The sequence below is a fragment of the Anopheles marshallii genome, chromosome 2 (genome assembly GCF_943734725.1).
Source record: "Anopheles marshallii chromosome 2, idAnoMarsDA_429_01, whole genome shotgun sequence".
NCBI lineage: Eukaryota > Metazoa > Arthropoda > Insecta > Diptera > Culicidae > Anopheles > Anopheles marshallii.
Window position 1 is genome coordinate 56,366,522 of NC_071326.1, and position 72,089 is coordinate 56,438,610.

General features: G+C 42.1%; 2 protein-coding genes and 1 pseudogene across 2 annotated transcripts; 1 reads left to right on the forward strand and 2 right to left on the reverse strand.

The window, feature by feature from the left end:
* Positions 1-16,154: 16,154 nt before the first annotated feature.
* Positions 16,155-20,932, reverse strand: LOC128718201 (uncharacterized). Its single transcript, XM_053811870.1, has 3 exons — positions 18,368-20,932; positions 16,266-17,914; positions 16,155-16,173 (listed from the first exon to the last, which is right to left on the reverse strand). The coding sequence occupies exons 1-3, from the start codon at positions 20,930-20,932 to the stop codon at positions 16,155-16,157; spliced, it is 4,233 nt and encodes a 1,410-aa protein (XP_053667845.1).
* Positions 20,933-30,333: 9,401 nt separating this feature from the next.
* Positions 30,334-33,131, reverse strand: LOC128718202 (uncharacterized; annotated as a pseudogene).
* Positions 33,132-39,920: 6,789 nt separating this feature from the next.
* On the forward strand, positions 39,921-45,785 carry LOC128718203 (uncharacterized). The gene is given in 3 exon segments (XM_053811871.1): positions 39,921-42,523; positions 43,255-44,233; positions 44,235-45,785. Coding segments are annotated over 3 exon segments (5,133 nt in total).
* The last annotated feature ends 26,304 nt before the right edge of the window (positions 45,786-72,089 follow it).

The window sequence follows — 72,089 nt, forward strand, 5'->3', positions numbered from 1 at the left end:
CATGGGCTTGTGTGACTATTTCGGTAAAACGTTCTATCATATTATCAATTTGTTGGGAGGTTTTTATATTTTTTGAGTTAATAAGGGTTAAATCTATACTGTTATTTATACTATTGGCAAAATTTGACCAGTTGGCTTTGTCATAATCAAAGTAATACTTATTTAGATTTATTGTTGGTGTAATGTTCAATATTTCAAAAATTACTGGTAGATGATCGGATGCTAAATTTGTAACAGTAGTGGGAGTGGCGATTGTTTGATAATACGATGTCCAAAGTTGAAGCGCAACGGTTTGGATCAGAGGGGATGTGTGTCGGAGTGTGGGGATGGTGTATCGAAAATAGTCCTTTTTGTAACTTGTCAAAGAGAACCTTTCCTGCTTGGTTTGAATTGGCGCAGTTCCATAGTCTATGGCGTGCATTGATGTCGCCACAGACAAAGTAACTATTCTTCAGTTTTGTTAACGAACCTACATCATTTGCAAAGGTTTTCATGTTTTTGTTTGAACCGGGGTGATAAGCCGATATGAGTGATATATTTCCTGAAGTCGTTTCTACCGTTATACCGATAGCTTCTATTACTTTTAGATTTAGAGATTTCATAGGTATGTGTTTAATTTTGTCCTTAATGATTATTGCTACGCCGCCCTTTTGGCCATCGATTCTATCTAACCTATAAGTTCTATAATTTGGTATGCTAAAGTTCGTTGAAGTTTTTAGATATGTTTCAGTAACTAATATTATGTCAATGTCAAATTTTAGAAGGAAATTTACTAAGCCTAATTTCTTATTTAGAATACTGTTCGCATTCCAGTTTGCAATTTTTAATAATGATTGGTTCATTTTGATGGCATGCAGTATTTTGTTATAACCTCGAAAATGGTCATAAGTTGCTCTTGTTTAGACTTACACTTTTGCAGTTTACTCATTACTTCCCCTATTATTGGCAGTAGTTCATTTCGGTCGAAAAGCCCTGCATCATTATTGTCGTGATTTGTGTGTGCGTCTGAGGGCTGATATTGTCGCCAGCCGTGTAGTGGTGTTGTTTTTTGTAGTGGTGGGAATTCTACTGTATTTATATCAAATCTTTTAACATTTTGTTTGTTAAAGTTTGGTCGTTCAACACGTATCGGTTTCTTTGGGCATCCAGAAAATGCAGCAGTGTGGTTGCCTTCGCAATTTGCGCATTTTAATTTATGTTCAGGAACACGACCATCCCCAGATGATGGCCCGGCAGTTAGCGGGCAGGTCAGTGACTCGTGTTCGCCAGCGCACAGTTTACACTTTTTAACACGGTTGCAATTTGCTGCACCGTGACCGAATAGCTGGCACCTTTTGCATTGCATTGGGCCGGGTTTTGTGGAGAAATAGTTCCAAACTACTCTACAGTGGTATATACAACGTATTGTGCGTAATAGTGACATATTTACAGCGCCTTTCGGGAAATGCAAGAGGTACACCGCATGCTCGGCGTATTTCTTTTGTCTAATTGACAGTTTTTTCACCTGCGATGGTAAAATGTTTTCTTCTTTTAACAACTCCGTGACCTCACTGATCGGAAGATCGACAAGTCCGTGTAGCACAACTTTTGTGGTTTTCTCCTCTTCCAATTGGTAGGTATGAAAGTTTACATTTTTTTCTTTGAATACCTTCACAACTTTTTTAAAGTCATTTACTTCGTCTAATTGCACTACTGTACCGTGATACGTTGCCTTTGTGTTATATCTCACTACACCTGCAGCGATGATTGTTTTGTGTATTAACGTCACTGAAGAACTTTTTACCGTTATCGGTGGTACTTTGTTTGTGCTTGAGTCACTTAGGCCACGTTGTATGAGCTTTTGCTTTGTCGCAGGCTCGTTATCATCGATATCACTAAGCAATGCAAAACTGTTTTCTGTGTTTGCACGCTTGCGGCTCTGTATTGGTTGATCGTTACCGATCGTAAGGGATTTATTTCCCCTTGTTATCCTGCCCTTTCCCATCATGGGGAAAGAGGATAGATTTTGTCAGTATTGCAAATTGATAGTATGGGTTTTACTTAGCGCGTGAGAGAAATACGTCTGCTCACCTCGAAGGCTTGATTCTGACTGAACCGTCAGTGTAAATCTGGTTCATTTTGTCAATATGGCCGTACTTGTTCACAAAAATGACCGGTTCGACTCTCGGACGAAGATCATGAGGAAAGATCTTGATCACCTCACGCAACGAGGAGTCTGTACTAACAATGGAACTGTAGCACTCAGGAAGGGCAGCACGGTTTACTGCTTGTGGGGCGCTAGGATTGACTTGTAGAGCAACAAAATCATTATAATTTTTAATGAATTTGCTCTTAGAACCTGTCTCTATAAGCGCTTTAAAATTGTCTATGATCAAGGGTTTGATACTGAAGAACGAACTAGAAGGCGAAGCGACAGCATTTCAAAACGTAATCTCAGCGGCATCACTCCGGCCATCACTTTCAGGGACATATTGTGAGTAGATTTCATGCTCCCTAGTGCGATTCTAAGACTACGATACTGTAATCTTTCCAACTTAAGGAGCTGCGTATTGGATGCCCAATGGAAGCATATGCTTCCATTTTCCAATACCGAGAGTACCGTAGTCTTATACAGACGCAGGACATCTGATGGGTGTGCGCCCCACCAAAACCCTGTGACTGTCCTTAGAAAGTCAATTCTTTTTGTACAATTTTTAAACAGCTGGGTGATATGCATGCTCCAGTTTAGCCTGGAATTGAACCAAACACCAAGGTATCGAAAATTGTTGGTGATTGATAACTTTTCCCCATATAAAAAGACATCAATGTTAGGTTCATATAGTCCTTTCTCCCTGTTTTTTTTCGGTGTCGCTAAAAGGAGAAAAGACTACCATTTCTGTTTTTGTTGAAGAGAACTTGATACCAAGGTTATCGGATACCAAGCTTATCCATTCATTTCGACGGCGTCCCTGCTAGCGACTGATATGACGCTGTCATCTGCCAATTGTCTAATACTGCAGTTGGTTGCTAGACAAGAATCTATTTCACTCACATAAAAATTATATAGCAGGGGGCTCAGACAGGACCCTTGTGCAAGTTCATGGTAGCTGGCTCGTTTCAATTGAACGTGACCATTGTTAAAATTCATAGCTTTTTCGGACAAAAGGTTGAATAAGAAATTATTCGTTTTAGGTCCCAGCCCAGCGGTTTGCAGTTTTTGGCTCAGTTTGTGCGGAGAAACTGAGTCAAACGCCCCCCGTATATCTAGAAAAATAGACCCCATGTTTTGCAAGCACGAGCAAGTTCAATTTCTGTTACCAGAAGCGCTAAACAGTCATTGGTACCCTTAGCTTTACGGAAACCAAACTGAGTACTTGAGGTTGTTGGATTCCAACCATTCTTCTAGTCGGAAAAGAATCATTCTTTCTAGAAGTTTCCTCAGACACGACAACAGAGATATCGGACGATATGAGTCGTGTCTTGATGGTAGTTTGCCAGTCTTCAAAATAGTGACAACTTCCACTTCTCTCCATTCTTGCGGATGATGTTGGGTTCCAACATATTGTTAAAGATTCTCAACAGTCGTTTCTTGTCCATGTCTGGTAGGTTTTGAAGCAGTTTGCTACTTATCTGATCCAGACCTGAGGTCGAATTTTTGCATGCAAGAAGAGCCAGGGATAGCTGCACCATGGTGAATGGTAAGTCCAAAATTGGGTTAGTACCAGGCGCATCATGAGTGAAGTTTTGCGCTGGAACGAAATCGGGGCAAAACTTGTGAGCAAACTCGTTAAGCCATTCGCCGGAAAATCATTCGTTCTCGTTTATGTTGTTGCTGTTTCGCATCCTTCTAGCCATTTTGCAAAGCGAATTTAGCGAAGTGGAAGGATCTAGCTTGTTGACGAATCTGCGTCAATATCCCTTTTTTTTCGCCTTCAAAAGGTTTTTGCACAACCTCTCCATGCCTTTATATTTCTCATATAAAGGCCAGGAACCTGTGTCCCTGAAGGCTTTAAATGCCTCCCGCTTTTTATTAAAAGCCGCTTGGCAGTCATTGTCCCACCAAGGAGCGGGAGGTTTTATAAATTTCCTTGCTTGGTGGGTGCTCCTTGTTTGAGCTTCAAGGGCGCACTTGTTTATCACTAAAACAAGATTTTCATACTCCTTTACAGGAGGCAAATTATCATCTACAAGAGAAAGCGAAGCGGCTACTAATTCGCCGTATCCAGTCCATCCAGAACATTGTCCAGTCAATGTTCCTCGTCAAGTCACGTTTGACGGGAATCCCATTAACTGGACATCCTCCCTTGATATAGGAAATGCCTATCGGCAAGAGATCACTTGTTCACAAATTTCCAAGATCCTCTTTGAACTTTCAACTTTTTCATTTTTGGCTATCGGGGGATATAAACAGATGCAATTGTCACGTGAAGATCTCCAAGTTTAACCTTTATTACGACAGTTTCTATGGAATGTTGTCTTGGGGTTGGTATTCTGGAGAAGATGTGACCCTTTCCTATACCGCGAACAGTGAGAGGGGAGGACGGTGGGGGAGGGGGTGGAGGGAGGCTGGTAGAGGACGCTGGAGGCTGGTTGTTAGATAATTAGTTCATGCAGCACGAAGAAATTCTTCACCTTAACACCTATTTCACACCCTTTATTAGTCTTTCCTAGTATAACATATCATACAACTCACTATTTTACTTTCTTTTGTTTTTGTGTTTTTGTCTATTTTACTTTTTTTACCTTACTATTGATGCGCATCCATTATCACGTACATAAAAATACATCAATTAACTAAGAAACAGTTGATTGAAAGTTCAACATTATTCGTTCTTAAGTCATGATGAAAGAAATACATTATTTTTTAACATTAGCAAGTCTACAATTGCGTTCCATGAGATCCACGACAAAACTTTAAAATCTTAATTATCTAAATCAATTGAATAGAAAAGTCTATTACACTACATGTAGCCATTACGAAAATTATACAATCGCGCCTTTTCGTTATGATACAAACGAAACAGGTTCAATGAGCTCTACTGTCCCGAAAGATATTTCACTGTGAAAACGTCCTTTTTCGGATGGGTTTGTTGACTTTGTTGTTAAAAATAAACCAACAAACTTTGGTAATATACAAGATTCGAAAGCGTTATATAAGGATAGTGAGCATGTTTATTACATAAGCCTCACACAAGACCATTTTTATAGAAAAAAAAGTAATGGGGTTGTAATGTATTAAGTACGGGACGAAAAATGTGCTTGAACGTACAAACGGAAAAAGAGGCCCGTTGGGTTTTATTACCTGGTTTTTATATCTTTCACTTATCACTAACACTTAACACTAATCTTAACACTAACATGTTTCAGGTTAATCACATCTAATTAATTTTGACATATCTAAAACTTAACGAAACTAATTAAGGCGCGTCTACACTACACGCCCTTCCTTACAATAAAATTCCATACCACACACACACTCTTTTTTTATATCTTCCTAGCTGTAAAACCGCATAACCCTATTCTTATTAACACGTTGTCTGCCACGTCAGCCACTATGTGGCTGACGAGGTTTTTCCGATCGGGCCACGTCAGCCACATGGTGGCTGACACACTACACATTGTAAAAGACGAGTTACAAGAGATAAATTTGCACGTCTTTGATCGGTTCTTTCACAGTGCTTTTCTTTAAGGGTTATGATTTCTTAAAAAATGATTAAAATATCAAAATGAGTTTCTAATATGTTTTCATAAATAAATGAAAATGAGAATGAACAATAATTATAAGATCTCGGAGTTCATTTATTCATCCTTTACTTTTGATGCACAATCTTAAAACACTCATCACAAAGTTGAGGTTGATCGGGACAGCTTGGACAATACGTAAACGATCTTTTAAGAGTTTCACGTGCCTTTGATCGGGCCATGCTTTGCCTGTCATTGTTGTAGCATCGTTTGCAATGCAAACGATGCAAACTTTGCATGCGCGTCGCATTTTTTTCCCATTGGAATCTTGACGGATGGCTAAAAAATGATTTTCTTGTTGCGGACTGAATTTGGCTGTGTTTTTGACGGGTATTTGTAGCATGTATTTGTATTTGTATTTGTAGTATTTGTAGAAAAAAATCCTCACCTCGTAGGGAAGTACACAGTAGAACAATCGATTATAGGTAAAAAGGAGGAATTCATAGAAGTGATTTTGTCAGAATCTGATACATCCGATTCCCTTGCAAGCAGTAGTTGGAGTCGGAATGTCACCAACTTTTGCGAGAGGCGAAGAAAGGGAAGGGAGGGGAGGGGGGTTTCAAGAATGAAATTTCATGGAATTATCCAAACAAACAACATTGTGGAGCGACTGAGACAACAAAGAGATTTTGTGAATTTGATTTAAAAGAGAAAAAATGCAAAAGCAAACGCAATCGTTTCAAAGAGTGATTCCGTGGCCTGACGGGGCAGTTTAGTGGGCATGTATGGTGGCAGACAACGTGTTAATTGTTTCAATTCTATACCCCAATTCCACTTCGAAATTTTCATCGCAATCTTTCAATACAACATGAGGGCCGGTGTATTTAGCATCTAACTTCTTACCGACTTCGTATTTCAACAGTACTTTTTTCCCTTTTTGTATTGCTCGGGTTTTGCTTTTTTATCGTATGTTATTTTGTTTATATGTTTATTATTAACTAGTTTTTCCTTAACTATAATATGTGCTATCCTTAATCTAGCTTTTATAAACTCATTATAATTATTCATGTTCGCGGATATTCGTTCTCCGGCTTCTTCTGTCACATTTGATGGTAATTTTGGATGTCGTCCATACAATAGGTAAAGTGGGGTATAACGTGTGGACATGTGCACAGTGTTATTATATGCGAATGCATAAAAACTATTCCAATGAATCCATGATAGAGGGTTCCTGTTACAGTAAATTCTTAAAAAGTTACCTAACATTTTGTACGATTTTTCTAAGGAATCATCAATTGATTGGTGATGGTAAGCTGTAGAGTTCAATTTTTTCATTTGAAGCATTTCGCATACATTCTTGAATAGTTCTGACATGAATTCCTTTCTTCTGTCTGTACAAATTGTATGTGGTATTCCATAACGCAGTATTACATTTTCTGTGAATGCTTTAGCCACTGATTCTGTTCTCTTATCTTTTATCGGCGTTGCTGTTACAAATTTTGTGAAGTCGCATTGGGTTGTTAATATATATTCATAGCCTTCTGAATTAACTAACGGTCCCACCAATTCTAGGTATAGCTTTTGCATTGGTTCTGTAGCGGACTTTGTTTTTTCCATTGGAGTTCTTCGATTGGTGCTGTTTTTGAAATATTGGCAATGTGGGCAGGTTTGTATCATTTGTTTTACGTCCTGTTCTATTCCTTTCCATGTATACTTTTGTTTTATAATGTGTAATGTTTTTTGAATCCCTGCATGTCCTGCTATCGGTAGTATGTGATGATCGTTTATAATTAATTTTTTTTTTCCTACATCCTTTTCATTAATAATTTTTACGGTTCTGTTCAATCTGATTATCTTTGGTAGCCCCTTCATATTTAAAAGTTTCATTTTGTTTAGTAAGTTTTTAATATTTTTTTTCTTTTTCGTTCGTGATAAGATATATTGACTTTTTTATTTCCTTTTCGTGTTCCTTTATCTTCGTCATGACTCCTCGTAAGTCAGTCATGCTCATAATAGAAGGGAATGAAATTTTCTTTTAGTTTTTTGTATATTATTGTGAAATTGTATTCTTTCAGTGCTAATCTAAATTTTGTTAAACGGCTTGATGGATCAGTCATTGAAAATAGTAATACTAGGGGTCTGTGATCGGTGTAAAGGTTAAAGGGTTTTCCAAAAAGATATGGCCTAAAATGCCTAGTTGCCCACACGATGGCTAAAAGTTATTTGTCGATGGTTCCATAATTTTGCTCAGCATTATTTAACGCACGGCTTGCATATGCAATCGGTTTCCCATTTTTATTGCTCAAAACTGCACCAAAAGCATGACCTGGAGCATCTGTATGCAAATTGAAAATATTTTCGGCACTGAAATCTGGAAAATCAAGTACAGGAGGATTCATAAATTTTTCTATAAGTATTTCAAAAGCGCTTTGACATTCGTGAGACCAATTATATTTTTCACCTTTTCGCGTTAATTTGTTTAACGGGATGCAAAGTCTTGCAAAGTTAGGAATGTGTTTCCGGTAATAATTTGCAAACGCTATAAAACGTCTAACCTCATCTGGTGTTGATGGAACAATCCAATTTTTTATACACTAAATTTTGGTTGGATCAGGTTTAATCCCTTCCGCCGAAATAAGGTGTCCTAAATAAACTAATTCCTTTTGCAGGAAATTGCAATTAGTCGGATTGAGTTTTAAATTCACGTTTCTGAAACATTCAAAAACTGTCATAAGATTCTTATTATGTTCATTTATTGTCCTTCCATACACGATGATATCATCTAGGTAAACCAAACACTTTTCCAGGTTAAGTCCGGACATTGCAACTGTCATTAATCGTGAGAAAATAGAAGGACTTACTTTTAACCCCATTGGAAGACGGGTCTTTTGGTACTGTCCTGATGGAGTACTAAATTATGTGATTTGTCTATCTGCAGGTTTTAATTCACACTGATAGTAACCTTGTGATAGGTCTAAGTGAGTGAAATATTTAGCTCAACTTAAAGAATCTATTATTTCTTCAATGTTTGGTAATGGGAATTTATCATCTTGAAGAATTGTGTTTATTTTTCTATAAACAACTACTAACCTCCATTTCTTTTTGTCGTTTGCAGACTTTTTTGGAACTAGTAAAATTGGACTTGTTTTGTTTCAATCTTTTGAATTGAGTTAACGGATTGTTTTTGAATAGTTTAGTTTGACAGATCGTCCGGAACGGATCTGTAACTAGTTTTCGTTAAAACGGTTGATCGGTATTTCGTTTTCGTTAAACCGGTTGATCCGGACCAGGAGGAATCAGTTTCAATTTTGAGCTCAGGCCAGATAGACACATGGATTTAAGAGAAAACCTTTTTGTTAAAACACAACGTAGGGGAAAATAAACTGAAAGAAATCCTGAAACTCAACATTTGGTGCACTGTGACCAGGATTTGGGAAGTTTTTAATTTCTGGCCTCTTGGTTTAGTGAACGCGAAGCGACATGGCAACTCCTCTAGACTCCGAGGAGATGGAGGAAGGATTGTTCGCGGGTTTCTCTGAGGAGAGCCTGACAACGACGGTCATCGATACGTCGCCAGCGTTAAAAGGAATTCAGCATAGCCCGGAGGGGTTACTCAAGCAAAAGTTTCGAAATGACTCGGCGGAAAATTTTAAGGAGAGGGGGGAGCATTTGAAAGTGTTAAGAAAATGTTAGACACGAAGATAGCAGAGCGTGATGTGATTTTTGAATGTTTGAAGCGTCAGGAGAATTTTTTGGAAAATTACTTGGAAAGTGACGCCAAATTCGTACATGTAAGGCTGCAGCGTGTAAAAACGTGTTGGAATGATTTCCAAGAACTGAGTCGAGTGATACGTTTGCTCGAAAACGGAGTGAGTGAAAGCGAAGATCTTTTAGACGAGTTCGACGAGCGGTGTAAGGTGTTAATCGCGGAGTTCGAGGAAATTCTGAAGCGCGCTTCCAATGAACCTCGGTCAGTAACGGACATTGTGAAGGATGACAAAAGTGTTAAGCTACCGCGCCTAGGGATACCTGAATTTTTGGGAAAGTTCGAGGAATGGTTGCCATTCCACAGTGTGTACGTAACCACAGTGCACGAAAACAAAACCATCTCGGATTCACAAAAGATTATGTATTTGAAGCGTGCACTCAAAGAAGAAGCATTGCGCGTAGTTGATTCTTTTCCAACGTGTGGTTCAGCATATGACGCAGCATGGAACGCGCTCACAAGCAGATACGCGAATGAGTATTTGTTGAAGAAACGATATGTAAATGAGCTTTTAAACATGCCAAAGATGAAAGTTCGAGGAAAGAAGGAAATACACAACGTAACAGTTGCTTTTCAGCGAAACGCCAAGTTTTTGGATCAGCTAGGTGAAAACACTAGTGGTTGGGGCATGCTTTTGTCACAATTGTTACTGTCGAAGCTGGACGATGATACACAGATAAAATGGGAACGGTATGTAGAGAGAGATGGGAATTGTACAGTGAGTGCTTTGCTAGATTTTCTTCGTGCGGAAACACGTGTGTTGGATGCAAGAGAAGCCGATCTGCATCGTTTGAGCAATGTTAAGAAGCCTGAACGCCGCGTTTCAAACTTGGCATTAACAGAGGGTGTTAAATGTGTTCATTGCGCTAAACAACATGGCGTAAAAGACTGCAAATCGTTTATCGATCTGAAAGTTGGCGATAGGCTCAAAGTGGCTAACGAAAAAAAGTTGTGTTGAAATTGCTTAGGATCCGGACATTGGGCTGTTAAATGTTTCTCGAAGGATCGGTGTGTAAAGTGTCAAAGGCGTCATAACTCATTGCTGCATCGAGATGAAACAACCGAAATAGAAGTTCCAGAAGAAAAGGCCGAAGCCACCAGTATGCTAGCTGCTTTACCAGAGCGTAAATCGAGTGTACCCGGACAAGTGATCCTGTCAACTGCGATAGTGCGCATAAAGGGTCGAGACGGGAAATGGTTTTGCGCTAGAGCCCTGTTGGATAATGGGTCACAAATTAACATAAAGAGCTCTGCCAGCGGTTGAAGCTTTCATTATTACCCGGAAACATCAAAGTAACTGGTATAGGGAAGGTAGGCGTACAAAATACCCAGTTGGCGAAAACGTTGGTAGCTTCGAACGGACGAACATTCTTGGAGGAGGTTGATTTTGTTGTACTCGATCACATAACAGAAAATCAACCGTGTAGTAGCATCAATATGGATGTAGACCAGCTGCCAAAAAATATGGTTTTGGCAGATCCAAAGTTTTACAGAAAGGGACCGATCGACTTGTTGCTGGGAGCGGAATATTTTGTGAACATCCTGCAGCCAGACTACGCTATTGTTCCTTCTAATGGTGTTCACCCCAGTTTTGTTAAAACTGTTTTTGGATGGGTTGCATCAGGGAAAGCGGGTTTGCTCGAGAAGCAACAAGCAGCATGTCATCTGGTAACGATCGATGATTCATTGGACACCTTGGCCCACTGCATGGAGCGTTTCTGGTCAATCAATCAATCAATCTGGTCTGAAGAAGGTGGTAGTCAATGATGATGATCAGCAGCCAGGTTATTACCTTCCCCATCACCCGGTGATTAAGGTTTCGTCCAGTAATGTCTCGCTGAATGACATTCTGTTAAAGGGTCCTGTTATACAGGACACATTGCTGGATCATTTATTGCATTTCCGAATGCGAACCATTGCTGTTGTTGCAGACATAAAGCAAATGTACTTGCAGGTGAAGGTACATCAGGAGCATACGCGTTTCCAACGTATTCTATGGCGCGATAATTCTTCGGTGCATAGAAACATACGAATGCGAACCATTGCTGTTGTTGCAGACATAAAGCAAATGTACTTGCAGGTGAAGGTACATCAGGAGCATACGCGTTTCCAACGTATTCTATGGCGCGATAATTCTTCGGCCCATAGAAACATACGAATTGCAGCGCGTTACTTTCGGTTTGACTCCGTCGTCGTTTTTGGCAACGCGCGAGTTGAAGCAGTTGGCTATAGACGAAGGAGATAGCTTCCCTAAAGCAAAGAAAGCGCTGGAGCAGGATTTCTACGTGGACGATTTCCTGGGAGGAGCCAACACCGAAGAAGAAGCACGCTGTCTTTTGGTTGAGTTGAAGCAGCTTATGGAAAAAGGTGGGTTCCATCTTCAAAAATGGAATTCAAATTCAGCTTACATCTTAGAGAATGTTCCATCGGAGGATTTGGCATACTCACGTGTGGTGAAGTTGGGTGCTGAAGAGCATGTAAAAGCGCTGGGGATAGCTTGGCAACCCGAAACAGACAAGTTATTTATCGAAGCAAGTATTCCGGTTTTGGAGGAATCATGGACGCGCAGGCGTGTATATTCTATGGTGGCTAGATTGTTTGATCCCCTAGGACTCCTAGCTCCGATAGTGTCTTGGGCTAAGATACAGATGCAAGCACTATGGATAGCAACAAATACTTGGGACGAAGCCATACCGCAGCAAATGGAATACAAATGGAACGATTTCCAAGATCAACTAACGATATTGAAGGACATTAAGTTCAGACAGACATGCTGTGCTCGGCGAAGTAGTTAATATCCAATTCCATTGTTTTTCTGACGCTTCTGAGGGAGCGTACGGTGCATGCGTGTACATCCGATCAATGGATAGCAGTGGAAACGTTAAGGTGGAAATCGTTGCAGCGAAATCGATACCAGCACCGTTGAAGAAAATTAGTCTTGCCAGGCTGGAGCTGTGTGGCGCAGTATTGGCCACCAGGTTAAGAGGACGTGTTGGCAAGGCTTTAAAATTGGAGGAAGCGGAAACATTTATGTGGACTGATTCTACTATAGTTTTGCATTGGTTGCGTTCCCCTTCGTATACCTGGGCAACTTTTATTGCAAATAGAGTATCGATGGTCCAAGAGATCGGTAAGGGTTACAGATGGTTGCATGTGAAAGGTGATGAGCTAAAGGAGTTATATGATATGTTGAAGAATCCAACTAATCAACAGGACATCCAGAGTGTAGCTTTGCAAAATAACGTTGATTGGCACTTCATTCCCCCACACGCTCCCATCTTCGGCGGTTTATGGGAAGCGGCTGTTAAGTCTGCTAAGCGGATTATGCGGAAGGTGTTGAGTAATCAGAAGCTAACGTTTCCTGAGATGATGACAGTTTTTACTCAAATTGAAGCGCAGATGAATAGCAGACCTCTAACCCCGCTCTCTGAAGACCCAGCGGAGTTGAATGTGCTCACACCAGGGCATTTTTTAATTGGAACTCCGATCACAGCAGTGCCAGAGAAAGATGTTTTCGATCGACCCGAGAATCGTTTGCGTAGATTTCAACAGCTTCAAAAGCTGTCACAGTTGTATTGATAGCGATGGTATAAAGAATATGTAACGAAACTGCATAACTATGGACAACGCGTGTCCACTGGTCATCGTATTAAGGAAGGACTGATGGTTATTTTAAAGGAGGATAATACACCAGTTTGCGAATGGTGGAACTTTAGGAAGGGTAGTAGAGATTTTTAAGGGCTCAGACAATGTTGTACGAGTTGAAAAAGTGCGTACTAACAGAGGAATATATACGCGACCCACCGCGAAGATTTGTGTATTGCCAATTGAGAGATAAATTTATACCTAAATTTAGGTGGGCGCCATGTTTGGTTTCAATCTTTTGAATTTGAGTTAACGGATTGTTTTTGAATAGTTTAGTTTGACAGATCGTCCGGAACGGATCTGTAACTAGTTTTCGTTAAAACGGTTGATCCGGACCAGGAGGAATCAGTTTCAATTTTGAGCTCAGGCCAGATAGACACATGGAATTAAGAGTGTTGTATACAGTAATCAGGGTTGCCTGCCCCTGGAACCGAAGCAGTGAGTGCCGCTCTTAAGAGACAGTAATCGGTCTCCTAGTGATGCGTGCGGGAGCATCGTGCGTTGTCTCGTCCTAGCCAGCAGCCTAGCCGGTCGTATCATTGTACCTTGTACATTTTAATTATAGTAATAAAAATAAATCGATAAGCTTTGTACAAGATCCAACAGTGGCGACGAGGATTTTTGTTTTAACTTATTTTAACGTACAGACCACATGTGCATAAGTGAAATAGTAATGCATACCAACGAAGAAATTAATCAGTAGACGCGCAACGGCGCCGAAGGACCGCCATCGCGCAGCAGCCATCGAGGAAGCGTCGGTCGGCCAGAAACTGAATTTGGCTGGATTCATGAACTTTTCAAACAACAGCAAACTATGATGCAGGAGCAACAACAAACGTTTATGAAGCAACAGGAAAAGTTCATAGCAGAAATTTGGCAAACAGCACGCTGCAAGGCTCCCGTGAATGTGGAACAGATAAGTGATGTGCTGGCGGGCCAGATCAAAGACTTTCGTTTCAACCCAGAAGAGTGTGTCACTTTCACCGGATGGTTTTCGCGGTACGAAGACCTTTTTGAGAAGGATGCGCATAAACTGGAAGACGATGGAAAGGTGCGATTGCTGCTGAGGAAGCTTGGTTTACCCGAGCACGAACGATACACGAGCTATGTGCTGCCGAGTAAGCCTAAGGATTTCAATTTTGCCGAGACGGTGAGTAAGTTGAAATCACTTTTTGGTCCCCGTGAATCGGAGGTGAGCAAACGGTTTAAGTGTCTTCAACTGCAAAAGACAAAGCTGGAGGACTATGTGGCATTTAGCTGCCGAATGAATAAAAGTGTGGTGGAATCCGAACTCGCGGTGCTAACGGAAGAACAACTGAAGTGTTTTCTATTCGTGTGCGGGTTAAAGGACGATAGCGACGCCGAAGTAAGATTGCGATTGCTTAAGCAGATTAGGGGAAACGGATCAATCACATTGCCCCAGTTAGTCGAGGAATGTCAGCAGATTGTTGATTTGAAGGGAGACACCGTAATGATCGAGGGCGAGAACAAAGATGTAAACGTCGTGAAGGACGGGAAACGAGACCATATTGTTCAAAAGTGGCAAAATAACCGCGTTGAACAAGGACCACAGCGTAAAGCCAGTATACCTGTGATAAAGTGTTGGCTTTGTGGGGAAGGCCATTTTGCTCGGAAGTGTTCATATGGCGGTTACAGATGCAAGCAATGTCACAAGTATGGCCACAAGGAAGGTCATTGTAATGCAGCCGAACGGTACAGGAAATCAAAAACGTATGGCAAAGTACGAACGGTTGTAGTTAACAGGGTCATGAGCAAAGGCAAAGGTCATGTGAGCGTGATGCTAAATGGCGAATCTGTGAAGATGATGGTGGACACTGGTGCAGAAGCAACAAACGAAAAATTGTACAGTGCGAGTTACTGAGGAACAATTAATGTTGCTAGGTGCTGATATGATGGATGTTTTCGGGTTGTGGGATGTACCGCTAGCGTCGGTGTGTAATAGTGTATGTGTAGCAACTCAGAGCATGGAATCTGTTAGAAGGGAGTTCGGTAGCCTGTTTTCCCATGATTTGGGACACTGCACGAAGGCGAAAGTGAGGATGGAGCTGAAGAAAGAAGCTGTTCCCGTATTTCGGCCGAAACGACCAGTTTCTTATGCGATGCGTCCGGCAATAGACGAGGAATTAGATCGGCTGGAAAAAGAAGGTATCATAAACCGCGTTAACTTTTCAGCATGGGCGGCGCCTATAGTAGTAGTCCGCAAGGCTAATGGGAGTATACGCATATGTGGAGACTACTCTACAGGGTTAAATAATGCACTTCAGCCCCACCAGTATCCAATTCCGTTGCCGGAAGAGATTTTCTCAACGTTGGCGAATTCAGCGATGTTCAGCCAGATAGACCTCACCGATGCTTTTCTTCAGGTCGAAGTAGAACAAGAGTGCAGAGAGCTGCTTACAGTAAACACACATTGTTGTCCACTGACCCGACCAGAACAATACTCCGGCTTTTTTAGCTTTTGATTTGCGTTTATTTTAGAAATATATACGCTCCGTACAAATATGCTGCGCTAAAAATTCGTCCGCTTCGTTGGCCGGTCGGGATCAAAAAGGAAGCTCCTTATCAGTGACACCTCCTGAACGTCATTCTTCGGGTCCTGGCCGAAAGCGTCCGAAGTAGCGCCATCTGCGGGGAGCTAGCGCAACTTAAACTCTAGCGTTCTAGCGTTCTTAAAACGATCGCGCGGTCACAAGGTGACAGTCCACCAGCGTTTTGACGTAGTTAAAAGGAATTGCTTGGCGCGACGTTTAATACTACAACTTTTACTACTGGCCTTTCTAGCGTTGTTCCTCGCGCTGTCTTCACTATGACTCGACGGACGGCTCCGTCCCTTGATGGTATGACTCGTTCTACCCTTCCTCTCGGCCAACAGTTTCGTGGGCAGTTCTCGTCTACGATTAGGACAACGTCTCCGGGTTCGATCGGTTTGCTTGGTTCAAACCATTTTGTCCTGCGTGTTAGCGTTGGAAGATACGTCTTGATCCATGTCTTCCAATATGCGTTAGCCCTTGCCTGCACAGCCTTCCAATTATGTTGCAAGTTTGCGGGCGAGTCATCGTGCTTAACCAACGGTTTCATTCCTGCGGAAGAGCCTAACAAGAAATGATTGGGAGTTAATGGTTCTTCATCCTCACCATCAACAGGAACGTGGGTGAGCGGCCGTGAATTTAACATATTCTCGACTTCGATGAGGGTAGCCGTTAGCACTGCTTCCGTTGGATGCCTCTCCATGAGCGTACGAGCTAGCATTCGCTTGACCGATTGAATCATTCGCTCCCAGGATCCGCCAAAGTGTGGGGCTGCCGGAGGGTTGAACTTCCACGCTGGATCGGGAGGACCGAATTCGCTGAGGATCGCTGTGTTAACACGTTCTGCTGCTTCTTTTAACTCTCTATCGGCACCTACAAAATTTGTGCCCCGGTCAGAGATGATTTCGGTTGGTATTCCGCGACGCGCCATAAAGCTACGAACAGCCATTAGACAATCGCTTGTACACAAAGATCGCACCACCTCGATGTGGACGGCTCGGACCGTCAGACACGTAAACAAAACGCCCCAGCGTTTTTCCGTTCTTCTACCGTTCGTCACCAACAGCGGACCGAAGTAATCGACTCCCGTATAAGAGAAAGGTTGTGAAAAGGCAGCTAGTCTGGCAGCGGGCAGTTCGCACATTTGCGGCGTTACCGGTTGCGTGTATAGTAACATGCAAGTTCTACAATGCGAGCGAACGCGTCTACACACCGATCGAAGCGCTGGTATATCGTATCGTTGCCTCAGCTCGTTTACTACCGTTTCCTGGCAACCGTGTTTGTATTTACGATGGATATCATCTACTATCAACTCTGTCACATAGTGCTGCCTGGGTAGAATGATAGGACGCTTCGTCGACGCATCCACAAAACGGCAACGATCGATCCGTCCACATAGCCTCAGCAGGCCCTCCTCGTCCATGTAAGGGTTTCGTTTAAATAGGGAGCTGTTTCGGGGTATCAGACCCTTCCATGACGTCACAGTAGGATTATCCCTATGTTTTTTCAATAGTGCGTACTCATCGGGAAACACGTTTCTCTGTACGTCTCGCACGATCACCTTTTCGGCCGCTTGTACTTCTTGGTGAGTGAGTGAACCTATCGCAAGAGGATTAGCGTTGGTAACAATGTTTACATACCGGCACACATAGGCGACTGTCCGCACGAGACGCGTCCAACGTGAAAATCTCTCGTAGGCGATGAACTCCTGACGCACTGTTTGAGTTCCAACTAGCTTCGGTAGCTTTTTCTTCCGCATCTCTTCGCGGGTCTCCGATGGCATCCGTTGCGGGATGTCCCATTCTGCTTCAGGTAGGTGCAGGAACTCAGGCCCATGGAACCACCGCTTCGATGCTAGATGATTCTTCAGGTTGGTCCACTTGGTCGCTTCGTCGGCTACATTCATTGTGGTTGGGACCCATCGCCATTCGTCCTTGGAAGTCGTCTCCAGCACTTCAGCAATCCTGTGTGCGACGAAAATCGAATACTTGCGATGGTCCGCGTTTATCCAGTCAATCACATCGGTCGAGTCCGTCCAGAAACGATAACGTTGGATCGTCTGTCGATGAGCATTTGCTATAGCTGTAGCTAGCCTGCATCCCATGACAGCGGCCTGTAATTCTAATTTAGGTACCGATAAGTATTTCAGGGGTGCGACTCTAGCTTTCGCTCCAACCAGGACCACTTCTATTTTTCCTTTATACTCAAAGCGGAAATATGCAACCGCCGCGTATCCATCGGAACCCGCATCAACGAACACGTGAAGTTGAAGAGACGACTCATGTAGTGGCACCTGTCGATAACACCGAGGTATTACGATGTTCTCGAGCTCCGGCAGTCTTTCCATCCACGATTCCCATTTAAACCGAATTTCGTTTGGGACTTCGTCGTCCCAGCCGAGCTGACAGCGCCATACTTCCTGAAGAAGAACTTTCAAATAAAATAACACACTAGCAATCAGGCCTAGAGGGTCGTATATCGACATTAACGTTTTTAGCATTTGTCGCTTGGATAACGGTTTATCTCTGCGTGCTAATTCAAGGTGTCTTACGCGGGATAGCTTGAAACTAAAACTGTCTGCTGTGGTGTCCCACCACATTCCCAGCACCTTTTCGGGTTTTAGGCACGATTCAAAATCCATCTCCTTTCCACCTTCCCGATTGCCTTTTACTGCTATAACAACTTGGTTGCTGTTGGAAAGCCAATTATGCAGGGAAAAACCGGCATTTGAATGAATGTGGCTCACCTGATGCGCAAGTTCGGTTGCTTCTGATTCCGTTTCCACACTCGTTAGCAGGTCGTCCACGTAGTGTTCCTCCGTAACGCATTGTACTGCTCGAGGATATTGCGAGCGATACTGCTCGGCATTCTCGTTCTTTACGTATTGTGCTGTACATGGAGAGCACGCTGCACCGAATGTCATTCTTAACATGACATATTCCTGCGGTTCCACGTTGGTGTTTCCCCATCGCCACAAAAAACGCTGGCTATGTATGTCATCGCCGTCGATTTGCACCTGATGGTACATTTCCCTAATGTCAGCTGCCACGCCGATTTTGTATTCACGAAAGCGAAACAGCACAGCTTGCAGTGGGGTCAGCAGATCTGGTCCGGTCAGCAACTTCTTGTTAAGTGAGACACCCCTCACCTCAGCAGCAGCATCCCAGACCAATCGGATTTTCTTCGGCTTGTTTGGATTAGTGACGGGAAACACAGGCAAATACCACTTCTTCGGATAAAACGTCTTAAGTTCTTCATCCGTTACTTGTCGCACGTAACCCTTCGTTACGTAGTCCTTGATAATTCTATTAATTTCCTCAGCTAGATGCTTATCCTCATTCATTTTTCTTTCAAGGCACTTTAGTCGAGACAGTGCCATGTGGCGATTTTCCGGCATGAATACGTTATCGGCTCGCCAGAGCAAACCTGTCGTGTACCGCCCATCGATATGTCGAGTGCTGGTTTTAAGTAACGCCATTGCCCGTTGATCCTCCTTTGAGAGTAATGGCGGTTTTGCAGGACCATAACCTTCAACCTCAAAATACGCTGCCATCATACGATCTGCCTTTGATGTGACTCCTTGGCAATCACAGATGTGGTAGCTTGACTCAGGCTGCACTATATTCGCTTCGTTATCACGATCTGTGCACATACCGAAAATGAGCCATCCCAGTCGCGTCTTCGTTGCGGTCGGTTGTCCTGACTTTCCTTCTATCGTCTTCAAAGGGCGCGTTAACCTGTAATGGTCAATACCAATTAGCATTCGAGGTGAAACATCTTTGTATGATGGTGCCGGAATCGCCTTCAGGTGTTCAAACTTTTGCTTGAGCTCGTCCGTGTTCACTGATTGGCTAGGCAGTGATAGCTTGCCGACTGTACGCACGTTGGCCATCGGGTAGACAGACGCACTTGCTTGAATACCGGATACCTTCACCGTCACTCTTTCCGATTCACGTTCATCTCGTCGCTGTCCGGCACTGTATTGTAAGCACATTGGATCGGGAACGCCGTGAACTCCCATTTGTCGGGCCAGCCCCTGCTCCATCAGCGTCACCGTCGACCCTTCGTCCAGCAGCGCGTAAGTGTAGATCGGACCCCTCTCTCCATGTAGCTTTACCGGAACGTATCGTAACAGCGTGTGGTCCGTTCCCGTTCCATGATGGTTCACTTCGGCTTTCCGCTCCTCACCGGTAACGCGATGCAATTTACGGTGATGCTTTGCAACACATCCTTGCAATCCACATTCGTCGTGTACGTGGCAAGAGCCGTAATGCTTGCCTAAACACCTTTTGCATAGTTTTAGACTACGTACCTTGTCCCACCTAGCTGAAACACTCAGTTTATTGAACGCCGTACACTCTGCAATCGTGTTACACGAGTCACTGTCGCAAATCATGCATGCACGAGGTTTACTGTTCTGGACCACGTGGCTCTCCACGTGTTGCGCGTGAACCTGTCGCGTGGACGCTTTCTTCTTCGGCTGAGGGGGAGTGACCGCCATTGCTCCATCAGTTGCCTTTTGAACCCAGGCGCTGAACTCTGTAAGCGTGATGCGCTTTAACTCCAAACTATGCATGCCCCAGCTCCAGCGAAGATAAGCCGGCATTCGGTCCACCAGCTCTTGCATGGACGACGCGTCGTAAAGCCGTTCAGCGTTCCCGCTTGACTTAACCGTCGCGCAGATTTCTGCTACCAACTCACCGAATTCAATAAAGCTATCAAGTTTCTCAGTTTTTATCGGTGGCGCCTCACGAATCTGTTCAAGTAAGGTGTTAACGAGCACGTCCGCTCGTCCATAAGCCTTTTCCAGCGCGTCAATTATTTCATCCAGGTGGTCCGTGTGGCGGAGACGGCTTTGCACCATGCGTAAAGCCTTTCCGCGCAGGGCCGATTGCAGCCGAAGGATGTTTTCGTCTTCGCTGAAGCCAAACGTTCGGGTAGACCTTCTGAAAGTAGATAAGAATAACGGCCATCCCTCGGGGTCTCCACTGAACGTAGGAAGTTCGGATTTTACAGCTTGGCGGGCTGCTATTTGGCTCTGGCTCAGTTCACAATCGTCGGTCACTGAAATCCGTTTCGCCGTTGAGCTTGGAAGCGGTTCCCCTAACGAAAACGAGGTTCGCTCACGGCCGTTACGAAGCCGAGCTAGTTCCGCATCCTTTTCCCGCAACAGTCTAACCGCACTTTCCGTAGTTGCTTTGAGAGTCTCCATGTCCTGCCTCAGGCGCGTCAATTCGTCCTCCGTCGCATCGTTAGCCACTTTGCACTTCGCGTCACAACCTGGACACCACCATGCCCTCGTTTCCGCCATTTTGTCCACATTTCACGCACTTGTAGTGAAACCACTTATCGCAAAAGTCGCACTGTATTGCTGGTTCATCGTTAGACTTTGCGCACGTCGCGCAGGTAACATTTGAAACCGTTTCACTAACTTGTTCCATTACGCACTACGTTTCGGATACTTTGTGTAAGTGTATGCTTATGTGTGTAGCTCTTACCAAGTTCAAGTCCTTTGTTCGTCACCACGTGGTTTCACGATGCGATGTCAGCACGAGATAATTAACGAGGAAAGTTTTAATAATCAGTTACGAATTTTTAGAATGTTGTCCACTGACCCGACCAGAACAATACTCCGGCTTTTTTAGCTTTTGATTTGCGTTTATTTTAGAAATATATACGCTCCGTACAAATATGCTGCGCTAAAAATTCGTCCGCTTCGTTGGCCGGTCGGGATCAAAAAGGAAGCTCCTTATCAGTGACACCTCCTGAACGTCATTCTTCGGGTCCTGGCCGAAAGCGTCCGAAGTAGCGCCATCTGCGGGGAGCTAGCGCAACTTAAACTCTAGCGTTCTAGCGTTCTTAAAACGATCGCGCGGTCACAAGGTGACACACATCGAGGATTGTATGCGTACAATCGACTGCCGCCGGGGGTGAAGGTTGCACCAGGTGCCTTTCAGCAGTTAATGGAGACCATGCTGGCTGGAATAAAGGATGTTGCAGTGTATTTGGATGATATAGTCATCGGCGGAGCGGATGAACACACCCACATGATGAACCTGCGTGCAGTGCTAGCAAAGCTGCGGGAGTATGGTTTCAAAATCAGACCAGAGAAGTGTAAATTTTTACAAAAACAGATTAAATATCTTGGTCACATTTTAGATCGTGAAGGTCAACGCCCGGATCCCGCTAAGATAGAAGCGATCGTGAATATGCCCACACCGAAGAATCCATCAGAGGTACGTTCATTCTTAGGGGCGATCAATTATTACGGAAAATTTGTGCCCCAGATGAGAAATCTGCGTTATCCGCTTGATGACTTGCTTAAGAAAGATGGTCATTGGCAATGGAGTCCGGAATGTCAACAAGCCTTCGAAACGTTTAAGCGGATACTGACCTCAGATCTTTTGTTGACATACTACGATCCGAGGAAGCCGATAATTGTAGCGGCCGATGCATCGTCAGTGGGTGTAGGAGCCACAATTAGTCACAAAATGTCGAACGGAACTATGAAAATAATTCAGCATGCATCCCGCGCCCTAACGAAGACGGAAATGGGTTATAGCCAACCAGATCGCGAAGGATTGGCAATAATATATGCGGTTACTAAGTTCCACCGAATGATTTTCGGACGACGATTTACGTTGCAAACGGATCATGCACCTTTGTTGCGAATTTTTGGATCGCGCACGGGAATTCCAGTCTATACGGCTAATAGATTGCAACGTTGGGCTCTGACATTGCTGATGTATGATTTTAACATTGAATATGTGTCAACTGAGAAATTCGGAAATGCCGACGTACTGTCTCGCTTGATAGCGAACCATGAGAAACCGGATCTAGAATACGTGATTGCGAGCGTCGAAATAGAAAGGGATGTGCGGGCCGTGATAGGCAGCATAACGCAAATAATGCCACTGACGTTTGAAGATGTCTTGCGTGAAACTAACAAAGACCTGTTACTACGAGAAGTACGAGATTTTGTTCTACACGGTTGGCCAAAGAAGAAATTGGAGAAGTTAGAACTGCGAAACTTTCAAGTCAGAAGCGAGTCTTTGTCCACAGTAAACGGATGTTTACTTTTTGGCGAGCGGTTAGTGATTCCTGGTCCTCAGAGGCAGAAATGCTTACAGCAGTTACATAAAGGTCATCCCGGCATGGATAAAATGAAGGCGCTTGCAAGAAGCTATGTATATTGGCCCGGGATAGACCGTGATGTCGAAGAAAAGGTCCGGAAATGCCAACAATGTGCAGCAGTTGCGAAGACATCAGCTCATAGTAATCCAACCTCTTGGCCAGAATCAACTGCTCCATGGCAGCGAGTACATGCGGACTACGCGGGGCCTATCAACGGAACATATTATTTACTTGTAGTTGATTCATTTTCTAAATGGCCAGAGCTAGTGGCGACCACGGCTATTACATCAAATGCAACCATTAGGATACTACGAGGCCTGTTCAGTCGTTTCGGAATGCCGAATGTATTAGTGAGTGACAATGGGTTGCAGTTTACCAGTGCGGATTTTGAAATGTTTTGTACAACCAACGGAATTGAGCATTTGCGTACGGCCCCCTTCCATCCGCAATCAAACGGGCAGGTAGAAAGATTTGTAGATACGTTTAAGCGGGCCTTAAGGAAAATGGAGGGGGAAGGTAGGACAGAACAAGAGGTTTTAGATATTTTCCTAATGACATATCGTAGTACACCACACAAGCAGTTGGAACGGAAACAATCTCCTGCGGAATTGATGTTTGGTCGTAGAATGCGTACGTGTATGGAACTTTTGCGACCAACGTTGAAGTTAGGCATAGGTGCGAAAGATAGTCAAGTCTTGAGAGAATACCAATTAAACGATATTGTGTACGCGAAGCAGTATTTCCGTAATAAGTGGAAGTGGGTTCCCGGCACAGTAAAGAGACGGTTAGGTACGGTGATGTATGAGATCATAACAGAAGGTAATCGATTGTTGCGCGTTCACATCAACCAGTTGCGAACGCGTGTTCCCGACGATAGAGCGAGAAAGCAGATTAAAACGAATCGTTCGTTTCGCATGTTGGACGTGCTACTCGACGATTGTGACATAAATATAGATGGAACAACATCAAGCAGAGAAGAGACCATCGAACGCAACACGCAGGTAGCTGGATCATCTGAACAAGTATCGCTGTCAACGTCCTCAGTTCCATCATCTCCATCGTCGTCATCCGATTATTTATCATCGCCGTCATCAGCAGAACAACGATCTGCGACATCTCCAGGGTTTGCCACAGCCGACAGCGGATCGTCAACGCCGGTACAGCCTCTACGTCGCTCTACGAGGATTCGTAGACCGCCTCAGTGGATTGAGCCATACCGCCGGTATTAAAAGGGGGAGATGTTGTATACAGTAATCAGGGTTGCCTGCCCCTGGAACCGAAGCAGTGAGTGCCGCTCTTAAGAGACAGTAATCGGTCTCCTAGTGATGCGTGCGGGAGCATCGTGCGTTGTCTCGTCCTAGCCAGCAGCCTAGTCGGTCGTATCATTGTACCTTGTACATTTTAATTATAGTAATAAAAATAAATCGATAAGCTTTGTACAAGATCCAACAAAGAGAAAACCTTTTTGTAAAAACACAACGTAGGGGAAAATAAACTAAAAGAAATCCTGAAACTCAACAGGACTATTCCATTCTGATTTGCTTGGTTCTATTACTTTTTTCTTTTAAAATGTTCTAGACTTGATTCTCAATCTATGGCTTTTGGAAATGCGGCAATCTGTATTGCTTTGTATACGAAGGATGTGAGTTTTCTTTCAAGTTTAGAGAGGCTTGCATCAGTTTAGTAGTCCTGAGAGTATCATTTTCTATGCAAAAGATATCGTTAAATTTGAGGCAAATAGTTTCAATTGATTGTTTGTCCTCCTCAGACAAATGATTTAAGCTAAGTTCACTTAGAGTTTGTTTAGCGTGCTCAGCATTGTATTTGGATGTGTCGATAGAAAGTATAGAATAATCAGATGCTGGCTTTATAGTTGGTTTAAGATTATTAATTTTTACAGGCTGTTTTGAAGGTTGATTATCTTTATAGGAATTTTTCCATTTGAAGGATGAGTAATAATATTCGATAAAAAAAACTTTTGGGACAATTTCTTGATTCCAAATAACGCATAAATCATTTTCAACTGTATCAATGTATGTAACGATTTCACTTCTAGGCGGTACATCTATGGTTAAATTATAAGTTTAAATTTTTTGCAATATTAATGAATCGTTTTTAAAATCTAACACTGCTCCACATTGTTTCAAAAAATTTGTTCCAATCAGTCCTTTAACATCAGGTGGTAGCTGGTTCAAAATGTGAAATCTTACTGGGTAACTATGCGAGTGGTAATTAACAAATGTATCAATAAATCCTGCTGTCCTCGAATTTCCATTGATTCCTCTAATTGAGAGTTTAATAGAAGTGTTAATAGAAATATTATTCGGAAGATATAATGGGTTCTAAATACAAACGGATGCTCCCCTGTCTACGATACAACTTAAAGGTTTACCAAAAAAAATTAAATCAGATTTAACATTGTTATTAGTATTCAGATTAACGAAAAAAATCATTTAATGATTGATTATCCTCGCAATCTTCTTGTGGTTCGACTTTTGTAGTATTATTTGTAGGTTCGGGTTGCGATAATACAATGTTCACATTACTTCTTTTGTTTCTACGGTTGTTATTATTATAATCAGTGCCTTCTTGGAAATAGTTATTGGGGCGATTATTGTACCTTTGATGATATTTGTGAGAGCCATTGAAATTGTTGTAGTTGTATTTTTGGTCACTATTTTGCCTAAAATTCATTTCTGTCGGTTTGTATTGAAAGTATCTTCCACGTGTTTGAAATAACCTCGGTTCGAGTAAGAATGCTGCATGAAAGGAATATTGTGTTCGCGTGGGTAGTAATTACCATAGTTATATCGTGGAGAATATGATCCCATCATCGCACTACAACTCATGGGCATTTGTTCAGTGTCCGATTCACTACACTCTAACGCAGGGGTCTCCAAACACAACACATTTTACTGAATCGCAAATGCTGGATATGGAGTCACGAGCACAATTTATCTTCTTCTTCTTTTTCGGTACAACAATCTCAGAAGGTCTAGGTCTGCCATTTCTGGCTTTCTGAGACATTTACCCGAAGCTGGATAGTCAGTCCTACGTACGGGAAAATTTACAATTTTAGTGCTTCGGGATTTAGTGGCACAATTTAGTGGATGTCATATCCGGTCGGGCTGTTTACGTACCTGGCGGATTCAAGAGTTGAGATATAATATAAATAATTAATGTACAAAATGTCAAACGAAGGTTGCGCAAAATATCGGTTTAAAATAATGTTCAATGGTGATAAATACTTGTGATTAATTTCCAACTTAATTCTTTAGTTCAACGCTTGAATCCGCTTGTACGTAAATAGACCGGCCGGATTTAACTTTCACTAAGTTGTGCACGTGATTCCATATCAAGTTTCAGCGATTCAGTAAACAATGTTACTTGTTTTATTTGTTACTTGTGTTAGTGTAAACTTGTTTTAGAATATCGATATTCGTGTCTACCTTATTTGTTTGTGCGAGTTGGATTCGCCATGTCCTATCTAATGTAAAACCCTGTAATGTGTAAGTGGCCCCCACGCTATCATTATTTCAACCAATGCGGCCCGCGGGCTGAAAAGTTTGGAGACCCCTGCTCTAACGCATCAGAAATAGCTTGCGTTAACGTTTGGGGATTACGTGCTTTTAAGAAAAGTGTTGTAGTGTTATTTTCAAGCCCTTCGATGAAAGATCGAAACGCCACTGGTTCTACGACATTCACTGCAGCTGACTCTGTACCAAATGTTCCTTTTGAAACATGGGTTGCAGCTAATTTTACGGATAAATTTTCTATTACCAAACCGTAATCTGTCACAGATTTCGACCATTGCCTAGGAAATTTCATTTCATTTTCCACTGCCGAAGGTGAAACTTTAATAGAGAATCGCAATTTAAGTTTATGAAACGCTTGCTCTAAGGTATTTGTATCATCAATTGTACCATGTGCAGCACCTGTCAGCGTCAATTTCACAAACCGAATTAGCTCACTCTCACTTGCGTTTTCCGAATAATCTTTTAACTGCTCGATGCTTTCAATGTAGCTAGGGAGGTCTGTTGCTAAACCTGAAAAAGGTTTTACGATTTTTAATGCAAGGTTCAAATCTAGTGTTTTGGCCATTTCCGTTTTTATATCGTCTATCTTCTTTTTGGAACTTCGGGTTATGCTTTTAGGTGGAACAGCTTTTAATGTAGCCAATTTAAGGGGTTTTGACATGAGAATATGTATTAAGTCTCTGATGAAAGATGAGAAGTTGTGCAAGGATTTTAGGTTAGGGTTTCACACATAGACTCTGACGAATGGATGAGTCGCTCGCGAATTTTAGGTTATATTGCCACACGCGGTTTGTCACATTCTGATTATGAAGAGCACTTTGCACACGCACTTACAAAGAAGATACCGAATCACGAAAAACAATATGTTTTTTTTTCGAGAATATAAAATTTTAAAAGAATAAACTTTGAAATATGAAGGGTTTGTAAAATTTGTATGTGTGTGTGTGTGTGTTTTTTGTTATAGCTATAAATGCTTTGAACTGACCTTGTGTACCGACCTTTTTTCCGCTTTGTTTCTACAGCACCTTGCGTTGCTTACGTTGATCTCAGCGTTCGTTGTTCGACTTGCTCGCCTTGCTAGTTGCAAACTGTTCGTTGTTCACCGCTCCGCTTATTATCGTCTCCTGGATGTCCTTTCTTTAACAGGGTCGTCTCCGGTCATCGGTTGTCCGGTTGTCATACATTACGGTGTGCTTGCGGCCGTTCCCCGTATGATGAGCTAGTGTTGCACGTAACACGATGCGAGGATGGTAACGGCACTCGCTGTATTTCTTCTTCTCTTTGGTGGTATTGTCGGTCACATGAGGCTTGTAATGACACTCGTAGGATACCACTTTCGTTTTTTTACGTGGTTTTTCTTTTCTTTTTACTTGATTTAGTCGTCGCTGGTAGGATCGCCATGTAATGTATTAAGTACGGGACGATAAATGTGCTTGAACGTCCAAACGGAAAAAGAGGCCCGTTGGGTTTTATTACCTGGTTTTTATATCTTTCACTTATCACTAACACTAACACTTAACACTAATCTTAACACTTACATGTTTCAGGATAATCACATCTAATTAATTTTGACACATCTAAAACTTAACGAAACTACTTAAGGCGCGTCTACACTACAGGGTTTTGGAAGAGAGAACTTGGCTCGTATTTTCCTCAACCAATAAATGTGTCCATTGTTATCCTTGCGTGCTTTTTTTCTAATTCAAATTCTAAATTTACAGCAGCTTTCAATAACTGGAAGTCTATTACCGTTCTTTTGTCAGGTTATGAATCATCAATAGAACACATAACTACAGTGTGCAGCTTATATGAGTTCTGGTTTACTTAATGGTGTCGATACCGCGTTAGTGTTAGAAATGGAAAAGGAAGAGAAATATTGGGAAGAAGTTCTTAAGCGTGTAATCAGTACTATTAAATTATTGAGTCGTTTAGGAATCGCATTAAGAGGACATGACGAAACTGAGGAAAGCCATCGAAAGGGAAACTATCTATCCTGCTTAGAATATTTAGCAGAATATGACGAATTTTTAAAACAACATTTAAAAAAATATGGCCATCCTGGTCGTGGAAAAGTGAACTATTTGTCACATCATATTTGCGATGAGTTTTTAAGAATTATTAATGAGCAAATTAAAAACAAAATAGTTAAGGAAGTCATATTAGCACAATATTACAGCATCATAATAGATTCTACCCCGGAAGTAGCTCACATCGATCAACTAACTTTTGTAATACGGTATGTTGCTCCTTATGGGAAAATATTTGAACGTTTTTTTTGGGATTTATTCCGATAGATAGACATTACGCATATTATCGAGAACAAGAAATGTTGAATAAATTAAATAAATTAGGTTTGAATTGAACCGTAGTCAGTCATTCGATAATGCGGCAAATATGTCAGGGAAATACTCGAGATTACAAGCACGCATTAGACAACACAGTTCGAGTGCCGTATTTATTCCTTGCGTTAATCATTCTTTGAATCTAGTAATTAGCTACTAGCAGCTGAAAGCTGTTTGCTGAAGCATTGCAAAACAGCTGTACACTATTCCAGTTTCATACAGAAACTTTTGTAATATACACATATTTCTCGTCTTCAACCCACCGATGGAAAGTTTTAACCGAGTGCTTGAAGAAAAATGAAAATCAACCACCTTTATTCTTGAAAAGATGTTCAGTTACCAGGTGGTTAGCAAGAGCAGATTCAGTGTTCGCTTTAAAAGTGGGTTTTAAAATTATTTAGAATGCATTGTTTGAAATATGCAATGATAGAAATGAAAGTTGGCGACATCGGATGAAGCAAATTCTTTTCAGAAGCAAATGAAAAAACCAGAAACCGACTTTAATGACTGCTTTATGGAACCCACTTCTTCAAAGGATTAATGCTACAAGTAAATCACTCCAGACTGTTGAATGTGAACTATTAAAAGGAGCAGCATTACTAAATTCATTCATTACATTCATAGAAAGTTTTCGAGGAGATTTTGCAAAAATTGAAGAAGAAGCTAAAGAATTTTCGGGCTTGTATTCATTGTTTTCAGCAGAAATACGAGTTTAAAAGCAAAAATTGTTTCATTGAAATTTGGGGATAATGAATGTCTATTTTCAGTACGAGAAAAATTTATAGTAAATTCATTTTACGTGATATGTGATAATGTCAAAACACAGATTTTTCAATGAGCTGAAAAATATAAATTCGTAGTAGAGATGGCGTCGATGTCTTTGCTGGTCTTGGGTGCATGCTGGTGCTAACAATATTCCTCGCAAGATGGTAATTGTAGACGATGAGGTAATTGTTGTGGACAGAACGTCGCGCGACATGCCACTCTGGGTTGTCGCTACAATTGACAACCGTCAGACGTTAGGCTGTCATCGGTCCACGTGCGACGTCAGGGCGCAGCCATATTCACGATCGCGTGTGCGGATGAGCACACACGGCGACAAGCAGGCAAGCGATCAGCAGGGTGCGTGCGGTTAGGCTAGGCTCAGGTTTTATGTTAGTTCTTTATTTTAATTAAAAGTGTAAATAACAAATGTTTGCGACTTTACTTAAATTTGTGTTCAACTGACGAAAGAACATAAAAGTAATAATTGCCGTTTTTACGATCTCTGGCCACTTAGAGAAGGCGTCTACCACAACCAGGAAATATACTCCATCCACCGGACCGGTGTAGTCGATGAGTACCCGATGCCAAGGACCGGACGATTTTGGCCAAAATGATGGTGCCTCCGCTTGAGGGGATTTGGCTGCGACTTGACACGCCCCACAAGTAGCGACGACATCGGCGACATCGTTGTCCTGTGATGGCCAATAAACGAAACTGCTCACGATCGCCTTCATGCGCTGGATGTCTGGATGTCCCTGATGTAACTGATTCAGGCATCTTTTCTGCAAAACAGCGGGCCCACGGAGAGAGGGTTCTCGGAAAAGAATGCATCCTTAAACGGTCGTAAGCGCATCTTTTCTCCTATGAAAACGGGCCGCACCATAAACCATGTTTTGACCGCTTGGATGTACTCGCAAACTTGGCATAGCAGAACATCATTTCCTGTAGCTGTTGCAACTTCTCTAAAACGAATCGAAAATGGTTTTAGTGATTCTATGGCTACGCAACTTACAACCTTCTCCAGTTCAAAGCTTGCGATCATGTACTCCGGCTTCGCATGCTTGTTGATAAGCCGCGATAGTAGGTCCGCATTCCCGAATTTGTCCGTCGGTATATACTCTATCTCGAAGTCGTATAGCTGCAGCATTAGCGCGAACCGTTGCAGCCGATTAGCAGTATATACAGGAATGCCCTTCCTTGAGCCAAAGATCTGAAGCAGTGGCCTATGGTCTGTTTGGAGTTTAAAATGCCTGCCATACAGCATTTTGTGAAAACGAGTTACGGCAAAGAAAATGGCCAATCCTTCGCGGTCTATCTGACTATACCCTGCCTCTGCTTTTGTTAAAGTCCGCGACGCGTGCTGTACCACTTTTATTGATCCGTCTGCAAATTTGTGGCTAATGGTGGCTCCGAGTCCAACTGAAGATGCGTCCGCGGCTACGATGATTTCGGCTTTAGGGTCACTGTGGGTTAGGATCCGATCTGATTTCAAAATCTCCTTGAACCTGTTGAATGCGTTTTCGCACCGCTTCGTCTACACAAACTGGCTCTCATTTTTCAATAAATCGTCCAGGGGGTACCTCAAATCCCGCATCCTGCGAACAAATTTGCCATAATAGTTGATCGCTCAAAAAAACGAACGGACTTCATTTATATTTGATGGCGCTGGAAGCTTTATTATGGCATCGATTTTCTTTGGGTTCGGCCTTAAACCTACTCTGTCAATGATGTGCCCGAGGTATTCTATTTGATGCATCTTGAATGCACATTTCTCGGCCTTGATTGTAAACCCGAAATCTTTTACACGCTGAAGCACCTTGCTGACATTCTCATCGTGCTCTCTTTCAGTCCTATCCAAAAATGTCATCAGGCAACGACAACGGATACTCATGAGGCTGCTGCGCAGCATTCAGCCCCGTCGAATAATCTCCGCAGATTCGAATACTGCCGTTGCTCTTACTTACGACCATGATTGGGGCTACCCAATCAGAGTAATCGATGGGAGTGATCACGTTGATATTGACCAATCGGTCAAGCTCTTCCTCAACAGTGGCCTGCATAGCATACGCCACGGGCCGTCTTGGACGGAAAACTGGACTGCAATTTTCCTTAAGCTGCAGCTTGATCTGCGCTTTTGTACAAAGCCCTGTACCACGAAACACTTCGGGAAAACTGCCTTGCAACGTTTTTGGAACGCGCGTATTCGTTGAGATGTTAGCACAGAACTTGTCCATAGGGACGGAGCCAAGGCAAAACGATCCACCAAATCTGCTCCCAGCAAGAGCAGATCAACCTGAACCACACGAATGATCGCCGGCTTGGTGACGCGACATACAGTAAACACGCCCAGCAGCTTTAGTTTCTCATTTGAGGCAGTTTTCGCACACGCGGACGGCGTTACCAATGATGGTTTCCCCAAACTCTCCCATGCAGTCCGACCTATGACCGATATGTCTGAACCCGTGTCCAACTGGAAACGAATGTTCGTTCCATTGATGGAAACTTCCACTAACTTACGGCTGGTTCGTACGCTGCATACTCTGACGGTTTTAATAGACCGTGGGGGTCGGTAGCTTCCCCGACCAGCGTGACTCTTCCGCTTGCGACAACGTTCTTCCCGATGACCCGTTTCACCACACACTTTACACTTATGGATGGATTTCGGACGATCCTTCACCCAATGCCAACCACCGCATAGCCAGCAAGCGTTACTTGGCTTATCGCTCTTTGATCAATCATCACGCAACGTGCGATGCGAGCGCGATCCCCTACCGGAAAATTTAAGATGGTTCCGTTCGTCATTTTCTATTGCCACACGCTCTTCTGCCCCACCAGTTATCATCGCATTTTCACTCTTAAGGTTTGCAATACGGTTGCATTCCGCCGATATTTGCTCTTGAGTGCTATCGGGGCGCTCTTCAATGCGAGTGAGCAGCTTCACTCGAAAATCCCTATCAGTCTCCTCCTTCAGCCCACAGACGAAAACTAAACACTTGAGAGCAACTCAACCTCGTTCATCCGACCCAGCTCGAAATCTACGCAGGCCCGATTGACCCGGCATGCGTATATCAAAAAATCTTCGCTCTTATTCTTGATAAGCTGCATACACTTATAACGCTTTGTTAGCAAGGATTCTGTCTTTCCGAAAACTGATTTCAACTTAGTAACCGTTGATTCGAGCGTATATTCACGGGGATTTCGGGGTAATATATAATTCACGTACCTTTCGTGCTCTAAGGGGCCCAGCTTCCGCAAAAGCAAACGCACTTTCGCCGCATCTTCAATCCTGGCCGCATCCCTGATGAATAGGTCCTCGTATCGCGAATACCACTTCTCGAACGTTACACCTCCGTCGGGCTCGAAGCGGAATTCGGTGATGTTTCTGACCAATGAATCCAGAATTTGCTCAGAATTGAGGGGAGCTGCTGCTGCTGCTGCGATGCCACTTGCGGTTGTGATACCGGCTGATGCTGCTGTGATGCCACTTGCGGTTGTGATACCGGTTGCTGCTCAAACCTAGCCATAACCTGCTGCATTAATCGTAATAACTGCAGCATTACGGCGAAGACGCCGTCGAGAGCGATGGCGGATTCTGGCTTGGCGATATAGGGGCTCCCGCATGCTGATCCAACGTTGCACCGTTCGGCTGGAACGGCTGACCATACCCGGGCTGTAGATGCGCGGCACCCGGAACATCAAATAGCTGCGAAAGATGACGCTGATCCTCTTCCATTTCTGCGTCCTTCAGGCTCGTGTTCTTACGACGCCGCTTACGTGGAAACGGAATCTTTGCACCGCGTTTTTCACTGTATGTTCACTAAAAACTTTAGTTATCACTTTTAGTCCTCGTCGCCACTTTTGTGTTTTGCGTTGGATGGTAAAATACTTTTAGGGTTTACTTGAAACGTATATTTCTACCTTATTTTTTACCTCAGCGGTAACACGCGGTGCGAAGTGGTATGTACAATAGTAGCGGCGAGCTCGAACGTGGGAAGAAGCAGAGAGAGTGCTTGGTTGAGCACGCCAACGCTTTTATACGCACAGTGCAACGTGCACCCCCTAGCTGTACTATTCTAAGTATTCCTGCTGTCCCTGTCTCCTTACTCCCCAAGGATCTTTTTTGCCTGCTACGCGTGTTGTGCGCCAGGTGGCGTCCTGGTCGCTACATACTCATAAGACGAGTCAGTCATTCGTAATATAAGAACACATTAACATAAACATAAAATAAAATAAACATAAAATTATATAAAATTAAATTTAACACATAAAATTTATGACAGATATATTACACTATCACAGGACGTCAGGACGTTACAGAACACGTCTGCCCGCTAGGGGGGCCGCGTTAGAAAAGAGCTTACATAAATGGAGGCGCGTGCAGCCGAAGGTAGCCGAACGAAAATGCATACATCGGTAGCTGTCACGTGTCAACACGATGACAGTGTGGTGTTCTTTGCAGGGGTTCTAGTAATGGGGCAAGCAGTGCCTCACTTTTGATACAATACGTCAGCGGAATTCCGTTACCTTCCGATATGTGTCACTGTCGCGCCGAAACGATACGTACATATTGCATGGGTGCAATTCTGTTACGGACGAGGTGGAGAGGTTTCAACCTTCGGACACAGCGTTTTCGGTTGGAAGCTATCGAGCCTTACCTTGGGTAGGGGGACTTTGATAGTTCTAAAGACGCGAAATAAGAGACTCGATTTACATGTCTTGACTCAGACAGCGTCGGTCACAGATTTACTCTCGTGCTCTGATTCGGACTGGCTGACTGACCATTTCTGGATTCTTCATTTATATCATGGTTCTGGAGGACTACTACTAGTCTTACTAGGAGAAAGTTGTCCTCGGGAAAATGCTTGCAATTGGTCAAACGCATGTTTTGCGAATGCGTCGCTTTCTGGCTTTTAGCGATGCATGGGTTACGCAATGTAATGCTTGCATCGCTTGTTTTTGCGTTAGGTTTGTGTTACATGTTTTGCCCTTTTTTCGTTGCTGTAGGTCGGGCTTGTGGTTTATTTTGGTTCCTATGTTATTTGCAAGTTTTAGGTCGCCTGATGGGTATGCCGTTACTTTTAACTGTTAGCATATGTTTTTCTACAGATATGCTACAACAGGACCGAGTAACGGCAAGTAACGCTGCGCGCCCACGGTGTATAGAACACCTTACACAACATTAAAGTAAACGAAGCCGAAACAAAAGATAACCAAAATACCGAAAACGTTGTCAAGGTTGATTTTGTAGATAGTTAGAAATTCAAATTTAATAACGTGTCATACTATAGTCTGTTTATCTTAACTGTCACAAAGAGTAATGTCAAAAAATAAACGGTCAACGCGGTCATTCGTGATTGCAAGCTCGTGCGAAGCACACCTTCCGTTAAAATCTTAATTTATTACATCATCAAAATTTTATAGATTCGAGAGTAACTAGTAATTACAACTTGTATAACTAAGTGTTAATAGTTTGTTAAAAAGAAGAATTCATTATTATTGAAGCCGTTATCGGATCCATCAACTTTCACGACATAGGCAGTTCTCTAACTTGGTTGCGGGCAACACAGTTCCGCAACATGTTGCTGGCGGGGTGGTCTATGAAAGTTGCTGGCAACTTTTAGGATAAGACATCAAATCCGATGGGCTGCAATCGCTCACCTCTTAATTTGTGTTTTGGCATGATGATGTTGACTGCCCTTGTTTAAACAAAATTAGCAGGAATTGCGTACAATTGTTTAAATTTAGCGCCTGAATCTATTTTTCACGGCAATACTATCTTTGTACACGAGCAACACAATTTCAACACTGAGAAACGTCATACCAAGATGAATAGAAAAATGTTGCCAATGGTGTGACAGGAAAAAACAGATTGAATTGAATTTCTTCGGCAACATGTTGCCGAAGCTGTCAAATCCCATACATTTCGCCAGAAACATGTTGCCCGCAACCAAGTTAGTCCATTGCCTTATCCTAAAAGTTGCCAGCAACTTTTATAGTAGAGATGAGAATAATCACTCTTTTCAATGATTTGAATCAGAGTCAAAGAGTGGGTTTAAAGATTTGAAACCTTTACTCGCTCTTTTAAGATTCATTAAAAAATATTTCACTGCATTTATGTTTTTACCACTCTTTTGCGTTTATACTCACTCTCACTCTCTGTGCCGACTAGAAACTCACTCAGGAGTGAGTAAAACTGTTTTATCACTCTTTGGATTATAATCACTCTGTAAGAGTGAGTAAAAGAGTATTAGGCACAGAGAGTAAGAATGAGTATAAACGCAAAAGAGTGGTTAACGGAGTCATAAAAACTCCTTGTGTTGATTCATACTCATTCACTCTGTCGAAGGTTTCAAATCACTCACTCACTCTTACTCATCGTGCACATCTCTATTTCATAGACCACCCTGCCAGCAACATGTTGCGGAACTGTGTTGCCCGCAACCAAGTTAGACCACTGCCTAACATGATTCGCACTTGAGTGTAACAACTCACTCACACGAATGAGGATAGTCGCCGCAAAGTGTCATGTGTTAAACAACAACTCACCCACGAGTGTGAGTCATTACATTCATTACCCACACATGCATGAGTTGATAGTCGATACAAAGTGTTATAACTGATGACTATCGAAAATGTGTTGCACAGAGTGTTGTGATATGTCGTGTTAAAGATGTTGCTCGATGTAACCAACCCACCTATATATGGATATTTTTACAGGGTTTTTAGGCATGCAGAACGTTTATGCCGTATTGCTTTTTATGGGCATGTAAAAGGACAACATTGGTAACTATGCGAGCAATTTGTATTACTAATGAGTTAAAACAACTCTTTGTCATGATTCAAGTTAACTCACTCACTAATAAGATTCGATTCATTCATTCATTCTGACTCATTATGCACATCTCTACTTCGGATGATTCCTAGGTTGTGTATAATTTTAACAGATTTGCACAGTGCAAATCAACGCGCTCTGTCCAATCAACTAACAAAATTTAAAACTACGCATACTAAACCTAACAGAAAGTTTACAAGTTTGCAAGAAAGATTACTCTTTTGTCGTTTGCCTTGGTCCCATAATGCAACATATATTACCGTGCAAGATGTCTTTTTGGGCTTGAATCACTTACACATAGACGAATGACGACATAGTACCTATAGCACGTCCACTTTTTAGAACCGAATTTAGATCAACAGAATTTGGCTCTAACGACCCCTCTTAAAAATTGTAAATTCATGGAACTGATGTTAAGATCGACAGTTGACATATTGATCGATTAATTATAGTTAATTAGGTTACTATAGGCAATAAAACTTTAACAATAAGTAATAATAATAATAAACATTAATTAATGAAAAAAAAAAAAATAATCATAAACATAACATGCATGCATGTCAAGCATTCTCGAACATAACGACAACTACTGAGTTCACATATATGTTTCATTTGTATACAGACCGCAGGTCATAACACATCGTGAGTGCGTTCGATCATCCATATTAAAGTAAATTCGCTAGTTGTTTTTGCAAAAGAAGTTCTTATGTTAGGTTTAGAAAACCTTCTTGCTGAATACCTGTTACTGTTGAATACTGGATTTATTCTTAGTGAAGGGTTGAAGGGTTATTCTAAGTGAAGGGTCCAGGTATATAAGGCAACCACAGATTCCACAGGGCAGCACCGTCAAAAAATCTCATTAACTCATTACACTGGGTAAGTGGACACTTCGTAACACCCAACAACCGCAATGTAAAATTGACAAGTGCAATGCTCACGAAGAATTTTCGTTTTAGAATATTCCAATGTTACTTCTGCTAACACATTCACCACTTTCACAGAGTTGATTGCGTCAGCCTATAGGAGTACAAAGCGTACTTTTGCATTTGACGAGTGTCGATTTTTTTGGCTCTACGGTAAGTTGTTATCAGTAAACTGATAAGCATTATCATCGAACGTACAAAAATTACAGGGTATTCATTATTTTTATCTTTTTTGCTTCCGTCGCTTTAATACTTTTTTTCTTGACCTTTCAGTTTATGTTTAACCTTCATACGTTACATACACACATAAACCACGTGAATACGTGTATTGTAAACTTTTACATTACTTACAAAGGGGACTATTACCTATACAGTTTATTGTATGCATTTTGAAGTGTTATGTGCAGACTGATAAGAAATACCAATCTCAAATTTAAAAATAGATTTTGCTGGGTTTTGTCCAATCGCAAAAGCAAATTCTTCTAATATTTTGTATCTCTCGTAAATGGTGTTAACAGTTAAAACACAAATGCCGTCACATTGGAACATGATATTAAGATATAATGAAATTAACAAATAGCGATATTATCTTACTCAAGATCCAAATCGGATGGTATACTTTTAGAAGGCATAGACATATACCGTATTTTAGTTAAATAATGATCAAAGTCAGATTAAGGGGGTCGTTATTCATGGGTAGTAACTTTTCGATTCTGACACTGAGGATGTTGCAACTTATGCAGATAGTTATGACGAGGTTGGGAATATTGACGATTGCAACATTGATAATGTGCTAAGAAACATCAATGAGGACAAAATGGAAAAATAATGTGCATTGTAATGTTAATTATGAATTGTTATTAAAAAATGTTTAACATTGAGTAAAATTCGAAAAGAATAACTTTCTTCCAAACACATTGTATACACCATCAGGGGGGTCGTTATACACGCAATAAATACAATATTTTACAGCAGCAGATGGAATACTTTTTAGCAGGCTCCAGTAGAAATATACTCTGAACTAACTCTACGCAATAAATGAACAGAGTTGCCTGATTGGCCAGTCGATTAAAGTGAAGCAAATTGAAATAGCGTTGAATGCTTTCAATTCAAAAGCAGCCCTCAATACTAGCAGGATTCCAAACACTATTAGCATATACTAGTACTGTACGTATTAAACTGCAATACAAAGTTCCTTAACAGCGTGCATCACTAATGATAGAGGTAGTGTGTAGAATGAAACCAGGGGATCGAATAGGTAAGTAGTAATACTTCTTCGAGCTGTCCAGGCGATTGTCAAGTATTACACATATTTGGCTTGAAATTAAAAAAAGTAAAGAAACGAGTTAAAAGTATAAAAAGAGTGAAAGTTAAAGGATAATTAAAGGTAAAATCAAGAATTTGAAAAGAAAATAACAGAACATTTATAAAAGCACAAGAAGAAAATTAATGAAATTTCGGTGTATCGACGTCGACGAGCACACGTCGCACTTTAGTAGAACAGAGTTTTAATTGTAATGCCAAGACTGTGGAGTTTGCGCGACTTAGTTTTGCGTTTCAATTTCCTTCTCTTTCGCGTTGTCGGCAATCTCAGATAGACAAAGTTATACGAATAAATGAGAAAGTCACTCTGCGTTTGATTTTTGATATCTTACTACCTTCTTAGTTTTTGCTAGTTTAATCTTAATTTTGACTCTCTTAGAATCCACTGAAATAGTAATGAATAAATGAGCACGTTCAGTAAACTTTTATTTGCGTTTGTTTTTCGACATTGTTTGCTCACAGCTGTAAAAACCAATAAAAGTCTACCTAATTACCAGCTATCACTAATGGCAGAAATATATACATAACCTGAGTCATCTTAGATTTTTTTAATCTATTTTTGACAGCTTCTCTTTTTCCACACTGTCTCTATCTACCTGTTTCTATCTCCTTAAATACGTGTCATCATACTTGATATCATTCATTTTATTTTAAACACTATTCAAACTTTAAACATCGATAAGAACATGTTATACACGCAGTCGATTGATCCCGTTTGTATGGAAAGAAATTCACAACATTTTGAGCAGCGAATTTGTATATGTCATTATGATTTAATGTTTGCATATATTGTATATATGTTATATGGAGTAACAAGACTAAATGAGATGTGTATTAAGCTCAATTTGCATCATAAAATTTTGGTTGTTTTCATGTTAATTTGCAAATTTGTGTAAATGTAATTTGAATGTACAAATGTTTAATGATGTTTATATAGTGTTTGTAATATTTCAAATAAAGTAAAAAGTTTAGAGGAGAGGGTGAATGAAATTCAGAGAAATCAGGCCTCTAGACCTCCAAAGTTTGTTGTGCCACTAAAACGGAGAGTTCTATTTTTGTTCATGTATGTATGTTATACTGAACAACTTTTTAATTGATATAAATAACATGATAACATGATAACAGGGGGGCATGATGGTAGCGGCGCCGGTCTTCACACGAGCGGACCGGGCCAAAATCCCATCCGGGCCAATCCCTCGTAGCAAGGACTGACTATCCGGCTACGTGGTAAAATAAGTCGATACGGCCAGGCCGTTATAACGACAAAAAAAAAATAACATGATAACTGTTAAATCATGACTTCATGATAATTAACGGCCGTATTGCCAGGTATATTTTATTCTATTATTATAAAAATATTTATCTTTCAACTATGCTACTATAGCTACAAATATTTATCTTTCATCTTTCAACTATGTTATTATACTTTGTCTTAGGAATGAAAATGGAAGAGGACGGCCAAAATGTGGAACTTGAAAATACGAAACGGCATGGAAAAAGGAAAATTGGAGTGCAAATTTCTACATCGACCACCAATCGCGAAGAGGACCTAAACTTAAATGTTCCCAAGGATAGATTCGAACGCCATAACAATTCGTATCAAGTCGATTGTACCTTTCTGGTCTTGCTTGGTGCCTATGAAAAGCAACAGAACGATAAGCAGTTCAACTTTACAATCACACTAGAGGATCAACAAGGAGGCAAGTTTGACGATATAGTGCTTCGATGTCCTACACAAAACATTGCAGTGTATATGCAATGCAAATATGACACAGCGCAAATTTTTACTATTTCCAAAACACAAAATGATCAAAACAAAAAACAGAAAGCAATACCCACAATAGTTGAATCTGCTTTACTAGCTCCTTGGAATTCTACACAACCATATTCCATTTGTCTATGTTTTATTTCATTTCTTGAAAGTAATCATAGCGAATCGGGGACAAATCTCTATGTGTTATGTACCAATGCTGAAATCGACGATGAAGTAAAACAATACTTTATGGAAGAAATGCCTAGTACTACCTTTATATTATCATGTTACAGAAACTTTGGAAGAACTTTATATCAACTCAACAAGCTAATACGATGGGTATCTCTAGAAGAAAAACTTAGAAATGCTAGTCTCAGCTGTCTAGGAAAATCTTTAGCTCAATCCATCTATCATCAGTATATGATAACCCTAACGAATCAGCTGCATCATGCATACGCTGTCCTAATCATGAACATTATCGAACCGTCAACCCAAGACGTAACGACAGTGTCAATATCAAACCAGCAATCATGCAACTACAAGTTCAAACAAGATTTTATAAATGCGAACAATAACTCATTACAGTCTTCGGCAATGTGTGATCTTCGTAGGCAATTTATTATTGAGTACACACAGCTCTTGAAAAAAGACCACACAAAGAAGGACGTTTGGAAAGACGTTATTGAAAAAGGTATCAAAATAGAGTGGCATTTTACAGTATCGGCAATGAACGATGCCTTCAACTTAATGAACAACCCAAGCTCTGTATACTCAAAGATTGATGAGAAAATAGGTGAATTTTACGACAAGTTTAGATTCGTTTGTACTCCAAACGAAGAAATACTTCGTAATAATGCTAAACAACTTATTTCCAAATTAACCGACGCTGAACCTGAGGCCACTTATAACAGCCTGTATAACTCGGTATGTAATGTTATGAAAACAAATAAAACCTTACACATTAACGGCAACTTTTTAAACGACACGTTTAGAAAGGTAAAACGCAACACAACTTACGCACAACTAAAAGAGTTAAGCAAGGAATATATCAAGTCTTTAACCAAGTTATATGGTAAACATCTCATCAAGCAGGAGTGCTTGAAAAATTCCATCTTTTATGAACATCTTACCACTAACTCTTTCAATGGGATTTACTATTATTGTAGTTCCGTTGATTTGAATGTCAGTTCAATCGTTCTTCTACAAACTCTGACGTTGTGTGCAATTGAATGTTTATTTATCGATGGAACTAAATTCCCCCCGACCAAATCATTACAAACAGTTCTTAATAATGTCTTTGAATACTTAAATGTTGTTAAAGACTTGACACACTGTATAATAGTAGTTTTGGATGAATTCGAATCTGCCACAGCTGAATCATTGAAAAATCTGCACCCTAGTTATCAGCGCAGGCTTATAATATTAACGAACGAAAATTCGGAGGCACGGTCAGAAAAGTGTTTGCTCGTGCGTGATCTTACAGAGGAAGCGCGAAACAAGCTATATAAAGAAAACGAGCAGTTACGCTTCTTTGGTACGACTATTTCTTTACAAAACATAGTGCAAGAATCCGACGATTTGGCCTTTTTATTCAATGTTTTGAAATTCAACGACAAACCGACGGAATGTTCAAACATAAATTTGAACAACTACGAGAAGATTAAAAAGATGTATGTACTACGTGACATTCAGACTTATGGTACGTGTATGACTCCGGATGATCTTACGAATCGGGATATTAAAAAATATTTTAAAGATTTGTTTTCCCATGACTTCTGCAGTTTTGAAGAAATAGCCCAAAATCCTAATGCACGGCCAATTTTTTCTTTAGTACAATCAGCCCTTTTAAAATCAGAAGATCAACGTAAAACCTCTGCCTTTCTTGATAACAACAGTACAAGCAAATTTAAAATTTTCCTGGACGAAGCTGGTTTTGGTAAGTCCACTTACTTTACATGGCTCACATGGCATTTAGCGAACGAACAGCCATCGCGATTCATCATTAAACTGCATGCCATTGAATATTCTTCCGAGTTTTATCGGTTGAAGAAAATGCCAAATCAGCTTGATGATACAGACGTGGTAAGAATACTATTCCAGTTTATATCTATATTTCTTTATGAATCAAATATCTACAAACGATCATCCTTCGAAAAGAAAGAGTTGTGCGCAAATTTGTTGAACTTTTCTAAAGGACAAGTCTGGCTAGATAACCATAAGACAAAAGGACTTACATTCGAACAAATACTTGAATTGCGTCTGTTCTGCAACAAATTCAACGAACAGCAACTGATATTGGGGTAGAACACGGTGTAAGCCAGTTTTTTTGTATGCGTTTTGACGTTTCCAGGCTTATCCGCTTACAGCTCGCCATACAAATGGCAAGCCAAGTTAAGCCTAGGAAAGAAGGATTAGATTGGTTTCTCAATGAAAGTACCCAAGTACCCAAAACCCAAACTCGACAAATGTCAAAACAAAGAATTTTGCTAGCTGGCCTGAGCCAGGTTAGGCCAAGTTTCCCGTGTGCGAAAAAGGTAAACAATTTTTTTTTAACGAAAAGATCTGTGTTGTGTAAATTTTTACGCTTTGGATCGGTCACTGTAAACGCATACGTTAAACTCGTCGATCGCATGACGTAAACGGGTTTAGAGCCAAAGGGCTAACAGTTACAGGAAAAATAAAGGATCAGTTGCGAACAATCCAGAAGACCACGAGGTTTAAACTTTCTTCAAACATAGTGCTAGTTGAGAAAACCCGTGTTCTACACTACAATCTGAAAAAGGATTATTTTGATAATCAGACTTGTATATTATTTCAAATACATTGAAATTAAAATCAAATTACTAAACTTAAATCGATTTTTCTCAAATTTTAGTTTCACAAAAATGATCCCTTGTGTCATTCTTTATGTCAAAATGCTATGTCCTTTACGAATCTGTACAGAATGATACAGCCCGGTACCTGGATTATTTGACAGATACAGGCTTAAAGCTTAAGCTTTCTAACTTTTGGGATGATCTACCCCATTGTTATTAGATGCTTATGATGAAATCGTCCCTGAGTACTCGGATGTAGTGATCAAATGTTTCGAATGGTTCGCAAAGTTTGATGGAATACGTTTCATATATTTATCCAGTCGTCCTTCCGATTTTCAAGGTAGAGTTAAAACAACATTTAAAAATTGTGATATTTTTCAATTGAAACCTTTTGCACGTCACCATCAAATACTTTCGATACACAAACATTTTTTGAACGGGGTGACACAGTATTCTCACTGCGAAGAAAGTCACAAAACAGTTGTGCTAGGTGTTGTTTATGTCATTTTAAATAATCGTTTGGAAGATTTGATCACATGTCCACAATTTCTACACATGGCAATTGCCCAATTTTTACCAATCATGGAGCAACATATAAACTTTTCCTCAAAAAATATATCTGGAACTTGTTTTTCGAACGAACATTTTAATACATTTGAAATTGTTCAATCTTTTGTGCAAAAAAAATTGGAAATTTTAACAACAGATAAGTCAGGATCGACCGACACTTCGTTAAAGACGGTGGTTGCTTTGCGCACACATAAATTATTTATGCAACATTTTGAACGACAACATGCTCTTATGGCGATTTCAGTTATGTTCGATAAAAGTTTTATAAAGCTCATTCCATCAAGCCAGGAACTAATTGATATTAAGAAAAATATTATCCAAGGGGAAGAAAAAACTGGAATCATAGTCGGAATCAAAAACGACATTCCATTGTTTGTTCATAGGATTTTTGCAGAATATTTCGCGGCTGCTTGGATGTATTACAATAAGAAAACACTTCAAACTCACAACTATTTCAAATCGCAGTTGTTTTGGATTCATGGATTAGATAGAACGCGCGACTTTTTCAACCACATAATCGTTAGAGAACATCCTAGAAAAGACCTTCATTTGGCCGTGTTGAATAAATCTTTTGAACAAGTTAAGGCTATACTTTTAGAGAATCCTTCTTGCGTAACTGTCAAAAAATGTTGGTGGTCGAACTCCTCTGCATTTAGCTTTGCAACATGACAATCATCAGATAATGCGCCTTCTGTTGGAAAAGATGTCCATCCATTCGATTAATGCAAAGGATGATATTTTTGGTTGGAGTGCAATCGACTACGCATTTGTCACATCCAACAAATCCGCAATTAAATTTCTATTAGAACTCGGAGCAAGCCTCAGCTTAGACGCCCTTCTAGAGCAATTGTTGTCAAACGATAACGATAATCTGTTGATCCAAGCATGTCATTACATCAATAATTTGACGTCTGTTGAAGAAACTGAGATGTTCGCAAAGAACACAGTTATTTATTTATACAATGAAAGGCGAGTTGACATAAATGTTCCTCGTGAACAGTTAAAGAATTTAACCATGATTGAGTATTGCATTTCGCAAAAAACATATGAATTATTCAAACAGTTTATTTTACACCTAGATAACCCAATGAGCTATTTAAGTACAATGGCAAACCAACTATTTCAAGCAGCGTTCGCTAAAAACGCGTACAATATTGTATATTTTCTTGTTGATGAATTCAATTTGTATCCTCCGCAATTCAAAAATACCTCCACTTTGTTTGCGGCTTTAAAATCGGCCATCGAAATGGATCGAATAAAATCATTCCAGATGTTTCTCGATCAGTTGTGTTTCCGACTTAATATCGACTTTGCCGATGACACAATGATTGTTGTTGAGGATTCCTTCATAAACAGTAACACTGCATCGTTGGCCGAATTCGATGATCAATTTCCAAAGAGCTGTTGTATACGAAAGTGTAATAATGTGTTATTGACATTGCCAGAGTACGACTGTGGAAATGTTGTGGTCAAAGATCACCTTTTTGAGACGCTACTCGCACAAGCAGCACACATGGGTCATGTTCACATGATGAGTCACATCATACAAAAGTTTCAAAAGCACATTACTAATAGAACTATTGTAACGGTCATGCGATTATTGCCCAAGGGGAAGCGTATGCTTCATAAACAATCCGTTCGAGCCTTTAAATATCTGCTGGAAAAAACAAACGATCTGGAGAGTATTGATGCAGAGGGACGAAATTTGTTACACATGACCATTCAAAACGGCTGCTATTTCATGGTACTGTGCATCATCGAAACTAGACTTAACCGCACACTGATCAACGAAAGAAATCTATGGAACGTATTCCATTATATTGCATCCAGCGAATCAAATTACACAAATCGGGCATTGAAATTGTATCAGTACTTTAAGTCAATAGAGAGTACCGAACGCTTCGATACTGTAGACATAGCCGACAATAGTGTGTATGAAATTGCAATACTGAACATCAATTTTGACATGGCAAAAGAAATGATAGAACGAACGCTAATAGATCCCACAACATCATCGGGGCTGTCTTTTGTGCTAAATACCGTGAGCAGACTTGTGGATTTGCATAAATTAGACATCGTTCTGGAATATTTTAAATACTTGTTTCAATATGGAGATATTCCGTGGATGGAACTCTACAGCACAATTCGTCAACGAGTACCAGTAATATGAAGTATATGATGTATCCTTGTGTTAATTTCAAAATCTTATGTGAGATTTATTGAACGAAATGAAAATAATATATCTACCTGTCTTAGAAAGTAATGAAAAGATGGAAAACAAAACAGATAGCTAAGAGATATAAGTAAAATTTAAATAAAAAATAATTTATGCAATTAAAAATAGACTGAACTTTGATGACTTAGAGACATGTAAAAATAAAATTTATCCAAATGATCAATAAAATGGCGGATCATGGCTTTAGGAGGAGCATTATAGCCGTAATGTGTGCGGGAACTTGTAACATGTAATGTTTGCTAGTGCCATAAGGATTGTCTTGGTGTTGTCAAGCTAAATTCACCCAACAAATAAGGTTTGTCAATGGTTCCTAAAAGTTGTCCTGCTATAAATGTAAAGTTTTGGATCTTAGTGATGGAATAACGACAACCGGACAACGAACGTCTTGCTACCGCTACGTGATCGCGACTCCTCTTCATTATCCTTCATTATCTTCATTATCGTCGCTTCTCTTTCTCCTACTCTCTCTAACTTTTGTACAGTGGTTCTAATGCAGCGTTACACCTGCCAAAAATCCTCCTTACATTCGGCTTTTCCTGACGCCTTGTTTACAGTCCCCTACAAGGCCCAATTTTCCTTTCCTTTATCTTCATCATCCAATGATTCTGTTTCCTGGTTGGCCCTTTGCCCATAATTTCTTGTTATCAACACTAGTTGTAGTATTCCTTAGATGGTCCTTCACCCTCGGCCACTTTCCGAACTTTATACCGACCATTTCTGTTAACCTGTATTACTTCGTACGGCCTTAAGAGTTCGCTTGCTAATTTCTTACCAGCTATGAACTGGGTACGCTTTATGGCAACCAAATCACCCGCTATGAGAGTTTCTCACGTAAACACTGGCTGGGATACGGACTTTCCGATATCGTTGATTTCACAAAAAACTGTCTTTCTTGGGCGCCGTTCTGTTTGCTACTGTTTATTCGCTTGTCCGGAGAGTTCATATACATAGTTCTTTTTACATTGCTCGGTATCGATTGTCCAAAGTGTCTAGTTCAGTTCTTAGTTAAAAAATATTTCATGAAACGTTTTCCTAACTATAAGTGCAATCAATTTAATGAAACTATTCTTGCTTCCCACCGTTCTGAGGTTGCTTTTTTCACCCGTTCCATCCAATTCCTTGGCTTCGCGGATGACATCGACATCATCGGAAGGACATCTGCGGCGGTGTGCGAGGCGTACACCAGACTGAAGCGCGAAGCCTCAAGGATTGGATTACTGATCAATGCGACGAAGACAAAGTACCTACTTGCCGGAGGCTCTGACCGTAATAGGGCCATGCTGGGAAGCAGCGTATCGGTCGACGGCGATGATCTCGAGGTAGTAGAGGAGTTCTGCTACCTCGGTACGATCATAACTTCGGACAACAACGTAAGCAGCGAAATCCGAAGGCGCATTGTTCAGGGGAATCGTGCCTACTACGGGCTCCACAAACTCCTACGATCCAGAAACCTTCTCCTGCGCACGAAATGCACAATATACCGTACATTGATACGGCCGGCTGTCCTCTATGGTCATGAGTCTTGGACCATGCTCACAGAGGATGCCAATGCACTCGGTGTTTTCGAACGCCGTGTGCTAAGGACGATCTTTGGCGGTATCTTGGAGCACGACGGGTGGAGGAGGAGAATGAACCACGAGCTTGCTGAGCTGTTTGGGGGACCTGACATCCTCACGGTGGCGAAGGCCGGAAGGATACGCTGGTTGGGGCACGTCATGAGGATGCCGGACTCGTGCCCCACCAAAAAGGTCCTCGTCGGCGACCCGTTCGGCACGAGACGCAGAGGAGCGCAGCGAGCCCGTTGGCTGGATCAGGTGGAGCAGAACCTATCGGAGATCGGGTGCAGCAGAGGATGGAGAGCGGCAGCCCTGGATCGAGTTTCCTGGAAACGTATTGGTGACCAGGCCATGTCAGCACGACGTGCTCAACAATAAGAGCGGGCCAAAGAAGAATAAGAAGAGATTCTTGCTTCCCATTCTTGGAAATTATTCCCTTTAATTTTCCACATTCCCGGCCACCAAAGAAGGAACTTCTTTATATTCTTGAAACCTACTTTTGTAAGTGTCGTGTCGCACCTACCTAGCACTCTTCGGCGGAAAAAGTATTAGGATCAGGCAAAATTGCAATTCTAGCTGACGCTCGAACGATTTCCTTTCCCGCACCTGTACGTAGTGTTACGACCCTAACTACACCGTCCTTTCCTGGATGTAAAAGGTATGGAGTTCTACGATTTTACCTTTGCGAGACACAAAACGCCGAAGTGCATCCAGGAAAGCAGCAGTGGTGAGATCACTCACGAGTTCGATGTGGACCACCCTGGTTGCAAAGCACACGAAAATAGCGATGTATGCTTTCGTGGCACACCGCACCGTTGATTTGAGGAAAACCGGCCCACAGTAGTCGATGCCACTCACCGCGAATGGCTTGGTGAAACTCTTCTGGTGTTGGTGAAACCCTTGAAACAGGAAGATCAGCTACGGACTGTTTCACTAGTGTGGGTTTGGCCCTGAAGCATCAGTGACATAGATGGAAAACAGATTTCGTCAGATTGCGTCCACCGATTATCCAGAACCGTTGACACAGTATGGATAACAATAGTTCCGGGCCCGCATGTAAAAATTGTTGGTGGTAGGCTTCTGCCAACAATGAAGACAGTTGGTGTTTGGAGGCGAGTAGAATTGGATGTTTCGCAGAATCTGAGAGTTGTACGTTCCGTAGCCGGCCACCAACATGCATGATTCCCGCCTGGTCGATGAAGGGCGATAACCATTTCAGCCTCGAATTACGCGGCACATCCTTGCCGCTTGCGATATGATAACGATCCTCCGAAAAAGAATCCTGCTAAGCAACACAACTGCAGCTCAGATTCCTGTAACTCCTTGCTTGTTAGGGGTGGCACTGATGCGATGAGTTGAATAATAATGGCATGCGTATTGTTTGCTGATGATTTGCCCGTCCTTAAACGCTTTTTTTAAACGTGCTGAAATTCGATCGTGGTTGTCATCGCAGCAACTTGCGGTTGTATAACTCGTTCTTCTTCAGGTAGTAGACCGCGCGATACATCGTCTGTCGGATTGTCCACGCCAGGAACATGATTCCAGCAGATTTTGGTTTGGTGCTTGAATTTGTGCCACTCTGTTGGCAACGAATGGCTTCCAGCGCCGTGGTGGAGATTTTAGCCAGTATAAAGCTGTCATTGAGTCACTTCAACCGTAAGCTTCGTATGTCCCATTGAGAGATCGATTGACTTTTCGGAACAGTTGTATTGTCAATCTTACCGCACACAGCTCTAGCCTGAGGATCGAATTGGTGTTGTACAATGATACAACCTTTGATTTTGCTGCCAAAAGCTGCACCGCGATCCCTGCATGAGTTTCTGCCCTGATGTAACAACAAGCACCGTATGCCAATTGCAAAGCATCTGCGAACACGTGCAGCTGCACTCTTATTGCTCCTTTGAGTGATGCGAATCGAGAAATGCATACTTCACCAAGCAAGTGTAATTTGGAATGAAACGCCGTCCATTCCCTTTGGAGATGTGATTGTAGCTCACTATCCCAGTCCTAAGGCTCTCCGCTTGCCTTCAAGGACCATAATTGCTGCATAAAGAGCTTGGCGATGAGGACAGTTGGGCTAAGCAAGCCTAGTGGGTTGAAGAATTTGGAGATGTAGGACAAAGTTAATCTTTTTGTCAATACTGTCGCAGGAGGAGGTAGGTCAATCCGGAACCTAAACATATCAACCGCTGGTTCTCAAACTAGTCCTAACGTTGATACTAATTGAGGATCTTGTCACTCACGCGTCGGGAGAACTGCCAATTTTTCTGATGGAATGCCCATTAAAGAATATGGAACGTTGGATGCCCATTTTTTTAAGGAAAAGCTAGCCGACTTGAGCATCCCTGTGATCTGCCTACGCATCTCGATTGCATCCGATATTTCTTCTGTTCCCGATAATAAGTCGTCTACGTAGAAGTCGTTCAGTACTGCGTTAACTGCTAGGGGGTACTGTATTTGATGATCTTGAGCTATTTGCTTCAGTGTTCTAGTTGCCAGGAACGGAGCGGACGCAGTTCCATATGTAACCGTTCGTAGCTGGTAAATTTGAATGGGCTCTGTTGGATCTTATCTGTATCATATGCGAAGGTACCGTTGGTCGCGATCATCGTGTACAATTTTAAGGTACATTTTTCGATGTCCGCTGATAGGGCGATGGAATGTGACCGAAAACGTACAATGATCGAAAACAGGTCATCTTGGATCACCGGTCCCACCAATATTTTGTCGTTTATGGTAAATCCCGAGGAATTCACTGCAAGGAGCCGACGATCAGCAATCGCCTTTGATTCTCCTAAAACGATACTGGGATTATCATTTTGCGGCAAACAAACAACATACCTGCTGGATGCCTCTCTGGTTGTGGTGGCCACGAAATGCTTCTCACAGGCATCCTCTTCCGCAGATAAGGCAGTATCATCGCCAATTGTCTCCAATGGGTCTGCAAGTGGCAATTCCGGAAGCTTCCACGACGATGCATCAATGGGCGCCGTTGGGATTTCCATAAACGGAGAATCCAAGATGAGTAGCTCCAACTGAGAAGCATGTGTAAGGTTTCGGGATTCCACAGTTGCAAAGATTGAGCCCTTCATCAACTGTAATGAATTTCCGATGCCCAGGATCGATACATGAACGTTGTTCCGAGGTTCTCAGAAGCTTCCGAGCCAGCGAATCACAGATGAAGTTTGATATAGAGCCCGAATCGAGGAGGGCCCTTGCCTACGAGTACAGCTATTTTGCAATTTTCAGCTGCAAAATTTGCTACTAGATTCAAAGAATGATTAGCGCAAGGAATAAATACGGCACTCGAACTGTGTTGTCTAATGCGTGCTTGTAATCCCGAGTATTTCCCTGACATATTTGCCGCATTATCGAATGACTGACCACGGCAGTTTGAAACATTCAAACTAATTTATTTAATTTATTCAACACTTCTTGTTCTCGATAAGATGCGTTATGTCTATCTATTGGAATAAATCCCAGAAAACGTTCGAATATTTTCCCATAAGGAGCAACATACCGTATTACAAAAGTTAGTTGATCGATGTGAGCTACGTCCGGGGTAGAATCTATTATGATGCTGTAATTTATTTATTTATTTATTTCATTTATTTATTTATTTCAAGTATTATGGTCTGTTGCCGTATTGTCGAGCGGGGTCTCAACTGGGGTTTACAAACATTTAATTTATTGGTAGGCATTTCCTTCTACCAAACTGCCTTATCCCGGGCATGCTCGGTTTTTAGAGTTCTTCTTTATGTTGGTCGGGGTCCAGTCCAGTCGATTGTTGACGTATCTTTGGGGTCTTGTCTGAAGTCGTCTCTCCTTTCGTGCTTGTTATACTTCTATGCGCTACGTGCAGAACTACTTACATAATACAAACAAACGATACAACACTTACTACATGGAAGACCAAGGAGAAGGCAAGGTAGACATTTACACATCCAAGCCGTATTCTCTAGCGAATCTTTAAATAATTTTCATGTACGGCAGGTCTCTTGACGCCAGAATGTCCCTTATTGGAACATTTGGTTTCCTATTATTTGCCGCAACAACCGTCAGTAGCGAGCTTCTGGCATCGGCGAAGTCTTTACAAGACCATAGTAGATGGTCTATATCGTGATGGCCTTTCTCGCAAACGCAAACCTTCGTTGGTGCCAGGTTTATACGCTGAAGGTGAGCCTTCAAAGCAAAATGATTAGCCATGAGTCTTGACATCATGCGGATGAAAGCTGTACCTTCAAAGAGCCCGTCAAACCAGGGTCGTAAGAAAATTTTTGGTGAAACCGAGTATTAAAACCTCCCGAGATCATCTGTATCCCATAGATTCTGCCAACGGGCTATACAGAATTCCTGAGGAGAATGGCTATATTCATTAACGAGGATCGGTCTATCATAGAGGTCACCTTCAATAGCACCTCTTTTTGCCAATTTATCCGCTTTCTCATTGCCAGTGATGCCTGAACGAGAAGGAATCCATACAAGCGAAATACGATACGCTTTATCAAACAAGGAGCTTAGGACCTCTAGAATTTTTTGTACAAAATAGTCTGGGCTCTTAACAGACTTCACTGTTTTGAGTGCTTCAACAGCGCTGAGGCTGTCTGTGAAGATAAAATACTCATCTGGCGGTCTGGCACTAATAAGCAGTAGTGCAAAAAATATTGCTGCTAGCTCAGCAATATAAATTGAGCACGGTTGCCTCAATTTGTGAAAAACTTCCGTGGTTGTGTTAAAAACACCGAAACCAGTACCATTCTCTGAGGATGAACCATCAGTAAAATACTGTTTATGATTGTCTATATAACCATACTTGTCCACAAAGATGCTGGGAATTTTCATCCAGCGAAGACTATCCGGGACAGCCCTAGTTTCCTCTGTCATTGAGGAATCGATGTTTAAAAGGGAATTGTAGGTCTCTGGAAGCGCGACACGATTAGATGTTGTTAAAGCGCTAGGATGTGCCTGTAATGAAACAAAATCATGGTATAAATCCATGATTTTGCTTTTGGATTGTGTCTCTAGTAAGAAGTCGGAGCGAAAGGTACAAAAACCGTAGTTTTAGGGGCATCACGCCGGACATCACTTCCAAGGACATGTTATGAGTTGATTTCATACTGCCCATGGTGATTCTCAAGCTTCGGTACTGGATTCTTTCTAATGTTATTAGATGTGTTTTAGACGCCCAGTGGAAACATATACTTCCATATTCCAAAACGGATCGTATTGTGGTTTTATATAAACGTAATACATCAGTTGGATGTGCTCCCCACCAGAAACCAGTAATTGTTCTCAAGAAATTCATTCTTCTCGTGCACTTTAGTACTAAATATCGTATGTGCTTATTCCAATTAAGTCGGGAATTGAACCAAACCCCTAGGTATCTAAAATCTTCGGCAATGTCTATCTTTTTATCATAGAGAAAAATAGTGATATCGGGCTTATATAATTTTTTCTCTCTGTTTTTCGCAGTATCACTAAAGAAGGAAAAGGTAACAGGTTCATTTTAGTTTTATCTGCAGAAAATTCGATACCTAGGTTATGAGACCATACTGACAAATTGTTAAGCGTGGTTTGTAAGGAATCTTGGATTTCATCGGCGTCCCTGCTTGCGATTGATAAAACGCCGTCATCCGCTAGTTGCCTTAGACTACAATTGGGTGTAAGACACGAGTTTATGTCACTTACGTAGAAATTGTATAACAGGGGCTCAAACAGGACCCTTGTGCTAGTCCGTGAAACCTGGTCTGCCTCAGTTGAACGTGACCGTTATCAAAATTCATTGCCTTTTCCGATATTAGGTTGAATAACACGTTATTTAATTTTGGGCTTATTCCAGCATTTTCTAATTTATGACACAGTATGTGAGGAGCGACTGAGTCAAAAGCCCCCTGTATATCTTAGAATACGGAACTCATATTCTGTTTTAGTTCATGTGCCAGTTCAATTTCCGTAACTAGCAACGCTAAGTCATTCGTACCTTTGCCTTTACGAAAACCATACTTGAGAGGAGGTTGTTTGTTTCTAACCACTTCTCTAAACGCAGAAGAATCATCTTTTCGAAGGGCTTTCGAAGACATGAGAGCAAAACTATTGGTCGATATGACCGATGATCTGATGCCGGTTTGTCCGGTATCAAGATGGTTACTACTTTTACTTCCCTCCACTCTGGCGGAATGATATTGTGTTCAAGCAACCTATTGTAGAGACTCAATAGATGCTTCTTTGCCATGTCCGGTAGATTTAGAATCAATTTATTATTGATTAGATCTACACCTGGTGCAGAGTTTCTGCAAGATAGGAGGGCCAGCGATAGTTCAACCATGGTGAATGATGTGTCCAATTCAGGAACAGTTCCAAGCGAATTTTGTTCCAACTTATCCGCAGGGACAAAGTCAGGGCAGAATTTGTGAGCAAATTTCTCAAGCTAATCACCAGAAAAATGTTCGTCCTCATTTTCTACGTTACAGTTTCGCATCCTTTTAGCCGTTTTCCATAGCAAACTAAGCGAAAAGGAAGGATTAAGGTTAATAACAAATTTACGCCAATATCCACGTTTTTTCGCTTTTAACAAGTTTTTGCATGTTATTCAAGACCTCTATATTTTTCATAAAGATGTCTAGAGCCCATGTTTCTATATTCTATAAATGCCTTCCTTTTTGCTTTAAAGGCTGCTTGACAATCCTTGTTCCACCAAGGAGTGGGAGGTTTTTTATAAGTCCTTGCTTGGTGGGTGCTCCTTGTTTGGGCCTCAAGGGCGCACTCGTTTATACACGAAGCGAGATTTTGGTACTCCTCTAAGGGAGAGTAGTAAGTGATAGCGAAGCAGCCACTAGTTCGCCGTATCTCTTCCAGTCGATGTTTCGTGCTAAGTCACATTTAGCAGAAAACGTGTGGTCTCGGTGAATGCCTTTGGTGATCGAGATCAAAATCGGTAGATGATCATTGCCAATAGGATCTTGTATAACCTTCCATTTTAAATTGTTGTTAAAGGCTAATGACGATGTACATAGAGACAAATCCAGAGCACTTGGTCGTGTCATAGGCGTTGATACCCTAGTTGGCTCTCCAGAGTTTAATATTTTTAGGTCCAAATCGTCGCAAAACTGTTGAATAATTGGTGCTCGGACATCATCTTTGTCTCCACCCCAAACAATACCATGAGAGTTGAAGTCCCCTAGTATTAGAAAAGGTTCAGGCAACCCTAGTTGACCGAAGCAAGATTTTCAAGATCCTTTTTGATCTTTTCCATCATTCTTCGTTCATCCCTGGCTATCGGCGGGATATATATCGATGCAATGGAAATTTCAAGACCGCCTATGTTTGCCTTAATTGCGACGTTTTCCACGATGTCCTGTTCAGGGGTTGTTATTCGGGAGAAGGTGTGACTCCTTTTTATCCCAATTTACACTCCTCCACCCCTTGAAAGACGATTCCAACAAAGCTACAAGTATCTCTGTAAGAGATGGCATGTGGTGCTGGGTGTAATCTCGGAGTTCATCAGAAAAAGCCAAATTTGATCTAGTTTCATTAGATCTACGATGTTTTGGCTTTTGGGGATTGGTTTGAATTCTGGGCTCTGGGGATTGGTTTTGCAAAGGGAGGGTCTTACATTGGGTAGCAAGTGGGGATGATGCTAGTTTCTGTGATTTATTTTTTAGAGTAGTTTTTCCCATTAGTTTTCGTGAAAGGCCTCTCCTTGTGCGGTAAATTTTCCTGTCCACTCGCAAAGGAGCCCGTATTGAAGAGGGCCCTGCTATGGAGGAAGTTACTGCTTCCATGTCCGTAAGGGCCTGAAAATGGTTGATGTCTGTCTCTTTAAGGGCATCAGCATAAGAGCCCCTTGTTCTTTCATTAATTGTCTTTTTTTGTTCTTTGCTTATCAGTTGGTATACTGGGCATAAGGATACTTCATGCCACGACTCCTTGCAGTGAGGACATCTCTGCTCTGGAGCTTGACAAACCGTTAGATGTGATCCTTTGCATTTGCCACACGTAATTTTATTGGAGCAAAATGGTTCCGAATGGCCGATTCGACTGCATCTAGTGCAAGTGGACACCCTAGGTATGTACGGTCGCGTTACTGGTACCCGAAGCCCCTCAATTATAAGGTACTTCGGCAAAATAGTACTGTTGTAAAAGTAACGGCGAAAAAAGGTTTTGTCGGTTGTGCTAATCGTTAGCAACCACAAATTGGTCTTTATTGCCGCTTAGTTTGGAAAAGAACGAAATCGTCCCTTTCACCCCCTATTTATACAATTTTCCGCTCTCCTAACGGCCATCATCTTTCTCCAATGTCGACTCGCACACTGTTTCGTCATGATCCTATCTCGCTTGACATTTCATCAAACGGTGAACTTATTACTGCAGTAACCTTCGCTGTCACCGCGTGCGCAGCACTACATTGACGCGTTGTTTTCACAACATTCTCCCCTCCAGTGTTGCAACTCGGTTCTTCACTTAACGAAACGTCACTGTAAACCACGCGGTTCCTAGTTTTGTATGTTCTGATCGTTTGATAAGTCCTTATTCCTTCCGCGGTTTTACATCTAATACTGCTATTTTAGTTGCGGGTCGCTCGATCGTACCGGTATTGGTTTGTATTGTCGCACGCCTAACCTGACCGTCACTAGCCCTAACCGCTGCAATCACACGTCCTTTCGGCCAACTGTTGCGAGGCAGGTTCCCATCTACGATCAACACGATATCGCCGACCGCGATCGGCTTTACAGGCTCGAACCACTTAGTTCGACGGGTTAGCGTGGGCAAGTAGTCTTGGATCCACCTCTTCCAAAATAGCTGCGCATTGCGTTGAGCCGCGCTCCATATCGCTCTCACTGCTGCCGGTGAATCGTCAAGGAAGGCTTGTGGTTTAACTCCGTCCGAGCTACCCAACAGAAGGTGGTTTGGCGTTATTGGGGAGTCCATTTCGTCTTCTAACGGTAGGTACGTTAACGGCCTGCAATTGATAATAAGTTCTATTTCCGTTAGTGTTGACAGCAGCTGCTCGTCGCTCGGAGTCTTTGGTAGATCCAGGCTACTTAGTGCCCTCTTAACGGACTGCACCAGACGCTCCCAACAACCACCAAAATGAGGTGCAGCTGGCGGGTTGAAGCTCCATTTCGTTGTCGGGCTCGAAAACCTTTCCATCAACGATTTAGCGTCGACGTCCTTCATAGCTGCTCGTAGCTCTCGCGCTGCGCCGACGAAGTTGGTGCCCTGGTCACTGATGATTTCGCGCGGTGATCCGCGCCTCGCCATAAATCGTCGAATCGCCAAAATGCACGAGGCCGTCGTTAGTGAGTGGGCCACCTCCAAATGAATTGCTCGCGTGGTCAAACAGGTGAAGATCACCCCCCATCGTTTCTCGTGGCGACGTCCAACGGCTACATGTATCGGACCGAAATAGTCCACTCCGGTGTAAGTGAAGGGTCTCTGTGAAACCGCAAGCCTCTGATTGCACCATTGACACAGTCGCCGCACACGGTTGAACTCCATTAGCACCTTCGGTATGTGAAACTTGGCCCTCAGTTGGTTTACTACTGTCCTATGGTTGCGGTGACAGTATCTTTCATGGAAATCCTGAATTATCAGTGTTGTGACATGGTGTCGTCTCGGGAGGATGACCGATCTCTGAAGCGACTCATCGAAAAGGTAATTATTAATACGCCCGTGTGTCCTAAGCACGCCATGTTCATCTAAAATGGGACAGAGTTTATATAGTTTACTATCCTTTTTTAGGGGTTTCGTCCAAAGATACTTTCTGTCAGCGGTGTTCGTCATGCGTTTGATCTCGCAACCAAACTCTTCCCTCTGAATCGTGATGAATATGATTCGTTCCGCCGTTGATAGCTCCTCTTGAGTGAGTGGTCCCCTCGGTGTTTCCAACTGTCGAACCTTGTGTCGTAAAGTTTTTACATACCGAATAACGTATCCGACTGATCTCAGGAGCGTTTTCCATCGAGAAAACCGTGTGAAGTTAACGAAGTGATCTTCCATTGTGTGGTGCAGGATCACTTGCCGGGCTTCCTCGGTCGTTTCTCCGGCGTTGGTGTTGTTAATCGGCCATTCTCCTTCTGGTTGCCAGATAAACTCCGGTCCACGGAACCATCGTCCTGACGGCCCCATCTCTGGTATTGTCTGCCACTTAGTCGCGTCGTCCGCGACGTTTAGCTTAGTTGAAAGCCATTGCCATTCTTCCGCCTTAGTAGATTCGACCAGTTCGCTTACCCGCACAGCCACAAATGGTGAGTATCGCCTGTGATCGGACCTGATCCAGCTAATGACGTTCTTCGAGTCGGTCCAGAATACCCTTCTAGCAATACTCAATCGATGTTCTTCTTCTATGTGCTTGGCAAAACGGGTTCCTATTAGCGCCGCTTGCAGCTCGAGTCTCGGGATGGATAGGTACTTGATCGGCGCCACTCGCGTCTTCGAGCCGACTAGCACACACTCTATTACACCATTTTCTTCGAAACGCAGGTAAGCCACCGCTGCCATACCATTTTGACTGGCGTCGCAGAATATGTGCAGCTGTATGTTCTTGGTGTGGTACGATGATAGTTTTCGATAACATCTTCTGATGGTTGTTTTTTGCAGGTCGGGCAGCACGGCGACCCATTTCAACCATTTCTTCGCGACGTCACCCTCCAGTGTATCATCCCATCCCAGTCGGGATCGCCACAGTTCTTGCAGTAAGACCTTTAAAAACATCAGGAAATGGCCAATCAGGCCTAATGGGTCATATATGACCATCAATGTTCGAAGTACCTCGCGTTTCGTGGGCATCCGGATTCCAGCTAATAGTTCCTGGTCATTCTTCGGGCTGAGTCGGAATGTGATCGTGTCGTCTTCCGTGTTCCACCACATTCCCAACACCTTCTCAGTACCTTGCTCGGGGCACATCTCGATGCTTGCTTGGTTGCATGCTCCCCCCCGCAAGCGCTCAACGACCTCCCTGGAATTGGATAGCCAGTTACGGATTTCGAACCCACCTTGTGCATGTACGTGTCGAACGTCTTCTGCTAGCGTCACCGCTTCCTGGACCGTCTCAACGCTGGACAGCATGTCGTCTACGTAGTGCTCAAGCTTTATACACTCCGAAGCTCGAGGAAATCTGTCTGCGAATCTATCCGCGTTGATGTTCTTCACATAGTGGGCACTACCTGGGGAACATGCCGCACCAAAGGTCATGACGGAGACTGCGTAAATCTTTGGCGATCCATTTGGGGTTGTATCGCTGTTCCAGAAGAACATTTGGCTCCGCTGGTCGGCTGGCTTCATACGGACTTGGAAAAACATCTCGCGAATGTCTCCCGTTACCGCAACCCGGAACTCGCGAAATTTGTAGAGTACTGCAACCAATCCTACCAATTGGTCTGGTCCTGTGAGGAGAAAACTGTTTAAACTAACTCCCTGGACCTGCGCGGCAGCATCGAACACCATTCGAAGCTTTCCAGGCTTATTTGGATTAAAGACTGGGAAGATCGGCAAAAACCAGTCTCTGGGTCCCCGTTCGGCAATCTCGCTCTCCGTCACTCGGCGGATGTAGCCCTTCTCCTCGTAGTCCTTCATCTTTTGGATAATGGCATTCGCTAACGTAGGATCCTTCTCCATTTTCTTCCGTAGGCCCAAGTATCTCCTCAACGCCATGCTCCTGTTACACGGTAACCGCACATCGTCGTATTTCCATAGCAAGTCGGTTTGGTAGCGATTATCCAGCAGCCGGGTTTCTGAGGCCAGTATTGCATTGGCCCTTTCACTCCCCCCGGAACGAGATGGTTTACGTTGCTAATTCCCAGCGATTCAATAGCGTAGTGTGTCTTCAACGTATTGTGTAGAAGCTCGTTCGAGGCGTCGTCACATATGCAGACATGGTAGCAGCTGCGGACTTCATCTTCATGCATCGACCCGCCGCGTGCCCCGAACACTGTCCAGCCAAGCTTCGTCTTTGTGGCGATCGGTTCACTACTTCGTCCTTCTGCATACTTGAGGGGCCTTCCTAGACTCCAGTTGTCCACTCCAATCATTATGCGTGGTCTCGCCTTACTATACGAGGCAATGGGCAGTCCCTTCAGATGAGTATACCTCTCACCTAGCTCTTCCATGTTTAGCGATTGTTCTGGAAGAGACAAGTCATTAATAGAATGCACTATTTTTAGGTGAAATGATCTTGACCCATCGCGCACGCCTGCGATGCGAAGTGCCGCACGGACTGAGCCAACTTCCTGCCGAGTTGTGCCTCCCGTCCACCTCAAGCTCAATGGATCCGGCCTGCTTTCAACACCTAACTCGCCAATCAAACTATGTTCAATGAAGGTCGCCGTTGAATGAAGGACCCTTCGTCGAGGAGGGCGTATGTCCTCACCTCCTTGTCGTTGCCGTAGAGGATCACCGGTACATAGCGTAGTAGGATGTTTGCATCTGTGCTTGAGTGTGTGTTACATTGTTTACCGTTACGTGTGGCGCCTTGTTTAGTGTTGTGTTCAGTGCCGGTTTTACGCGTAGTGTCATTTCTCTCGTGCAACAGTGTGTGGTGTCTTAGTTTGCACCCGTCGATGTTACACACCGTTTTTATGAAGCACACACCTCGATGCGCTGCCAAACATCGTACGCATAAGCCTTCGTTTTGTACGTGTGCACGTCGTTCCGATAACGGTAGTTCTCGAAATAGTTCGCAGTCCACCAGTTTGTGCCACGAGTCATGACACAACTTGCACTCGCGGCTGGTGGATGGTTCAGATGTGTGTACGGATACGTGAGCGTTTCGAGTTTTCGGCGGCCAGTTCGATTCACGACGGTCAATAATCGGCCCCCGTTTCGATGGTTTCGCCATTAATCTGGCCGCAGTTGCGATCTCTCCTATCCAAGTGCCAAACTCACTGACTGTAGCCTCCGACAATTGTAGCTTGTATCGGGCCCACTCTAGTAGACGCTCCGGGGGTAGCTTTGCCTCCAGCTCTTCGAGTAGTGCGACGTCGCAGTTGTATTGCCGCATCCCCGATATCTGGATCGTTGCGCACATCTTCTGTACGCTCTTCCCGAAGGCTGCTATGGTCTCCAAACTTTCCGCCCTAGGTGCGGGCATTTTCCTCACCTTCTGTATTAGACTCTCCACAATGAGCCCCGGCCTACCGTATTCGGATTTGAGGATGTCCAGTGCCTTTTTCAGTCCCGACGGCATTAGCAGAATGTGGTCGACCGAATCCAAGGCTTGACCCCGCAAGGCTCGTTGTAGCCGTAGTAGGTTTTCTTCCTCGTTAAAACCACAAGCTGCAGACGATCGCTCGTAGCTGGAGTAAAACATCGGCCATTGTTCTGGTACCCCGGAAAAGGTAGGCAGCTCTCTGCTTACAATCTTTCGTGCCGCCTTTTGACGAGCTGTTAACGTGTCATCCTCTGGGGTAACATCCAACGGCTTTGCTACCTGGAAAGACACACCACGCTCACCTGCTGTCGTGTTTCCGGGTTTCTCTTGTTGTCCGTCCTGCGTCTCACGGTGCGTTGCAAGGGATTCATCGACCGCGCGACGCCATTCCGCGTATTCCTGATCTGCTGCTGCGGCTTCATCGATGACCAACGTTTGGTCGTAGCATGGCGGTGATGCGGCCATCGCGCCCTCGAATGGACGCCAGCGACGTTGGTTGACCGCCATCCTGCTGCTGTTTGGTTGCGCCATTCGTGCTCCGTATCCATCCGGGGACGATACTGGGGTCAAGGGGTGATGAACTCGCCGGTCAAGCTGCGCTATTGTGGCTGCGACCCGATCTGTCGGCGTCGCTCCCAGCCTCTCTGTGTCTCGCACCCAGCCCTCTAATCCTTCCACTTTTCCGTCCGGTATTCCGTCCGAAACAGCTCTTTCGCGTTCTCGTGCGAATTCGCGACGCTCTAGTTCCAGCTCTCGACGTTCCAACTCCAGCTGCTTTCGCGCCAGATTGAGCTCTCTGGCTTCCAGGTCGGATCTATTCGTCCTTCTTGAGCAGATGGACTCTTCATCAGCGGATGGCGCATGTGTATCAGTACGCCTCCCTGAAGTATATTGAAGTGGCTCCGGCTGAAGCTCCCGGTCCACACTCGCACTTCCTGAACTTTTTGCTTCTTCCATGTCCCTTACAACAAACGCTTCACCTCGTATGAGTGCACTAAAATCCACTGTCGATTGACGGTTTCACTTTCGTAGTTTTCGCGCGCGTACCGTAACACTACTTGGTGATCGAACGATTTGCACTTTACCCGCGAGTGACTTAACTACGTGAAATTGTGAACAAAAAAACGAACTCGGGTGAATCGCGTTACACGATTAACAATTTGTGGAATGTTGTAAAAGTAACGGCGAAAAAAGGTTTTGTCGGTTGTGCTAATCGTTAGCAACCACAAATTGGTCTTTATTGCCGCTTAGTTTGGAAAAGAACGAAATCGTCCCTTTCACCCCCTATTTATACAATTTTCCGCTCTCCTAACGGCCATCATCTTTCTCCAATGTCGACTCGCACACTGTTTCGTCATGATCCTATCTCGCTTGACATTTCATCAAACGGTGAACTTATTACTGCAGTAACCTTCGCTGTCACCGCGTGCGCACCACTACATTGACGCGTTGTTTTCACAACAAGTACCTTCGAATGTTATCCGTACCGATGTTGTTTCGCGGTACGTTTTGATTCCTTCAGATAGCACTGAAGCAAATAATTCATTTGCTTTGAGGACTTTCACGAAAGGGATGTTAGGGGTATGGAAAGCTTCTTTCCCGTATTTGGCAATGTCTTCGATCGGATAGTCAAAGTTCTCAACTACTCCTACCACTTCAACCGAACTACCGGGGATGTAAACTCGGTAGTGTTCCGTAAATTCTGGATCCGAGGCAATTGCGTTTGCTTGTGTTCTATCCTTAGCCGTTAGTCTTATTTTGTTCATCCGTACCCGAAAAACATCAAAAATGTCTTTATATTTCTTAAAAATTGCCTTGGTTATTACCCTTATGTCCATTGGTTTTTCCCGAAGAAAATATCCAATCGTCCCTCCCAAGACGGCGGGTATGCACGCGGACGATGAGTTTGTCTCATTTGACTATTCGCCCAAGGAGAGCAATTGGACCTTCTCCATACAAAATCAGAAAGTGCTCGCTCTAACAGCTACTTCGTTCCTGCTTGCACTCTCGTCGAATCGAGCCCCCCCTCGAAAGCTCTCTCAATCGGAGCGAAATTTCTCTTGCTGTTCGTTTCTTCGAAGTCGTTCCTTCTCGGTCGCGTCCGTTGCAGGCATACACAAACGTCAACAAACGTACACACACAGTCCACTGTTGCAAAAATGCTTCGTTTTTAACCTCACTTTTTGAATGTGAATTCACTTTGCGCAGAGGAATTCATGGCAAAAAAACTCATTTGAAACATTGTAGAGCTGTTTTGTTCACTCAATGCACGCATGTATTTCGCTCATAGTGAGATTCTCTACATATTTTAATATCCATAACACTATCCCAGAGGATGTTTGGTACTTTACTGGTCATTCCACTAGTACAATTATAGTTGCTAAAATCTTTTGTAGATTCACGTGTGATGTTTTGTGGTTTGTTTGTTGTTTGTCTGGTCATATGTTGTGACGAACTAGTTTTGTTTGTCATGAGTATAAATATGTCATCCGTGCAATTGTAACGGTAAATGCTACAACAGGATCGAACAACAGGATAAGCAACGCACGAGTTCCTTGCCACATGTGTTTGATTCCAGTCATGTTTCTTCTGTTGTAGCTCAGATTAAGATTTTGTTCACGTTATCAGCTAATTTGTTAGGCAAATGCTATCGAAGTTATGTTAGAACAGATAGCAAAAGTTAAAGATGGCAATCGAAATCAAAGTGATCCCTCCGTTCTTTCTGTTGGTTGAAGGAAGTGATGGGAAATGATCCCAAAGTTGGGATCGGATCGTGTAAATTTACTCGATACCGGAATAGGATGGGATCGAATGATCCCTGATCTCTTGTGGAATGGTTGGCGGGGTGGAGGGGGGGAAGGGGAGGAGAGCTATTTCCGTGCAACGATGTTCCCGGATCGCTGTGGATCACAATCCCCATACAAGGCATCACCTTTTCCATGCAACGATGATCCCGGATGGCTAGCGATCAAAAGCGCTATTCAACAGTGATCCCATATAATAGGATTGGATCAGATTTTTCAAGCCTGGATCGGCCCTCTAACTTCTCATCACTAGTTAAAGGACTCATCTTGTTTGTAAACTTTATTATGCGTCAGGTTCTGCTCAGGCCAATCGGATGTGCGCAAATAGGTAGCTCTCTCAAGCAGTGACTGAAGGTTTGGGTCTGTTAAAGGATAACATTTTACAGAGAAAAAAGATTCCTCCAAACAGCGCTCACAAGCGATGAACATAACTGTATACTCCTTAACCTCAGACGGATGATCTATCCAACACGTAGAGACAGTTGATCGCCAAGGCAAAAGACTATCCATAGACTGATACTGACTTTTTAATCGGAATTGCATTGCGAGCAAGACGGCGTAAAAATGGTTCATAGACTTGTAGCGCTACATGAAAAGCTACAGGCTTTTGTAAACATTACGCTTTCCAGCAGTACGGTGAGTCGTCCTTTTTAAATCAGTCAATTTTTCATCGGTAGGACGTTACCGATGGATTGATAGGATCACTATTTAGCTGAATCTTATTCCATGCAGAACAGATCCATCAAGCTATCTATGCAAAATATAAAAACATGTTTAAAACTACTAAATCCTTCTGTGCGAATGAAAGGTCCACCAACATGCTTCTGTCTATGCCCCTCGACCACAATCACCTCCTGTTATGATTTCACGAAAGGAAAGAAAACGAACATGGTATGTCACCATACACCTAAAGGCTTCATGACAACAACAACAAACATTGGTTCTAGTAAGACCGAACATACACGCTTTTTCCTCAGCTATGCAATCTGATCGGAATCCAAACAAACTAGCAGTAATAGTTTACTCTCGATATACGATTTGTTAACATCTGCGAAAACTAACTCCATAATCCGTCTAGATCTTCTTTGTGCGGTACTGTACCTTATGCGCATGAGTACCGTTATCTTCGTGCGCACGCATATACATCTTCACACTCATCTTGTTTCAGGCTCAACCAATAACGACTAACACGGTACGCAAATTGGTACCAGCCAGATCGGTCATCGAATTTCATTCGGAGTAAAATGGACAGAAACCATGTTAAACCTGCGGTATCCTTTTTTCCTGAATAATGTTTCGACATCAATCATCAAATATCATCAATAGTTTACTTCCTTGCATCGTAATGCAACTGCAGCACCTATCTGCTTGATGGCATTCAAAACCTATTTCTAGTGCTGTTTTTTGTATCAACATTTTATGAGAGGGAATACGAATGTTCGATTGTCATTGCTTCAACCGTAGGACAATAACAAATCAAAGGGCTTGTTCTCAAACACTGATCCAAACCTTACTGAACACATCCTTCTAAAATCATTACATCATTGAAATATTTACATCTTCTATACGCATCATACTTATTTTTTGCTTAGCGCGTTAAAGCCTACTGCGCATCATGACACATTTGATCAAACGACCGAAATGTATTTTCACCAAAGTTGCATACGCTCGACGCACTGACCACATAAAACAAAACTCGACGCGGTTGTGTTCCCTCTGACTAGGATTCCGTGGCAACATCGATTCGACGGCGACTTGAGGTAAATTGTAAACATAAGTTCTCTACTCGTTCTCCCAACAGCTGATCACGAAGGAAAAAAACATCTGCCACACTACTCTACACTCCACACGCACTTCCACCTGCGCCGAAACGTGCAAGAAAAAACAGTACTAACGAGCGCAGCGTTGTTATATTTTGTGTACATAACTCGATGGATCTGTTCTGTATGGAATAAGATTCAGCTAAATAGTGATCCTATCAATCCATCGGTAACGTCCTACCGATGAAAAATTGACTGATTTAAAAAGGCCGACCTCACCGTACTGCTGGAAAGCGTAATGTATACAAAAGCCTGTTGCTTTTCATGTAGCGCTACAAGTCTATGAACCAATTTGCGCCGTCTTGCTCGCAATGCAATTCCGATTAAAAAGTCAGTATCAGTCTATGGATAGTCTTTTGCCTTGGCGATCAACTGTCTCTACGTGTTGGATAGATCATCCGTCTGAGGTTAAGGAGTATACAGTTATGTTCATCGCTTGTGAGCGCTGTTTGGAGGAATCTTTTTTCTCTGTAAAATGTTATCCTTTAACAGACCCAAACCTTAAGTCACTGCTTGAGAGAGCTACCTATTTGCGCACATCCGATTGGCCTGAGCAGAACCTGACGCATAATAAAGTTTACAAACAAGATGAGTCCTTCAACTAGTGATGAGAAGTAAGAGGGCCGATCCATTCTTGAAAAATCTGATCCAATCCTATAATATGGGATCAAATGATCCGGGATCACTGTTGAATAGCGCTTTTGATCGCTAGCGATCCGGGATCATCATTGCATGGAAAAGGTGATGCTTTGTATGGGGATTGTGATCCCTAGCGATCCGGGATCATCGTTGCATAGAAATAGCTAACTGTTCTAACATAACTTCGATAGCATTTGCTAACAAATTAGCTGATAACGTGAACATAATCTGAATCTAAACACCATCTGAATCTGAGCCACAACAGAAGAAACATGACTGGAATCAAACACATGTGGCAAGGAACTCGTGCGTTGCCTATCCTGATGTTCGATCCTGTTGTAGCATTTACCGTTACAATTGCACGGATGGCATATTTACAATCATCAAGACAAACAAAACTAGTTCGTCACAACATATGACCAAACAACAAACAAACCACAAAACATCACACGCGTTAACGAAATCTACAATAGATTTCAGTAACTATAATTGTACTAGTGGAATGACCGGTAAAGTATCAAACATCCTCTGGGATAGTGTTATGGATATTAAAATATGTAGAGAATCTCACTATGAGCGAAATACATGCGTGCATTGAGCGAACAAAACAGCTCTGCAATGTTTAAAATGAGTTTTTTGCCATGAATCCCTCTGCGCAAAGTGAATTCACATTCAAAAAGTGAGGTTAAAAACGAAGCATTTTTGCAACAGTGGACTGTGTGTGTACGTTTGTTGACGTTTGTGTATGCCTGCAACGGACACGACCGAGAAGGAACGATTTCGAAGAAGCGAACATCACGAGAAATTTCGCTCCGATTGAGAGAGCTTTCGAGGGGGGGCTCGATTCGGCGAGAGTGCAAGCAGGAGCGAAATAGCTGTTAGAGCGAGCACTTTCTGATTTTGTATGGAAAAGGTCCAATTGCTTTCCTTGGGTCTGTACGGCTGGGCACACACGGGACGTCCACGTCCTGCCCACGTCCACATCGAACTTCGTGCAAATCCGAACATAAACGCCTATCCTTTACCGTACGCACGAGCGAGACACAATAGTCGCACGATCAGCCCGTATGCTCCGTACGCGTCTTTCTAATAGAAGCATATGTAAAATTCAGAGAGGATCTATTGTCTTACCCCCTAGTTCCTTTAATAAACATTTTCTTTGCGTTTTGAGAGCCAGATATGATGTTCATTTTGCCTAGTCTAAAATTTGTTCATGTAATTATATTTTTCATGTAGGTTTAAGATAAACCATTGCAAATAAAGAGTTAATAAAAAAAATAATATTGTTCCAAAATATCGGGAACCGCTTCGCAATATGTTGTGGTGTTAAAACATTTCATCACAAAAAAAACCAATGCTTTTCTTCCTAGTTCTCACAACGGTTCGATCACAACCCATCTTTTTGCAATCCATCCTTTTTACTCTACAACAGCAAGGCTGCGTAAGCGGGTAAGAACAAGTCCACTGATCTGCTCTCGAGAGAATTATTTCCGATTCCTCTTTCACTTCGTGCTTTGTGGACGTCTTGTGGACGCGTCCACGGCAGGACCCAATTTTTTTGAATTTTTGTATGACTTCGTGGATTTTGGACGTCCAGTGGACGTACGTGTGTGCCCAGCCTACGCGTCATTCTAATAGTTATTTCCGATTCCTCTTTCACTTCGTGCTTTGTGGACGTCTTGTGGACGCGTCCACGGCAGGACCCAATTTTTTTGAATTTTTGTATGACTTCGTGGATTTCGGACGTCGAGTGGACGTACGTGAGTGCCCAGCCGATCCCCCCCGTGCCCCTCCGAGCCTGTGGCTGGGCACACACGGGACGTCCACGTCCTGCCCACGTCCACATCGAACTTCGTGCAAAGCCGAACATAAACGCCTATCCTTTACCGTACGCACAAGCGAGACACAAAAGTCGTCCGATCAGCCCGTATGCTCCGTACGCGTCATTCTAATAGAAGCATACGTAAAATTCAGAGAGGATCTAGGATCTTACCCCCTAGTTCCTTTCATAAACATTTTCTTTGCGTTTTGAACTAAACGAATACGTTTATATGCTGACTGTTTATATTCTTCTGTTTTTAATAAATACATAACTTTTAATATGTTTAATTCCGTTTATCGTAATATTTTCTGTTCTAAATCAATATTTCATAGTACGATATGACAGTATTTCAGATGATTTAATCCGAGGGATGATTTATCGATCAACAACAAACACAATCTGTTATCAACTTGTATATATAATAATTTGTGTAAGTTATTAGTATAAATTAGTCTGGCAAAGAAGAAAAAAGTGTTATTCTGTTCTTTGTTGTCTATACACGCAGACATAGCGATCGAGATAGAGATAGAGCCAACAGCTAATCGCTTTCTCTTTCTAAATAATGCATCGGTAAATGCTTTGCTTATTTGCTCGTAATTGAAAATTTTTCAAAACTCTGTTACGATCATCATTTGGTTGCTGAGTTTCCATGCAAGAAGTTGCTTTACTTCGTGTCTATTTTTTCATAATCTACCCGTTTGGCGTTCAGTGCATAAGAAATGGATAGTTATACAGCATCGTTGTTTGCAGCAGGAGTCATGCTTCTTGCTGGCGCTGAAGAAAATGAAAATGTGAATACAGGAAGAAGACTGTGGAGTAAAAAGTGGCTTAAAGATCGTACTATTCAAAGAACAGAAGTGACAATGGTGCAAGAGTTATACGAAGAAGATGACACTGATTTCTATAATTATTTACGAATGGATCAACAGACATTTGAACTCCTATATCAAAAAGTGCATCGTGTTATTTCAAAACAAGATACTCCGATGAGAAAGGCTGTACCAGCGCATACTCGTTTAGTAATAACTGTACGTTTTCTGGCGACTGGAAGAAGCTACAAAGATTTGTCATATGCTTCAAGAGTATCACCGCAATGCATAGGAGTAATTGTGATTGAAACCTGTGTGGCTATTCAAGAGGCCTTAAGCGATTACATAAAGGTAAGTGTTTTAAAGAAATTGTGTTTGTCAGGAATATTAAAACTCATATTTTTATATTTCAAATTTCAGTTACCTCAAACTGCAGATGAATGGTTACAAGAAGCACAGCAGTTTGAGAGCAAGTGGCAATTTCCGCATTGCTTGGGAGCTATCGACGGCAAACATATACAAATACAGAAGCCAGCACATTCCGGAGCAGTATATTACAACTATAAAGGCACTTATAGCATCGTACTTCTTGCCGTTGTAAATTCCAACTACGAGTTTTTATCGGCGGATGTTGGCACTAATGGGAGAATCTCTGACGGTGGTGTGATGCGCGAATCCAGTTTTGGACAGTTGCTTGAGAATCATCGGTTAAACTTGCCACTTCCTTCTACTCTACCCAGATCGAACAGTGTAGTGCCTTATGTTTTTATCGGAGACGAAGCATTTCGTCTTACGCCAAATTTGATGAAACCCTACAGTGCTGCTTCGTTGACACCGCAAAGAATCATCCATAACAACAGAACTGCCAGGGTCCGGAATGTAGTGGAATGTGTGTTTGGACACACAACAAAACGTTTTCAAATATTTCGTCAAGCCATACGACTGTCTCCAGAGAAAAGTACACAAATAGTTTTAACAACGTGTTATTTGCACAATTACTTGATAAAGCATTCTCCGGAATATTCGCAAACCATATCAACTACGTCATCAAGTGTAAATGAAGTAATACATCCATCGGTTGGCCCAAGTTCTTGTTATTCGGCAAATGCAGTAAGAGAAAAATTTTGTGAATATTTTAACGGAAATGTTGCTGAATAAATGTACATTAATTTCATTGTTTTTTTATTTTTTTTATTCACTATTATCACAACATTTTATTCTATTTCTGCAAATGATTTTTTTGCAAATGAATGAACAACGCGCATTTCTCTTTTTTAATGCATATTTTCATGCGCGTATGGGTAACTTTGTTAGAAAAATATTGCCGTATGAATTACAAGTTATTTAAATTAAATAATAAAAATTTATTTATTAATAACACCTTATAGGTCCTTGAAATACGATAATTTAGGCGGATCATTTCGGGTCGGTTGCTGCACTGAGGATGATGATTTTTTATTTGATGTTTGTGTTGTGGCATCTTTTTGGGATTTGTTTTGCTGTTCCTTTTGGCGTCTTATTTCATCTGTGAGTAGTTTGTGCATTTTCGCAACTATTTCAACGCGGCTATCGTGTGGTAATTCTCTAAGAAAAACTGCCAACGACAAACACATTTGAGTTGATTCGTCGTTGGCACCTTGGATTAAAGATGATACTTCATTCATGAGCGTTGACAGATTGGAGTTATGAATCTGCGATTGAAAATGTTTTGTTATTAACTACTTAATGTTAATTACGACCTCACAACAATTTTAATCATACTCACGTTGTTTCTATTTCTGATATTTTGACTACAGTTCGTGGTGGTGTCCGTCCTTAAGGAGGAAGTGAATGATGTGGATGGTAACGTTGATTCCTTATTATTTGTCACTGCAGATGGAGATGGAGTAGCTGAAGTTGGATTGTTGGATGCATTTGTTGGCTCTGTTGGCAGCGTTAAAGCTCTATTGTTTGTATTTCTCGACACGGTTGTTGCGGAACAATCTTTTAAAAAACTGAGTTGATCAAAATACCATAGTCTGGGCTTTCGAACATCACTCAAACCGGCACCTGATCGCACTGAATTTTTGCACAGTCTATTTTCACGATTGAAATTTTTCCTTAGTCGATCCATTTTTTGTTTCACGTTCATAATTGTTGCCTCTGGATAGTTTCTTTTCAACACCAACAATAGTGCATTAAGCGCTCGCACTTTCTCATACTTGATGGTGTACATCGGATGTTTTAAATCCCATAGTTCGGGATAGGAGCGCCAAACTTCTATAAACTCCACAATTTGTTCCGGGTCCTAATCCATAGTAGCTCTTGTTAACTTGACGTATCAATTGGAATTGAGTTCGTCAATGAATTTGCATACATAAACAGGTTGGTTCGAACTTTCCATTTCATATTGCTAAGTACGCGTTTTCTTTCGCCCCTTTTTTTTAAATAGGAACGTGCAAAAAAGTAAAAAAGAGCAACACTGCATATTCAAAAGTGGGATTTTCCGTGTAGAAAAACCAAACCCACACTTTAGAGTATGATGTGCTCTAGGGCTAGCATATATGTTTATGAATGGTCACCCAGGGAAGTACCTGTTTCAAGATCAGAGCAAATCTGATCTCCTAATATGTTGAAACTTTCACTCTTAAAAACAGCTGTGCACCTACAGGTAGCATGTGTACTTGCACTCCGAAAAACAGGTGTGTACCTACAGGTAGCATGTGTACTTGCACTCTGAAAAACAGGTGTGCACCTATAGGTAGCACGTGTACTTGCACTCCGAAAAACAGGTGTGCACCTATAGGTAGCATGTGTCCTAAAACTAAAGTACGAGAGAACAATATCGATATACAGGTATACAGCGATATACGGCGTACGCGATGCGTAGGGACTGTTCTGCATGGACACATATGTTTTAAGCCAGTGGTTTAGTTACCCTTTATACAAAGAATACCATACACACACACACCCACCCACTTTAGAATTTGATGCACTCTAGGGTTAGCATACGTTTATGAACATATCATATTCTAAAGCGGGTGTGTGTGTCTGGTACTCTTTGTCAAAGATGTATTAAAATGGTACGAAACTAATGTTTGGTTCGGAATGGTTTAAGATAATAAGCAAATTCCTAATTTCTATTTCTGCCGTAATATAAAACCACAAGTGTGCTTTGCACATTATAAACAATTTTAACGAGCAATTTCATGTGCTGAAATGTTGCCTAGTTTAAAAAAACTCAATAAAAAATATTTTTATTGTAGGTTTTGGACGTTTACGTAATACAAAAATCGGAAATAGTAAAAATATTGATATAATAAAAAAAATGTATTACTTTTCAACATCGGAAGAAGTTTCGAAATATATAACTATAACCGCATAATTATATGTGTGTTGTTTAAACATTTCATCACAAAAAAACAATATTTTTTTTCCTAGTTCTCACAACGGTTCGATCATAACCCATCTTTTTGCTATCCATCCTTTTTACTCTACAACAGCAAGGCTGCGTAAGCGGGTAAGAACCAGAACACTGATCTGCTCTCGAGGGAATTATTTCCGATTCCTCTTTCACTTCGTGCTTTGTGGACGTCTTGTGGACGCGTCCACGGCAGGACCCAATTTTTTTTGACCATTTTTGTATGACTTCGTGGATTTCG

What these genes read in the sequence shown, in the direction of transcription:
- LOC128718201 (XM_053811870.1), bottom strand. Translation starts at nt 20,932, where the DNA reads ATGGCGGAAACGAGGGCATGGTGGTGTCCAGGTTGTGACGCGAAGTGC. An exon ending in CAACCGAACTTGCGCATCAG is followed by an intron (nt 17,915 to 18,367) that starts GTGAGCCACATT and finishes TGTTATCGACAG; the next exon opens with GTGCCACTACATGAGTCGTC.